This window comes from Cetorhinus maximus, chromosome 3, assembly GCF_964194155.1.
Source record: "Cetorhinus maximus chromosome 3, sCetMax3.hap1.1, whole genome shotgun sequence".
Classification (NCBI taxonomy): domain Eukaryota; kingdom Metazoa; phylum Chordata; class Chondrichthyes; order Lamniformes; family Cetorhinidae; genus Cetorhinus; species Cetorhinus maximus.
This window is the reverse complement of record NC_135881.1, coordinates 172,309,709-172,381,797: the sequence shown is the minus strand read 5'-3', so window position 1 is coordinate 172,381,797 and position 72,089 is coordinate 172,309,709.

Below are 72,089 nucleotides of genomic sequence, written 5' to 3'. Positions count from 1 at the left end.
CAGGGGAAGAAGCTAACTGTTTGGTGAGTATCTGGTAAGTGGTCAAGGCCTATTCCTAAGGTCTAAAATAATACAGGAACTTGTGAAAAAATTAATAAATATATAAAAGAAAATAAATAATTAATTACTTAATAATTGCATTTAATTAAAGCACATAAGTATGGTAGGACAGGTGATGTGTCATGGCTGCAGCATGTGGGAGCTCCTGGATACCAGTGTTATCCAGGACAAGCACGCCTGCAGTAAGTGTTTGAGGCTTGAGGAGCTTGGGCTCAGAGTCATTGAGCTGCAGACATTGCGACAATTCGGGGGGAGAAGTTACCTGGATGCTTTGTATCAGGAGGTGACCACACCCGTTAGCATAGGATCTTCTGATTTGGAAGGTGGTCAGGGACAGGAGGGTGTGACTGTAGCTGAGGCAAGTAAGGGGACCCAGAGGGCAGGAGTGCAGGAGTGTCAGCCTCTGCAATTGTCCAACAGGTAACAGGTTTGAAGTTCTTTCAACTTGTTTGGATGAGAATGGGGGCTGCAGGGTGGATGAGCTGACTGACCGTGGCATTGTGGTACAGGAAGCCATTCAAGTGGTGGGAGCACAAAGAAATGTAGTGGATGTGTAGGGGACAGTATAGTGAGGGGGATTGACACTGTTCTCTGTAGCAAGGAGTGAGAATCCAGACGGCTATGTTGTCTGCTCAGTGTCAGGTTCGGGACATTTGCTCAGGGCTGGAGAGGAACTTGCAGTGGGAAGGGGAGGATCCAGTGGTTGTGGTCCATGTAGGTACTAATGACATAGGCAGGATGAGGAAAGAGGTTCTGCACAGTCAGTATGAGGAACTAGGCACCAAATTAAGAAGCAGAACCTCAAAGGTAATAATTTCTGGATTATTACCTAAGACACGTGCAAATTGGCACAGGACAAATAAGATTAGAGAAATGAATGCATGTCTCAAAGACTGTGGGAGAAGTGGGTTCTGGTTCATGGGGCACTGGTACCAGTATTGGGGAAAGTGTGATCTTTACCGTTAGGACAGTCTACACCTGAACCATGCTGGGGCTGATATCCTCATGAGCCGCATAACTAGGGAGGTAGAGAGCGTTTTAAATGAATAGTGGGGGCAAGGGATCAAATTTGGGAAGATGTGGTAAACGAAAGAGTAGAGACAAGGCAAGAGAGAAAGGTATTGATATGGGAAATGATAAACAGACCGTGACAGGAAGGGACAGAGAGTACAGATCTAAGAGTAAATCAAATAAGGCTAGACGCTACAAAAATAATAAAAGGACAAAACTAAAGGCTCTGTAATTAAATGCACATGGCATTTGAAACAAAACAGATGAACTGATAGTTCAAATAGAAATAAATAAGTACAATCTGATAGACATGACAGAGGCATGGCTACAGGATGACATAAGTTGAGAGCTGAATATTGAAGGGTACATGACATTTAGGGAGGACAAGAAGTTAGGAAAAGGTGGAGGGGTGGTTCTGTTAATTAATGATGGTATTAGCACATTAGAGAGGGATGACGACCTAAGTTCAGGAAACCAGGATGTAGAAGCAGTTTGGGTTGAGATGAGAAATGATAAAGGCAAGAACTCACTTGTGGGAGTGATGTTCAGGTCCCCTAACTGTAACTACATGGTAGGACAGAGTATAAAATAAGAGATAATGGGAGCTTGTCAGAAAGGTACAGCAATAGTCATGGGGGATTTTAATCCACATATAGACTCAAAATCAGATAGGCAAAGATAATGAGGATGAAGAGTTCACAGGATGTTTTCAGGATAGTTTCTTAGAACAGCACATTCTGGAACCAACCAGAGAGCAGGCCATACTAACCTGGGGCAGGATTATCGGGTTGTTGGGCGGGTGGGGTGGGTGGGATGCCACCTGTGATCGGCCCCCAACTGTCATTTCACGCTGGCTGCCAATTAATGGTCAGCCAGCGTGAAACGCACGCTGAGAAGCTCAGCGTTATCGGGGTGGGGGTGGGAGGACGGCGAGCGCTGAAGTCAGCGCAGACACGGGGAAACGCGGAAGGAAAGCTCCCTGAAGGCGGGGAGCTGAAGAATTTTAAAAACAAAAATAAAGTTTATGAAATGCAGAAAAAAATGTTCCCGCATAGAACTCACTCACCTGAACGTATAGATAATAAATATTCTGTCAAAAACATTTAAAAAAAAATGAATCTTGGAAATCTCATCCCGCCTGTGGACGAGGTTTCCTCAATAATCTAAAGACCGCCTGGCCGATTCGTCTGCCCACCAACCATAACGTTGGACGGGCAGCAAAAAAATCGCTCTTAATTTATACATTAATAGCCTTGATAGATCTCTTAATTGTCGGCGGGCACGCTGCCGACTCTTGCGCGTGCCCACTGACTGAAATATCACGTGAGTGAGCAATGATGTTGGGACACTCGCCCACGTAATCGCGTGCTATTTTATGCCCAGTTGGGTCGGGCACGTGCCCGCCCATGGGACGTAAAATTCTGCCCTGTTATTGAGCAATGAGATAAGATTAACAACCTCATAGTGAAGGCACCCCTAGGTAGCAATGATCATAATATAATTGAATTTTGCATTCACTTTGAGGGAGAAGCGAGATCATCCAAGCCTCGTATGTTAAACTTAAATAAGGGCAATTATGAGGGCATGAAAGCATGAAGGCTATTTTCCAATCTAATGGAACCTTCCCTGAATCTAGGGAATTTTTCTAAAATTTTTTTTCTAAAGTGAACTGGCAAATAAGGGATAGGCCAATACAAGTTCAGTGACAGACATTTAAAAGGATATTTCAGAATACACGGAATAGATACATTCCAATGAGAAAGAAAAATTCCAAGGGGAGGGCTCACCATCTGTGGTTAGCTAAAAAAGCTAAAGACTGTATCAAACTTAAAGAAAAAGCATATAATTATGCAAAGAAGAGTGGTAGGTCAGAAGATTGGACAATATAGAGAACAGCAAAGAATGACAAAAAGATTAATGAGAAGGGAAACATTAGAGAATGAGAAAAAGTTAGCAAGCAATATAATGTCGGATTGTAGGAGTTTCTATAGATATTTAAATAAGAGAAGAGTTAGCAAAGTGCATGTTGGTCCTACAGAATGTGTGTCTGAGGAATTAATAATGGAAAGTAGAGAGATGGCAGATGAGTTAAACAGGAATTTTGCTTTGGCCTTTACTATAGAGGGCACTATAGAGGGAAATGGAAGGGAGGGAGGAACTCAGGAAAGTTACAATCAACAGGGAAGTGGTCTTGAGCAAATTGTTGGGATTGGGGGCTGACAAATCCAGGTGCAGATGGATTTCATCCTAAGGTCTTAAAAGAAGTGTCTAGTGAGGTAGTTGATGCATTGGTTTTAATTTTCCAAAATTCCCTAGATTCAGGGAAGGTTCCATTAGATTGGAAAATAGCAAATGTAACTCCTTCATTCAAAAAGGGAGGGAGACAGAAAGCGGGAAACTACAGGCCAGTTAGTCTAGCACCTGTCATGTTAGAAGCTATTATTAAAGTTGTTGTAGCAAGGCACTTAGAAAAATTCAAGGCAATCAGGCAGAGTTAACATAGTTTTGTGAAAGGGAAAGCATGTTTAACTAACCTATTGGAGTTCTTTGAAGGAGTCACATGTGCTGTGGATAAAGCAGAACCAGTGGATGTACTGTATTTAAATTTCCAGAGGCAATTGCTAAAGTGCCACATCAAAGGTTATTGTAGAAAATAAAAGCTCATGGTATAGAGGATAACATATTGGTATGGATAGAAGATTAGTTAGCTAACAGGAAGCAGACAGTTGGCATAAATGGGTCTATTTCTAGTTTGCAGGATGTGACAAGTGGTGTGCCACAGGGATCAGTGCTGGGACCTCAACTTTTCAATTTATATAAATGACTTGGATGAAGGGGCCATAGGAATGGTTGCTATATTTCCTGATGACACAAAGATAGTTAGGAAAGTAAATTGTGAAGAGAACATAAGAAGGCTACAAATGGATATAGATAGGTTAAGTCAGTGGACAAAGATCTGGCAGATGGAGTATAATGTGGGCAAATGTAAAATTGTCCATTTTGTCAGGAAGAATGAAAAAGAAGCTTCTTATCTAAATGGTGGGAGATTGCAGAGCTCAGAGGTTCCGAGGGATCTGGGTGTCCTAGTACATGAATCATATAAGGCTAGTATGCAGGTACAGCAAGTAATTAGGAAAGCTAATAGAATGTTATCATTTATTGTGAGGGGAATTGATTACAAAAGTAGGGAGGTTATGCTTCAGTTGTACAGGGCACTGGTGAGACCACACCTGAAGTATTGTGTACAGTACTGGTCTCCTTATTTTAAGGAAATATGTAAATGCATTAGAAGCAGTTCAGAGAAGGTTTACTAGATTAATACCAGGAATGGGTGGGTTGTCTTATGGGGAAAGGCTGGAGAGGTTAGGCTTGTACCCACTAGAGTTTAGAAGATTAAGAAGCAACTTCTTTGAAACCTTTAAGACCCTAAGAAGTCTTTACAGAGTGGATGTGGAGAGGATGTTTCCTCTTGTGGGAGAATCTCGAACTAGGGGTTCACTGTTTAAAAACAAAGGGTCGCTCATTTAAGACAGAGATGAGGAAAATCTTTTTCTCTCTGAGGGTCATGTCCTTGGAACACTCTTCTTCAAAAGCTGGTGGAAACAGAGTCTTTGAATATTTTTAAGGCAGAGCTAAATAGATTCTTGATTAACAAGGGGGTGAAAGATTATCGGGGGTAGACAAGAATGTGGGGTTGACCAAATCAGCCATGATCTTATTGAATGGTGAAGAAGGCTCAGGGGGCTGAGTGGCCCAATCCTGCTCCTAATTCATATGTTCGTATGCCCCTATCATGGACCACTGGATCCCCAATAGCCTAGGTGTTGTGCTTGTCTCCATGAGGAAACGAACAGTCTTCCTTCTTGTGACTGCAACAGAAGATGGCAGACACAACAAAGAGTGGGCCAAGACCGGCAGAGGGGTACTGTACCTTCACATCCTGACCCCCATAGAGGAGCAGACACTAGAAATGGAAGGGCACCAGGGCAGCTGTGTGATTGCTGATGGCAAGACAGAAGTGCTAACCCAAGAGGGTGAGTGAACGCATGCAGGGGCACAAGGGTGCATCTGGCACACATAAGGCATAGTGCTCATGTGTCCACTACTGGACACCTGTCATTCCACATTAGGCACAGTTGGAATGCTTATGTTCCCTCATGCAAGTCAAGGTCATTTTTAAAAATTAATTTACGGCATGTAGGCGTCGACGACTAGGCCAGCATTTATTGCCCATCCCTAATTGCCCTTGAGAAGGTGATGGTGAGCTGCCTCCTTGAACCGCTGCAGTCCCTGTGGTGTAGGTACACCCACAGTGCTGTTAAGGAGGGACTTCCACAATTTTGACCCAGTAACAGTGAAGGAACGGTGATATATTTCCATGTCAGGATGGTGAGTGGCTTGGAGGGGAGCTTCCAGGTGGTGGTGTTTCACGTGTTTGCTGCCCTTGTCCATCTAGATGGTAGCGCTTATGGGTTTGGAAGATACTGCCTAAGGAGTCTTTGTTAATTTCTGCAGTGCCAAAGGACATAGAACTCGAAAGACCGGGGGCCAGCCGACCGCCTCTGAGGAGGAGGAGTGATCCTCAGAGGATGCAGCTTCGCATCATTTCCCTGCATCCTCCATCAACAAAGATGGTCTCACGTTGGCCGGTATGAGCTCATGATCTAATCCAAGGTCATGAGCTGGTGAGAACATCACAGAAGCACCTGAGCAGCTGATGAAGGTTGTGACAGCCGAGGCCACTGACAGTTGGAGAACTGTGGGAGGCCAGGTCCATCCTGATGACATGCCTCTGGTGTTACCGACAACACAGCGACTGATGGAGGTATAGATAGAGATAAAGGAACATCTGCAGAGAGTTGCCAGAGGCTGTGCACATGCATGGATGATGGAGGACTCCATCCAGGACATTTCAATTTCAATTTATTGTCCATACGGAACTTCCATTTTGGGTGCATTGTTACTTCGTTAAAAATTACATATAAAAAGAAAGAAAATTACCCTATCATAGATGTCTAAATTTAATTAAAATATGCATTAAAAACTATTTCAATACATTAAGATAATCAGACATGAATCCTGCTATGGGTGCTGCCATGTCTCTGGTGTGTGTGCCACAGACATCCTTCTTTGAGAGGCTGATGACTCTTGTGGAGAGTCAGATCCAACAGACCAGGCAATGGATGCTGGACATGTGTGCAGACCTGCATGAGCTCTATGCAGCAGTGACGAGGCAAGAGGGGGATGAGGCACCTGGAGTCACCACCAGGTCCTTGTTCTCCTCAGGTCCGCAGGGAGGCACAGTGTGCCTTTCAAGGGAGGAGGCATGCCTGCCATCTGCATCTGGGGGATCCTCTCGGGGCAGTCCTGGTGTGGATAGCAGCTCCTCACTCCCTGTGCTAGAGATTTAGTGCTTCAAGTAGTCACAACGACAGAGGAAGATACTGCACCTGTGCAGGAGCCCCTCAGTATGCTGGGGCCCTTCAGGCCTCCAGGCAGCTAGGGGATGGCCTCTACGGTCATTCCAGGCCATAGGGCAACAATGTCAACAGCCTGCTTTCACCTCAGCTGCAAGCGCAGGGGGAGCACCATGTAGGAGCATGAGTAAGAGATTTAAGAAGAGCATCTAGCTACATCTGGGGTTCACGGGCGTTTGACAATGCAAAGCCTTGTTTCTATCACGCTGCTTGATGAATCTTTCATTCATTGTTGCTTCTTCTCATGCTTGCTGCCCTGTGAGATCTCATCTACACCCTTGCTCCCTCAATGGGCATGAAGTGATGGAGTAAGCCACATCCGTTCAGTTCCTCAGCTTTGGCACTGTGTGTTATGCAACTGGGAGCTGGGCAATGGAGTGGAAAATAAAGGAGACATGGCAGGCCTGAATAGAGGTGAGGCTTTATTGGAATGTTTCTGAAAGAGCATAAGGATTATAGGAAAAGGCTGTGTATTAGGGCATTCCAAGCCTCCTTTGCACATATCTCATTACGCCTTGCCTGTGGTTCAAGGGGTCTCTCATCTTGCACCTCCTGGTTGCAGCATCTTCCACATCCTCATCGTGGAAGGAGGCATTGTGATCACTGATGACCTCATTATTGAGTGAATCCCTACATAGGCATGGAAGCTGAGAGCCACGGTTATCTTCAGCATCACTGGCATTGGGTGTCCATTAACCCCCCCATGGGTATCAGCTTGTCCTGCAGCATGGTGCACAGATCAGCGCCTGCTTCCCCGGAGAACTGTAGCCTTCGCTGTCACTGCCGATTGGACATCTGGAGATAGTTCATCCTCAGATAGTCTACTCACTCCATTGGATAGCCTCTTCTGAATGCAGCTGCCTGTTGGTGTGCTTCTCTGTGCCCTTCTCCGTGAAGCCTAATCTGAGGCTGGACCCCTTACTGGCTTGAGGTGCCTGATGTGCCCCTGCCAGTGCCTGGACCTCCCTCCCTCTGAACGGCCCCTTTTCCTCAAGGAGAGCCCCAAAACCTATCTAGATGAGGCCCATGGCAGTGGCTCCTTCCTTATTCTTAGGCTTTCTGTTCAGAAGGCCTCCCCAAACCCTCCCTGTGTTGTTTCTTTGGAGCAAGTGTTTCTGCCCCTATGTGACCCTGGCAGCACATTCCAGTGCTGGGACCATCCCATCCCCTTCTGCCAACATCTGGCAGTTCCCTCTGTGCAATACCCTTCCTGGAACCAGACACTGGCTCTCACGCTGGCTTCCTGAGAGAGCCCTGCCTTGTTTAACTAGGTGGGTATCTGAAGTTCTGTGGTCCCCATGCACCATCAGTAAAATGTGAAATGCACTCTAAACTTTCAGTTAATTATACTTTTTAATACTTTAATTGGTGTCCTGCTGCATCAACATGTGAAATCTGCCCACCAACCACAATTGCTGCCACTGGTAAAGTCCGGAAATGATGTAAAGACTTTGGATTTCCAGCCAAACACAGACTGCTCCCATTTTATGGAAACCCCTTCCTATTGTTTCTGACCTAGTTCTTAGTGGCCAGTAAAATTCCAGCCTTGGTTAGAGGAAAAGGATTGAGAATTAAATACTGCAGGATATAACGTAGTTAGAAAGGACAGGGGAGGAAGAGGGTGATTGGGGTAGCTATACTAATTAGAGATAATATTCAGGCAGCAGAAAAAGAAATAGAAACAGAAATAGAAACAGAGTCCAAATGAATTGCGATGAAGGATAAAAGGCTCAATTATGCTAATAAGGGTATACTGTATACCAGTAATGAAGGGTAATTATGGCAGAAACATGTAAGCAGATCTTTGAAGTGAGTAAAAGACATAAGCCGGGATTTTCTGCTCTCATTTGCAGTGGGTGGGAGCAGAAAATATAAGGAGATCTCAAAAATCGGCATCACGTTGTTGTAAAACCAGTTTGCGAAAGTCCACTCCACCTGTCAATGGTGGGCTGTGTTTTCCACTGCCGCACATTGGAAAGCTAATTTCAATACATTGGAATCTCATTATAAGCCCTGCTTGATGGAGTCATCCCCGCCCCCCCACCACGCTGGATCATGAGCTCACGTTGGCGTGATTGCACGCCGATATGTTTCACAACAGTACATAAGTGATGTGCACCTGGCGACCTGCACTTCGCTCGGGACTTCAGAGTTTATTTACCTTCCTTGTTTCGGGCAGCACTCGTGGTCATCAGCACCAGGCTTCGCAGGCAGCACCACATCGCTTTGAGTGGGGCTCAAGGCCAAGACTCTACCTACCAGACCAGCGGTAAGGTGGGGGTAGGATTTCAATGGCTGCAAGGCTACTGCTTGCTTTGGGAAGGGGGAGAAGTGGCGTCAGGCAAGGGAGGAGGCTCCAGGGAGAGGGCTGTACTGGGGAAGGGGGGTATCCCAGAGTGTGTGTGTGGGCACATGTTGATCGGTGTAAGTGGCCTCAAGATGGTGAGGGCTGAGGATGCAATCTCCAGAGGAGATGAGGCCAGATGGAGATGTGAAGATGTATGTGACAGAGTGAGTGGTGATGTCCCTTGAGCTGGCAGTGAGTGAGATGCCAGTGAATGTGTGATGGGCTTGTGAGCATGTAAGTTTAGAGCGATGAGATGGTTGCCTTACCCTGGTGGCACAGATGAGATCATTCATCCTCTTTCTGACTGGATGGCGAACCTCTTCTGTGTAGCATTGGCACTGACCACCACTGCCACTGCCTCCCAAGCCAGGGTGGTGAGATTGCTCGACCTCCTGCGGCCGGAGCAGGGGTAGAGGACATCGTGGTGGGCCTCCAAAAGGCATTCCAGTGATGGGTCACTGAACTCTTCTTGGCCTCCAGGGCCCTGTCTTCACTGGACCGGTCCTGGGCTGCAAGCATTGAGAACTGGTTGCGCAGCTGCAGTTTAGATATGGCACCTGGAGTGAGGAAATGGTGAGGTATGGCATGGCGGGCGATTCCAAGGCTGCCCTTCAGCAATATGGCGTGTTTCCTGTGGCTGCATAATTAATGAGGTGGGAAGTGGATGATACAGCGCAAAAACCCACTCTAGCGACTGACGGGAAAAACACCTTTTTTCACGCCCGCCACCACACTTAGTGCAATTCAGGGAAAATTCTGTCCATGGAATGAGAATCATGGGAAGATAAACAGAAAATAAAAGGTAATGAAAGGTAAAAGGAAATGCAATTTTTGAAATACATATAGGACTCCATTCTTACCCAGTCGTTAAGAAGCCCAACGAAAGAAGAATCACTGCTGGACCGAGAATGGAAAATGAACCAGAGCAGATAATAAGTAATCTTTGGGGAATATCTAGTCAATAACGTTCACAGCATATTAAAGCTTAGACAATGAATGAGAAAGACATAAGTAAGACTAAGAACAAAAAGGTCATTCTGAGATGATGTGAATGAAGCTAGAAAAAAATAAACTGGACAAATAAAGAGACAGAACAGCACTTTGGTCTAATTTTCACCCTTTTAAATATTTTAAAAGAGAAATATATCCTGATTAAAAAAAGAACAAAATACCAATAACGAATGAAGAGAAAAGGAGAAAATTGAAATGAAAGAAAAAATACACCAAGTACATTGACGATAAATGAGAAGATGACAAATACAAAGAGGTTAGGAAAGAAATTCAAACAAAACAATTAGGAAGGCAAAGAAGAACTGCGAAATTATAAAATGATATAAGAAAGAATAAAATATTCTACAGACACAAAAAAAGAAAATTAGCATACTGATAGGGATAAAGGATGCGCAAGTTAAATACACAGGTAATGACAGTGAAATGGTAGAATTATTGAATAATTACTTTGCCTTTGTATTTACCAGGGAGAATAACCAGTTGGGCATGATATTAGAAGAAGAGATCAACAAAAATATTAAGATATTTAAGATAGAAAGCTGGGGAAATAGTTGATAAACTAGTCAACCCAAGAGACGATAAAGTGCTGGTCCAGACTGACCACCTTTGTAGATAGCAAAGGTGATGCTGTATAGATTGATGGATTTTCCCATTGCTTCGATGGATGAGTGTTCAGCAAGGAGACCAAGTGTTCACCGTCTAGGTTGGTATATGAAAAGGGAGGAGTGCCAGAGGACTGCTGGACAGCATATGTTACTCCTATATTTTGTCACGAGGCTGTGCCCCTTTATTTTTGAAAATATGATTTTTCAACTTTTAATTGGCAGGAAATTTGGTGATTTGAACTGACACAGATCAAACTGTTAAAAATACAAGGCCACATTCCAAGGTGAAGGTAAGAAACAAACAAATCACCCTCAGGGGAGTGTGAAGAGAAAGACATTTCATTAACTCATCAATTACACATCAAAACAGACACTCATCAAAACTCATAAGTGTCTAAGGAAGAGATATTAGATAAAGTGAAGAATTGGATATTGAAACAATGGCTGCCACAGACCGACACATCCAAAACCTCTTGGAAATACACAATGGGGAAGTATTTCAAGGCAAGGCTGCCCAGCCACTAGAGAGACATTGCAAGTGACACAGGCAGTGTCAAGAAAGTCTTCAGCAGAGGAAACAGGCTGCTCTCTCTCCCTCTCACTCTTTTGGAATAAGGGTGTCACCCGGTTCAAGGAGCAAACTCTACCAAAAACCTACTAGCGAACTGCTTCATCAATGACCTTCCATCATAAGGTCAGAAGTGGGAATGTTCACTGATGATTGCACTATGTTCATCACCATTCGCGACTCCTCAGAGACTGAAGCATATCCAAATTAGAAAGACCTGAACAATATCCAGGCTTAGAGCGACAAGTAACATTTGCGCCACACAAGTGCCAGACAGAATCTAACCATTGCCCATCGACACTCAATGGTATTACCATCAGTGAATCCCCCCACTATCAACATCTTGGGGGTTATCACTGACCAGAAACTGAACTAGACTAGCCTTCTAAATACAGTGCACACATCTTGTAATAAATACAAATTTGAAAACTATTGTGATAGCGCGACCAAGTTTCCCTCGAAGATTTGGTCCGCCTGGCACACATCATCTGCTGCCACGTCATAACACCGTTTCTCTTCCCTCTGTCACCCTTGAACCACCCCACAATGTTAGCAGTCAACCAGTCTTTTAATATTTCCAATCTCACTATGCTTATCCCATTCAATATTTCACATTCCTTTGTTACAATGTTTACGTCATCCCCCTTTTTTGTGAAGACAGTTGGAAAGTATGATTTAAGAACCATACCTATGTTTTCCACCTCCACGCAACAAGTTACCTTTTTGGTCTTTAATTGGCCCAACTCTTTCCTTCGTTATCCTTTTGCTCTTTATGTATTTATAAAATAGTTTTGGGTTTCCCTTGATTTTCCTTGTCAATTTTTTTTTATGCCCACTCTTTGATTTCCTGAGTTCCTTTTTGATTTCACCCTTTCACTTTGTATACTTCTCTCAGCAGAATTTTCCCTTATCCTATTCTGTATGTTCTTTAGAACCCCTAGATGTTAGATTTGGGAATTGCACCCTTTTTCTTTGTGGGAACATATTTGTTGTGAACTCTCTTTATCTCCTTCTTGAATGTACCCCACTGCTCTGACACTGATTTATATTAAAGTAGCTGTTACCAGTCCACCTCTGCTAAATCACATCTCAGCTTAGTAAAATTGGCCTTTTCCCTCAATTTAAACCTTTTACTCTTGGTCCACCTTCGTTCTTTCCTGTAACTATGGTAAATTTAATTGATTTATGATCACTACCAGGATCACCACTGCGGCCCTTCTATCTGCCCAGCTTCATTTCCTATAACTAAACCCAGAACTGTCCCTTCTCTTGTGGGCCTTACTCCACACTGGATAAAAAGTTCTCCTGAATCCATTTTTAGAATTCTGCATTTTCTATGCCTTTTACACTGATCTTAACACAGTTAAGATTTGGGTAGTTGAAATCTCTGACTATTACTGCTCTATTATTTCTGTACTTCTCAGCAATTGCCAACATATTTACTCTTCTATTGCCCTCTGACTGTTTGAAGGTCTATAATGTACTACCAGCAGTTTGTTCTTCAGCTCAACCCATGTGGACTCATTTGATGATCCTTCTGGGATATCAATCCTCCTCACAGCTGTGATTGTACTTTAACTAATATCGCAACCTCCCTCCTTTTTTACCCTGTTTCTATCTTGTCTGAAAACCCTGTTGCCAAGAATGTTGAGCTGCCATTCCTGCTCTTCTTTAAGCTATGTTTCACTAATAGCTTCACTAATCATACTTCCAGGCGGCTATCAGTGCCTCTGGTCATCAGCTATTCACTAGGCCCCAGGGCTGGATTTTCATATTGGAGGTGGGAGTTGGGAATTTTTCTAATGTTATGATCCTGCCACCATCCCAGCAGTACTGGTGGTTGGTTGTTCTTCTCCTGGACGATGGGATGGCTTTGAATTAGGCTTGCCACATAAGGCAGAGAGGGAGGGGGGCCGATGCCAAAATGACCAGGTTAAAAGACCTGCCTCCATTCACAGAAGCATCGGCCCAGTTCTTCAGATCATTGCAAAGCTTCCCTCACCGCCTTAACCTCCCAAACTTCCCTCACTCATCTTACCACTCTATCCACTCACCCAGTATCCACTTTAGAAACAGAACTCAAAAGCCCAATAATAATGCTTGGAGGTCTTTGAAAAGCTCACAAGTCCATAAAAGCCATCAAACTCACATCCTGCTGGGCAGCCGTGGAAACAAACCCTGCAGTGCAGAATCTATTACTGCTTTGGAAGGCAGGCACCCCACCAAACTCACTTCCCCTTGACAGCTCTGTAAGCAAATGCTGCAGTGCAGAATCCATTAGTGCCTTTGAAGGTAGCCAATTGCTCCTACATCTGTCATAGCCAAACAGATGAGCTCTTCTGCAAAGAATGAATGACAGCCCTAGAGATAGTTTGAACAATGAGTTATTGAGCTCACACTGAACTAGTCTTTGAATATTATACAATGCACAGTAGCACTTTATCCAGTGGATAATTTATTCTAATGCACATGAAAACCTTCTAACTTTTAAACCTGTTCTTTCACTCGATAGCTTGTCAGTTGCCAGAAGTACCAAGCTGGCAAACACATTATTTAATGGTCACTTACCTTTTACATTCACTGTCATCATTTACTTCAGTATACACAGATATAACTCAGGCTACAGAATTTCATGATGAACTGTGATGGAGGCAACACTATTTTTACTCACCTTTTACATTGTGCCCACTCATTCACTCTACAGGTGGGATTCAGGAAGGTGTTATGGACAGGAGGGGGTTTAATTTGAACATCCCCGATTTCTCTGCTCGCCACCCATCTGTAAACAGAGAGGTGTTTTGATTTTGATTTCCCCCTTTATAAGCAGTGATGGATTTCCCAACCCCTCAGTTTTGGTGTGATCGAATTTCTATTAATAACCCCACAGTTAACTTGAGATAGGGTAGATACATGGGAACACCACCACCTGGAAGTCCTCCTCCAAGCCACTCACCATCCTGACTTGGAAACATACCACCGTTCCTTCAGTGTCGTTGGGTCAAAATCCTGAAACTCCCTCCCTAACAGCACTGTGGGTGTACCTACACCACAGGGACTGTAGTGGTTCAAGAAGGAATGTTCTCGAGGGCAGTTAAGGATGGGCAATAAATGGTGGTCTATCCAGTGACAACCACATCCCGTAAATGAATAAAAAAAACCTCAGAAGGTTAGTTTATTTGCACACACTCGAACATGGGAGGAGGGTAGCAACGTGGCCTCCTTTTCACTCATACAGCAAAGAGGGATAGAGAAAGAAAGATTTACAAGGCAAAGACCACAGAGAAAAGAATTATTGCTTCACATGTGTCCAGAGTCCTGAATCAGTGGCCAATGATGTATTCCTTCACAGAGGTCGGCAGGTTGAACATGATGCTGAATAATTCACTTTTCCAGTAGAGTTGCCTTCCACGATGAGATAGGCATGCAGAGATGAATCAGTCTTGTAGGCGATGGTAGAGAAGTTCAGAAGCTCCATTAGAAACAATGTAGGTGGGGGCCAGGCATTCAAAACTGATCAAAGTCCCTTTTCTGTGTCCTGCCCAGAAAGATGGCAGACTGAACTTTGCAGCTCCGCGAGGCAGTATTACTTGTTCCATCAGCTTGGGGATGGGGGTGGGAAGGAGGTGGAGGGCGGGGGTGTTGGGGGGAATGGTCATGTCATATGACTTCCACCTCTCACTTTGGCTTTCACAAAGGGTGTGTATACCTTTGTCTGGATCCCTGAGATTGTTAATACTCCTCCCATTAAGCCTTAAAGGGAGGTTGCAGGGTCCTTTGTCCCAGCGGATGAATTGGCTCCGGTTGGCCAGGCCTGGTTTATGAAATGTAGATGGCCTCAGTATAGACTCCTTTGAATTTGGTTTCTGCAGCCCACCGGGGGTCATTAGGATCTCTTCAGAGATAACCAGATGCAAAGTTCTTCGATATTGCCAAACAGCCCCTTTTGTTCACGGTCACAGCCAGACATAAGCAGGGTGAGTATGAGGTCCATTCTGCTTGGGATCCATCTGCTGGCCAGTTGGGTGGTAGGTTGCGTGTCTTTTGGGACACTACTGCCCTCTGGTGGATGGTCAGCTCTCATGTACCCCCTGGTGGCTTTTCAACTGAGTGAGGCTAATCTGGGAATTTTCCTGGTCTCCATTTAAATTTGGCATAAATCTGTCAACTAAACCAATCATTGGTTTCTTACCTGAGTCTTTGGCTTTGGAGGAGGTGCTCTCCTAACTTGTTCCATGTCCCCTGTGATTCTGTGGATCTATGCTCCTCTAAGTGCATCCGCAGGTTGGAGGGTAAGTAATTTTTGAATTCCTCCAACAATACTAACTCATGCAGCCCCTCATAGGTGCATGGGATTCTTAAGGATCTTACCCATCAGTTCGAACGCGATTTGCTCCAGCCGTTCAAACGTGATGTAAGTTTTTGCGGGCTTCATACAAGTGTTCCAGAATTGCTGGCCATATGCCTCTGGGACTAACTCATAGGCACTTAGGATGGTAACCTTGGTCTGCTCATAATTCATGGACGCGTCAGGAGTCAGCATGGAGTAGACCTCTTGGGATCTCCCTGACAGCTGCCCTTGAATTAAAAATGTCCTGATCTCTGATGGCCATTTTAGCTGTCCTGCTATTTTCTCAAAAGTAGCAAAAAAATGACTCCACATTACTCTCTTCGAATTTGTGGATGAATCTAGCATACCCCAGAGCCTCAGAGAGTGGTACTGCGGTAGGGGGATAGGGATGCTACTGGGTAGAGACCGATTTTCCCCTGTAGCTTCCAGTTGTCTGGTCTCTCTTTCCCTTTGGTCTGCTCACTTCATTTCCCATTTTTTGTGCTGCAATTATCTTTCCCTTTCCTGTTGCCTCTCCTGAGATTCTAGCTACAATCTGAACTTTTCCAGCTCGAATTTGGCTGGGCAGGGGATTCAAAGTCATGGTTGAGCTCTGCATCTAACTGCTCTAACAGTAATGTGGGATCCAAATGTTCTGCCAACAGCTGGATCAGTTCACTTCATTTTACTGGGCAATTTTAACTGTGTCTCCCTAGCTACAGCTTTCAATTGTTCTGTGCAAAGGGCCTCTAAAGTTTCGCCATTCATATTTCCTTGCTAGACTCACATCTGAGCATCAAAAATTGTCATTTTATGACTGTTAGAGAAAAGGAATTTGTTGTGGTAATTTACTTGTGTTTTAAAATTTGTTCCAGCCACCCTTTTGGATCCCAATTGATTCTTTTATATCAGGCTTGGCTCATCTCTTAACTTGGACTCTGGTCACATTCAGAGGGACTTTCCCAGGTTTGGGCCCTCAATTTCTGTCACGAACAGGAGGGGATTTAATTTAAAGAGCCCTGATTTCTCCTCTCTCGGTCCGTCCATAAACAGAATGGTGTTTTGATTTTGATTTTCCTCTTTAAGAAGAGTGGCGTATCTCCCGGCCCTTCAGTTTTGGTGTGATCCAATTTTTATTAATAACCCCAAAGCAAACTCGAGATAGGGTTAACTCAGAAGGTTAGTTTATTTGCACACACTTGAATGCAGGAGGAGGGTAGCAACATTGCCTCCTTTACACTCATAAAGAGGGATAGAGAAAGAAGGCTTTACAGGGCAAAGACCACAGAGAAAATAATTGCTTCACGTGTGTCCAGAGTCCAGAATCAAAGTCCAATGATGTATTCCTTCACAGAGGTCGGCAGGCTGAACTGATGCTGAATAATTCACTTTTCCAGTAGATTGACTTCCATGATGAGAAAGGACAGCAAAGATGAATCAGTCTTGTAGGCAATGGTACAGAAGTTCAGAACTCCAGTAGAAACAATGTGGATGGGGGCCAGGCATTCAAACCTGGACAGAGCCCCTTTTCTGTGCTGCTGCTAGGTAGATGGGAGGATGACAGACTGAACTTTGTAGCTCCACAAAGTAATATTATTGGTTCCAACAGCTGGGGGAGGGGGGAGAGGAGGGGTGTCATGTCACATGACTTCCATCTCTCCACTTTGGCTTTGACAAAGGGTGTGTATCCCTTTGTCTGGGACCCTGAGATTGTTAATGTTATAACCATTAAGTCTTAAAGGCAGGGTCCTTTGTCCTAGCAGTCTAATTGGCCAGGCCTGGCTTATGACATGTAGAAGGCCTCTGTATTGTTCCTTTGAATTTGGATTCTGCAGCTCACAGGGGGTCAATGCAGTCTCTTCAGAGATAACGAGGTGCAAACTTCTTCAGTACTGCCAAATAGCCCCTTTTGTTCAGGGTCAGATGACATTCAAGAGCATAGGAAGCTATGTAAATGTGGAGGAGTAGCACTGTTGATCAAGGGTGATCTTGGTTCAAGAGATCAGGATTTAGAATCAGTTTGGGTGGAGATGAGGAATCAGGGGAGAAATAAGTCACTAGTGGGAGTGGTCTACAGGCCCCCTAACAGTAGCCACAATGAAGGACAAAGTATACAAGAAGAAATATTAGGTGCTTGTGATAAAGGGACAGCAATAATCATGAGTGATTTTAATCTACATAAAAATTGGAAAAATTAGATTGGCAGTTGTAGCCTGGATGACAAGTTCATAGAATGCTTTCAAGATAGTTTTTTTGGAGCAGCACATTCAGGAAGCAACCAGAGAGCAGGTTATATTAGACTTGGTATTATGTAATGTGACAGGATTAATTAATGATCCCAGAGTAAAGGCACCCCCAGGTAGCAGCGACAACAATATGATTGAACTTTACATCCAGTTTGAAAGGGAGAAGAGTGGGTCTAAGAGTAATAATTTAAACTTAAATAGGGGCAACTATATGGGCATGAAAGCTGAGCTGAAGTGAACTGGGATACTAGGCTAGGGGATAGATCAATAGAGAAACAGTGGAGGACATTTAAGGGGATATTTCAGAATACTCTGAATAAGTATTTCATACTATAAAGAAAAATTCTAAGGAGAGGGCCCACCATCCATGGTTAACTAAAGAAGGTAGGGAAAACATCAAACTTAAGGAAAAAACATACAACTGCACAAAGATGAATGGCAGGTCAGAATATAAAGAATGGCAGAGAATGACTAAAAGATTAATCAGAAGTAAGAAATTAGAGTATGAGAGGAAGTTGCTAGAAATGTAAAAATGAATAAAGAAGGAAAAGAGTAAGTAAAGTGAGTGTTGGTCCTCTAGAGAGTGACAATGGGGAGTCAATAGTAGATAATAAGGAAATGGCTGATGAAATGAACAAGTAATTTGCTTCTGTCTTCACTATGGAAGATACAAAAACATTCCAGTAATAGCTGTAAATCAGGAAGTGGAAGGGAGAGGGGAACTTTGTAAAATTACCATCACTAGGGAAGCAGTACTGAGCAAACTGATGGAGCTGCGAGCTGACAAGTCTCCGAGTCCTGATGGACCTCATCCTAGGGTGTTAAAAGAAGTGGCTAATGAGGTAGTAGATGTGTTGGTGTTAATTTTCCAAAAATCACTAGCTTCTGGAAAGGTTCCATCAGACTGGAGAGTAGCAAATTGTGGTAATCTGAGGTGCAACACACCTTTAAGAGAATGTGAGCAGATTGACCACGTGACTGTATTACCCAATTGCTGTGTAGCACGGGCTACAATGTTAATCAATGGTTTAGAATAGGGTCTAGTTGGAGAAGTACATATTGTGTTAGTGCTCTGTTACTTCTATTAATAAACAGCATGTGCTTCATCTTACATTGGTCTCTGCGTCTGCAGTATATTGTTTGCCAACTCATCCACTGGCAGATAGGTGTGCAACCACGTTCGCGAGCAAAGCAACCCAAAAGAAGGAACATTACACCTGTAGGCAGAAAACAGGAAACTAAAGGCCAGTTAGCTTGACGTCTGTCATGGGGAAAGTGTTAGAATTGATCATTAAGGAGGTTTTGGCTGGGCACTTAGATAATTGGGAAGAGGCAGCATGGTTTTGTGAAAGGGAAAAGATGTTTAACCAAGTTATTGGAGTTCTTTGAAAGAGTAACATATACTGTAGATAAAAGGGAGCCTGTAGATGTATTGTACTTGTATTTCCAAAAGGCATTTGATAAGGTGCCACATCAAAGGTTATTGTAGAAAATAAAACTCATGGTGTAGGGGATAACATATTAGCATGGATAGAAGATTGGCTGGCTGGCAGAAAACAGAATATGCATAAATGGGTCTTTTTCTGATCGGCAGGATGCGATGAGTGGAGTCCCACAGGGGTCTGTGCTGGTGCCTCAACTTTTTACACTTTATATCAATGATTTAGATGACGGGAGTGAAGGCATGGTAGCTAAATTGCAGATGACACAAAGATAGGTAGGAAAGTATGTTGTGAAGGGGACATAAGAAGGTTGCAGACAGATATCGGTAGGCTGAGTGAGTGGGCAAAAATCTGGCAGATGGAGTTTAATGTGTGAAAATGTGAAGTTGTTCACTTTGGCAGGACGAATAAAAATGCAGACTTTTACTTAAATGGAGAATGGCTGCAGAATTCTGAGGTGCAGAGGGATGTAGGTGTTCTGTTGCATGCATCACAAAACGCTAGTATGCAGGTACAGCAAGTAATTAAGAAGGCTAATGGAATGCTAGCCTTCATTACGAGAGGAATTGAACATAAAAGTAAGGATGTTATGCTACAGTTATACAGGGTATTGGTGAGACCACATTTCAAATACTGTGTATTGTTTTGGTCTCCTTATTTAAGGGAAGGATGTAAATACATTGGAGGCGGTTCAGAGGAGGTTTACTAGATTGATACTTGGAATGAGCTTAGGAGGAAAGGTTACACAGGCTGGGCTTGTTTCCACTGGAGTTTAGAAGAGTGAGGGGTGACTTGATTGAAGTATACAAGATACTGAATGGTATTGACAAGGTGGCCGTGGAAAGGATGTTTCCTGTTGTGGGTGAGTCCAGAACTAGGGGGCACTGTTTTAAAATTAGGTGTTGTCTTTTTAGGACAGAGATGAGGAGAATTTTTTTCTCTCAGAGAGCTGTGTGACTTTGGGATTCTCTGCCTCAGAAGGTGGTGGAGGCGGGGTCATTGAATATTTTTAAGGTGGAATTAGATAGATCCTTGTTAGGCAAGGGAATCAAAGGTTATCGGGGATAGATGGGAATCTGGAATTCCCATCAGATAAGCCATGATCTTATTGAATGGAGGAGCAGGCTTGAGGGGCTGAATGGCCTACTTCTACTCCAATTTTGTATGTTCACATGTCATAGACAGTCATAGATTCAGCCATTTTTAAAAGGTCATTACCCAGTTTAGGCTTCCAAAGTGTGGCTGCCTCACTGAAAATTGCAAAACTTCTGAAATGCCCCCTTCCAGAATTGTCACGGCAACTTCCAAACGGCTGTGTGTGGGGTGCCACCTCTTTACCTGTTCTGATGAAAGTAGTTGAAGACAGAAGTCAATGTGTGACATCTGCCTTCGCCACTCAGTGGCCATTTTTTTCTACATCCCAACTCCATGTTTTTCCAAAACAGAACCACAAAACCTGTTCCTTGCATTGAAGTATACAGCACAGATCACTAAACAACTCCTTTGTTGTTTATTTTCTATACTTTGTTTTCTCTGCCTTTCACACTAATTTCCTGCTTTCCATTTCCAGCTTTGCTTTCTGTCCCTTATGAGTCTATCAGCAGCAAACGTGGGAGAGAAACAATCTGTGATTGGAGGAGAAGCTCCTTATAGAATCTTTCACTTCCACTTACATGTATTTTGAGCACTGGTTGGTGGGGCGGATGAAAACGCTTGACAGGCTGGACTCTGCCCGTGAGCCTGGTCTAGATGGAGACCCTCAGTTGCCTCCATGCCAAAACTAAACTGACCACTATACATATACATGATCTACGGTATGTGAGTGACTGCAGTGTTGCTGCCCACTCTGCATCAGATTGGCAAACCACTCTTGGTCTCTTTAATTCTGCATACAAGAAACTCGGCCTGTCCTTGAATCTTGCCAAAACAAAGCTCACATATTAACCCACACCTGGTCAGCCAAATATTCCATTTCTCGTATATGTTGAAGGAGAAACTCTGGAATATGTTGAGCACTTTCCATATCTTGTCAGCCATCTCTCTCAAAAGGCTACCATTGATGAGGAGATCGAATACCAGATCAGCTAGGCCAGATCAGCCTTCAATAAGCTACGGCAGCATTGGGTGATGTGCGAGTAGGGAAGGGTGAGATTGGGGGTGGGAGGGAGCACAATGATTGATGCCTAACAGGGTGCTTGTTTCTTGGACCGTGTCCCTGTTGAATGCAGATGCCTTTTACATCCAATGTTATTCTTGACACACAGTCTTTCCTCTCCCCACAGCCAGCCCCTGGCTCTCCTCTCCACAGACACCCAGATCTCCGAGTCCCTCAGCGACCTCCATCAGTTCATCAAACAAATCAGGTAACTTGGAGCAGCAGGAAAGGCCCAGGCCTAGTGATAAAGGAAATAGATACTAAGGTGTCGGGACTAATTAGATCTTATTAGTCCACAAAATGCTCGATTGCTCAATATTTACTGTACGTACACCCACAGCACTGCTGAGGATTTCTTTTACACGTTTCATTCCCATCCTGTAGGGGGCCAGTATTTGACTGCGGTAACATATCAAAAACTGAGTAAGTTTGTCCAGTAGTCCAATATGAAGCAGGGCATTGAAATACATTGTCATTATTGTTTAATTTGTTTGTAACATGATCTTTCTTTGTGTGCTAGCCAAGCCTTTCTCAGGTCTGTTCATCTTCCTTCAGGACCACAAACTCACGTAGAAATTGATTATATTCGATCAAATCTGGGTCACTAGTGGTGCTTAGTGATTATTGACACATTTACTGAACGGATGCGGGATATGTATCTTTTACAATACATGGGGGGGAAAGAGGCATAAAAGTACTGAGTGGAATGACATGAATCAGTCCTTGGTCAAGGGTGGTCATAAATTGTCTGAAAAGTAAACTAGAAATACTGCTTGATTTATAGATATAAAAACATCGATGATGACAATGATGATGACACTACTATTACTGACTGTGGTCTTAACTAACATTTAGTCTAATATGTGGATACTGTGATGATGAATGAGTTTGAGCAAGGTATTGCACATCTGCTGTTGGAGCCATAAACCAAACTGTGATTGTACAAGATTGTTCATCATTGATCCTTTAATGCAGAATACAACTGGCAGTCAGCATTACAGGATCACCAATGAATACACCTTGCCTGGGGTCTTTAGTAGAATACGGCTAATGATAATGGCTACTTTCCATCAGAAGCTTCAATAAATATCATTGATTTAAGAGTAAAGAAGAATGGATGAATCACGAACAGGGCAGTCTCCCCAAGGGTACCTTATGTCTCTGTCATACCAGGTACCATTGAACTACTGTGTCAGTTAAATTTTCCATATGTTCACAAAAGATATGAGGGGAAAGTACAAGTAATAGAGTTATTTCAGCACAGAAGGAGGTTAATGAGCCCAATTAGTCCATGCTGACTATCTGTAGAGTAATCCAATCTGTTCCATTTCGCTGTTCTAGCCCCATATCCCTGCAATTTTATTTCCCTCAAGTGCTCATCCAATTTCCTTTTAAAATCATTCATCATCTCCACTTCCACCATTCTCATCGGCAACAAGTTCCAGGTCATTACCAATTTCTGTGTAAATAAGTTCTTCCCCACATTCCCCCTGCATCTCTGGCCCAAAACCTTAAATTTGTGTCCCCTGTTCCTTGTACCATCAGCTAATTGAACAGCTTTTCTTGAGTCTGCCTTATTTAAACCTGTTATCATCTTGTACACCTCTATCAAATCTCCCCTCAATCTCCTTTGCTCCAAGGAGAACAACCCCAGCTTCTTCGACCTAACCTTGGAGCTAAAATCCCTCATCCCTCGAACCATTCCAGTAAATCTTCTCTGCACCCTCTCAAGGACTATTGCATCCCTCCTTATGTGTGGTGACCAGAATGGGAAACAGTACTCTCGTTGTGGCCTAAGTAGAGCTTGATAAAAGTTCAGCATAACTTTTCCTGGTTTTGTACTCAATGTCTCAATTTATGAAGCCTAATATATGCTTTGGTAATTACTCTCTCAATATGTCCTGCCACCTTCAAAGATCTATGCACCCATGAACACCTGTGTCCCTCTGCCTGAGTTCATTTTAGAACTGTGGCATTCAGTCTATATTGCCTCTCCCTATCCCTGCCTCCAAAATGCATCACTTAACATTTTTCTGTACTAAATTCCATCTGTCACTTGTCTGCTCATTCTGCTAGCCTAACTCTATACTGTTGCAGTCGATTGAAATCTTCATTGTCTGCCACACATCCAAGTTTGGTACCATTGGCAAACTTTGAAATGTTACCCTACATTCCAATATCTAAGTCATTTATATATATATATATCAAAAAAACAGTGGTCCTAGCACAGACACTTGAGGAACCCCACTGTCTACCACCCTCCAGTCTCGTTGTATATAGGTATATATGTAGGATTAGAATTTGGTTTACTGTCATATGATTAAAATTTTTTGTTTATTTTTTCTTAATGGAATGGTTAAAAGTTGTTAATTCATAGGCTGCATCTCCAGTATGTAGCAGAAACAAAGTGTTGGAATCAGGTTGCATACACTTGTGATGTTTATCATCAGGATGGGCGCATGAGTCAATAACTGTTCAGGTTCCATAAGATTCTCAAACGCAAGACAGTCAAGCGCAGGAATCTGTGTGCAATGGAGGCCACTTTACAGAAAAATTCAATAATGGACTTGAGGTTCAGGTCAAGTGGTGTACTCAAATATGCAATATGAAATTGTACCATTTATAATTGGTTTAATAAATATGACATTACTTCAGGGACTGTGTGATAATCATTATGTAGATTGGGCTCAAGTAGTGCTTAAAGAAGGATGGGATAGGTTCCATAAAGGTACGATTGGAAGATACTCAGAGGCTGTATGTCTCAGTACGCTCTTGTCAGAGACTGACCATTATGGATTGGGATAGTAGGTGGAGTTGCTGAGGCTGTGTAGAACAGAATAGATAAAGAAAAATATTATTATTTTATGATCAGGGGAAATTAACTGATCAGTTGAAAGGATCAGTTGAGAATTTTAAAACTTTAGTTTGCATAATTATAAAGAGTGGAATGGTTGAATTGCAAGGGAGGAATCGGAAAGTGATTTCTTCTTCCTCAAAGGTGGGAGTGTAAAAAAATCTAGTTGTTGAATACGTATATATGTAGGATTCAGTTTTGGTTTTCTCTCATATGATTGAAGCTTTTAGTTTCTTTTTACATATTGAAATGGTTATAAGCTGTTCATTCACAGGATGAATTAAAGCTCAATGTATCAGGGTACAATTTAGCTGACATGGTTATGTTGGTATTTACTGAAATGACAAGATGTGTTAAGACTCATGTCTTTTGACTTTATTTCGTGGACACATTGTGAAACAGTTAGCTAGGCAGTTTTGAGAAAAGAAATGGAACAATGGAAGACAGGATGGGAAAAAAATTGTTTTGAATGAAATATACCATTTTGTGGGCTCTTATTCTCAATAACCCTTTCATGCCCTAATTAATTATCAGTATTTGTGAGGAACAGACTATAAAGATCCTAAGCTTCTCTTAACAAGTTGCAGAGAGAGAGTTGATTCAGAAAGGAGCAACAAAGGATATATGTCTTTCAGGGGTAACCAAATGGGTAATGTTGATTATTTCTCTATATGTATACTGTTGAAAGATATTGGGCTGGATTTTTGTGAAGGAGGCAGGAAGGTCGAGTCAGGAAACTTTCCGACTCGGCAGATCCATCTCCTTTAAAAAAGCCCCACCCACATATTTTCATTCCAGAGAGTCATGGCAGGATGGAGTCAGGTCCGCTGCCTCTGGATGCAGGCCCGAGGTAGCAATGAAGGGAGGCTGATGGCCAGGCTGGCAGGCTAGAATACCTGCCTCCATTAACTGAGACATCATTCCAGTTGTAATGGGGAATGTCACACTTTCAAACTCTCACCACCCCATCCACTCCATATGTCCCCTCATACCCCCATGCCTCCCATGTATCCTCCATAGCCACTCACTCAATATCCACTATAACAGATGTCAAGAGCCATGTCTTTAAAATGGACATGAAAAAATAAATGTCAAATAATCTAATAGAGCTGTCCATCAAGCACACTTCATACTGAAAACAATCTTCAGAGCTATTCAAAAATGATTAAGTCCCCTCAAGTGGTCAATCCATTGTAAAAATAAACAATATCTAGTCAGTAACCACATGAAAGGCAGATTATCCTTTAAAAACCTCTTAAAACTGTCAATCAAACTGTATACACAGCCCCTGCTGAGATAAGAGGTTCAGGAGCTTTGGAAATTCAGCCAAGCTTTCATAATGATTTCAGCTGCCAAAACCTTGTAGGACAGAGCCCTATGGTCAATCACTGTAGTAAAAACACATCTAACTTACAATACAGCATCTAACTATTGAAAGGAAAGTTTTTTTGTATTTCAAAGCAAATCACCTGTCATTCAAAGAATTCCTGGAGCAGGTGGCAGTTCTTATGTTGGAGTAGGATTTCCCCATTGATTCGTAACTCCTATGAGGTACTGTGAACCATGTATACTTACAAAAGGGGCCCATCTCCACAAAAATTGCGGGGACGGTGTGGAGGCGGTTTGAACTGTACACCCCTGCAAAGGAGCTGGCAAGGACAGAAGTTCTGCGTACAGATTGGCTACCTGCACCCTTATTCTGGGCCAGCAAAAATGGCTGGAAATGGAAATGCGGGTGGGAATCCTGGGCCCCAGTTGCCATTTTTAAAGGCCTCCTCAGTCAGCCCAACTGGGCAAAAATCCAGGCCATTGTGTATATCTGCACTTAGTTGAATACAATAAAAGGAGAAAACTTGCAAACCTATATTTAGGTATCAGAAGTTGAACTGTGATACAGATCCCCACTGTATCACTGCAGGTTAACAAAGCCATAAATGGAACAAACCAAGTCCATGGATCATTTCTAGAGGAATGGAATTCAAAAGCAAAGGAGACATGTTAAATTTATATAGTTTAGATTTAGGTTGTGCTCATTTCTGATCTCCATATTATGAAAAAAATATAGAGGCACTGGAGAAGGTGCAAAAAAGATTTAGAGGGATGATATCAGAATTGAAATGTTATTACCAGCTGGGGCTTTTTTATCTGGATAGAAAGGCCAGGCACATTGACCTGATGGAGATCTCTAAAATTATGAAGGACTTTGAGTGTGTAGATGTAGAGATGTTTTCACTTGTGAGCAAACCCAAAACCAAAACCAGTGGCCATAAATATAAGATGGTCATTAATAAATCCAATAGGGAATTCAGAAAAAACCTCTTTACTCAGAAAGTGCTTAGATTATGGAACTTCCCACTCCACTGTGGTGAATAGCAATGATATATTGAAAGGGAAGTTAGATAAATATATGAAATAGATAAAGATATGTTGATAAGGTTAGATGAAGTAAGATGGTTCATGTGCAGTATTAATGCTGGCATAGATCTGTTGGGTTGAATGGTCTGCACCTGTATTGTAAGTACTATACAGTGTGATTTGCTGTAGAATTAACATGTGTGTAAGCATTCTATGGATGTATTTCTTTATGCATTTTAAATAAGATTATGTTTTAATGGGTGGTGGGAGTGGAGTTATGTGGGGCATGTGCATGTTCTTGGTGCTGAGAATTCTTATCTGACACTGTCTGCGATTATGTTGGGCACCTACCCATTCCTGGTTTTTACAAGACAGTCATGTTTCATTCCTCCTTTTCCAACCCTGTGAACACATACAGCCAGTTCAGTTATTCATGTCATCATGCATGTGCATAAAAGCTGAATTGGTGTGACATGCATATGCACAGTGGATTCACTACAGCACGGGGATATATTCCATAGTGTCAGCTGGGGCTCAGTGGTAGCACCGGAGTCAGCGAGTAATGGCTTCAATTAAATCCCACTTCAGAGACTTGAGTACAAAATCTAAGCTAAGCTGTGGTTCTGAGGGAGTGCTACACTGCTGGAGGTTCTGTCCTTTGTATAAGCCAATTAAACCTTAGGTGGGTGTAAAAGACCCCATGACACTGTTTAAGTAGAGCAGAGAGACTTCCCCAGATTCCTGGCATATGTTTATTCCTCCAGCAACATCATTTAAAAAAAATCTAGTCATTGTCACTTCTGGGTTCTGGGGCATCATAACGGGGGGTACCCCAAAGATACGCTGGGAAACCCCATCCGTAGTCCCCAAGTAAGGATTGCATGGCAGTTGCCTGGGGAATTCAAATTTCCATTGGGCAACTGCCTTGGATTCGGGACCATCCAAAAGTATGATTAAAATCACAAACTTCCAATGGTTCCAACTGTCTTACCAGAATAGTTGCCCAGGAAAAGTTAGAAGAATTAAAAGCACTACAAACTCCTGGGTAGTACTGATCCCACCCACCACCCGACCACCTGAGCCCTCCCCATTGACCAACCTCCAGTGACCACCCCCCTGACCAGATGACCCCTGACCAGGTGACCCCTGCCACTCACCACCCGACCGACACCCCCCCACCGACCAATTGAGCCCCCCCCACCTATGTACCCCTAAATAACTCACTGTTGACCGACACCCAACCCCCTCCTGCCCCCTGGACCAACTTATCCTTCCGACCAACTGAACCCCTCGACCAACTGACCTCCCAGCTAACTGACCCCCTGCAGACCAACCAAGCCCCTCCAACCTCTTCCAACCAACTGACCCTCCCAGACCAACCAAACGTCTCTGACCCCCTCCAGCCAACTGACCACCCCCCGCCTCCCCCGATGACCAACCGACCCCCAACTGACCACCCGACTCTCCCTGCACCGATTACCCGACTCCCTCACTGGTGACACAAACCCCTCCACCTGACAGCCCCCCACTGGCTACCCAACCCCCCTACTGACCACACGCTCCCCCACCCCTCCACAAATCCTACCTGCTTACCTTACAAATCTACCATCTCCATGGTTTCTGAAAGTGGCTAGACCTTTAAACCTTCCTGCTTTATGGCAACTAGTGCCATAAAAAAAGGGGCGAGGCTTCCTTATGTTTCGTGTTTAAAGGCAGCAGAGCTTCATCAGTGTCAGCTCAGTGAGAGGTCTGTATTGAACTGATCTCAAGATGTCTGCTTACAGAGACTGCCTCATGGCATGGGTCACCTGACTGCTGAAAGCTAGATGGGACATGTAGAACTGATTGCATTTCAAACCCAAACATCCCCCTTTCCATGCTGAAAAAAAGATACAAACATCCTCCTTTCCCTAGTGAACCAAAGCCAAATTTTCATGCACAATCATGTGTGTGACTGTGAGTTACCCATTATACACCCACTGTTCTCATGCATTAACCACTGTTTGTTCTACTATTCAGTCTCTGCACCTGCATTGCAGACATAGACCTGAATTTTGCACCTGTCTGGCATGTGCGATTGGCGGGCTTGAAAGCGGATGTGAAATCCACTCCCGGCTGACATCAGGAGTGAAACACAATTTCACACTGGGTGGCCACTCAACATGAAATGTGGCATTTGTTTGGAGAAGCTCTCCTGGCGGGGGGAAGGAGCGTGTTGGGTGCCGGGTCCAATGGAGACCCAGCGGGGGACTTAAAAGCAGCAGAGGCTATTCCCTAAAGTCTGCCACAGGACGCATAGGGATTTGTGCTGCCAAAAAATTAAAGCTTAGGATGTGGTTATGGCATCTCCACCAGCTGGGCATGCCAGGTAGGAGGGCAATGCAGGTGGGCAATCTGCCAACCAGTTCTCTAATGAGTACCTACGCATTCTTGTTGAAGAAGTAAGTGCCAGGCGTGAGGTCCTAATGCCACAGAATGACAAGAGGAGGCCACTGCATCTCAGCAAGAAGGCTTGGATGGAGGTGGCAAAAGGTTTTACAATCTTCTTTACTCCGCAAAGGCGAGTACTGAGTTGGCATGGAACTGTGTATAGATGTGCTAAGGGATGGCTGTTTTTCATGGCGTTCAGGAGTGTAAGAGTGTGCCAAATGGTACTGAATCCTGCTCCAGCCAAGGCTGGCAGACATGCCCACTTGTCTCGGGTGCATTGAAGGGTAAGGTGTGCTAATTTGATGTGAACCTCAACCTGGTTCTCAGAGCGGGGTGGGCCAGACTGGAATGGTGTTGTAGGTAGCGGTTGGACTAATGAATTCTCTTCTGCCCGTTCAAGAGAAGAGAAGCTGTTGTGTGAACATGAACTGGTGGTGGGGTCGTCAACCTCCTTATAATAGCCAAGTATGAAATGGATGCCCTCGAGTTCAAGTGCCATCACAGAGCAAGGTCCACAGTCATGGAGAGGCAGGCATCTGGAGGAAGGTAAGAGTTCAGTGGACAGGTGTGAGACTGGCAGAGAGTGCAATAAATGTAGGGTTGTCTCATCTCAAATGAGAATTTCTAACAAAGAATCGCAATTGATCATCCAATCACAATGCCTCTGTCAGGCAGTTGTCCATGGTTTCAGCAGCTCGCCTTGCATGCACATTGACCATGTGATGATTGAATGTACTGACATATTGTCTTTCTCCCTCAGTTGAGCCACCTACAAGAGGTTGCCGAGACTATGAGGACCCCCCTTTATCACCTGAAGAGGACCTCGAGCCAGATCCACCTGCATCACATCCCCTCTCAGAACCACTCACCAGCACAAACACATGCACATTGGTGGGCATTACTTCGTCGGCTCAGATAGTAGTGCACAGTGGGGAGGGCACTGCACACTCACATGAGGAGCTGGCGGAGGCAGAGAGTGCCCAGGGTGCCAGCAGTTGGAGAACTGCTGGAGACCAGGACCTTGCTGAGTCCAATGCAGATGATGAGCCTCTGGAGTCGTCGATCAGGCAGCAGATGCTGGATGTCCAGCGGGATGCATGGGAAGATCTGGCGGTGATCCCTGAGGGTCTGCGTGCCATGGTCTCTGTCATGGAGGAGTCCATGCGGAGCATGAGCACTGCATTGACCCTGAGCACCGAGCGCACAGCCTCCTCCATAGAGAGAGTGGAGACTCTCATGGAGTGGCAGCTGCAGGAACAGAATCAGGGGTTCCTGGGGTTGCGTTCAGATCTGCAAGCCCTCATGCTGTCTGTGACCTCAGCAAGACATTGCCAGTGTGAGAGATGGATCAGATACCTAGTCTCTCTGCTAGGTGCCCATCCATCAATGGTGAGCAGGGAGGTTCAAACCAACCTCATGATGGCAAATGAGCTGCTTGTCGTATCTGCGGGCTCCTCTCAGGGTGCTCTGGATGATGGCAGCAGCTCCCCCGCCAGCTCCCCCGCCCCTCTGCCAGTGACTGTGCCATCTGGTGAAGTCGTGATTGATGGGAAAGGCTGCAAACTTTATTTCTGAGGTTATGGATTGACACTGGGGTCATAGGAAGGCCTCATCAGGAATGTTTTGTAAGGAGTCTCTTGGCCTAAGTTTCAAGATATGCCTTGGATGCCCAGTTGAACGTGTGGAGAATTTGGGCCTCCTTAGTGTCCCTGCCTTCCTGAAGGTTCATCACATCAGCCTCCACATCCTCACCCTGCACCTGCCCTTGGTCCTCATCACAGCCATCACTTGAGTCACCCTCAGGAGCCTGTGGAGCTGCTTCTCTGTTTTCAGTCTCCAATGGGTTCCTCCTTGACAGAGCCAGGTTGTGCAGAGCTCAGCACACAATGACTATAAGCGACACGCGCTCTGGAGGGTATTGCAGAGCTCCCTCAATTGGTCCAGGGATCTGAACTTCATTTTCAGCAGCCCAGTGGTCCTCTCAACTACCGCCCCTGTTGAGGCATGAGTTCTGTTGTACCTCTCCTCTCCTCTGCTTCTGTCTTTGGATGCCAGAGTGGTGTCATGAGTCACCTTTTCAAGGGATAGCCTTTGTCACCAAGGAGCCAACCATCCAACCAAGCTGGAGCTACAGACAGCCTTGGCACCTGGGAGTGTCGCAGGATGTAGGCATCATGGGTCCTTCCAGGGAATCTTGCATGGACTTGCAGAATCTGTGTCCTGAGATCACAAACTATCTGAACATTCATAGAGTGGAACCCCTTTCTGTTCATGAAGGCACCCGGCTCACCCGCTGAATACTCACATGAGTACACTCTATGGCACCCTGGATATGGGGGAATCCAGCAATAGCTGTGAAGCCTCTGGCTCGCTCAGCCTGGCTGGCTTCATCAGTCAAGAAATGAATGATGCAACTGTGGGCAGCAGATTGGGACAAACCACATAGATTGCCCTGGAAAGAACCAGAGGTGAAGAAGCTGAGAGCTACTGTCACCATTAGAGCCACTGGCATGAGCCACCTACATGCTGGAGGTAATCTCCAGCCCAATCATCTGGCATATGGAGGTTACAGTTTCCTGACAGAGGCGGAGTCTCTTTCAGCACTCTAGCTCAGACATGTTGAAGTAGCTGGAGTGCTGCCTGTAGACTCTAGATGCAGGATAGTGCCGTCTTCTGCGGACCCTTCCACCTTGCACTCTCTGCTGGCCCTGCACCCCCTGTGACTGTGCCTTTCTTCCCACAGGTCGCTCCCTGGGATGCTGCCTGCAGATGCCTGGCCTCCTTTCCCTTCTGGCCCTCATGTCCTCTTTAGAGGAGATCGCACCATCAAATACACAATTCCCATTTGCAGAAATGCAAATAGCACTATTTTGTGCACTGAAGGGTGCACTTGGCAGAAAGCCTCCAAGAAAGTATGTAGGCCAAACAGTCCTGAGGAAAGCTAGAAAGGCAGAGTCCTCCAAAAAAACACTGAAAATGCTATGAACTATGAGGAATCAACCAACAACAAACTCTCACCTAAACTCCTAACTACTCATATTGCCAAGACTTCAGGTAACTTTTATCACGCCCTGGATGGAGAAGCCAATAAAAACAGGATGGCTGCCTACAAGTGTTGCCCGTGCACCAATCGCTAAATCGCACGGGCAACGTAAAATCATGAACAATTGGGTATTAAAGTGGCTTAATTGCCAGATTAATTGTTGGTGGGTGTGCTTCTGACTTCCGTGCGTGCCCGCCGACCATGATATCGGATGATATCCTTATGATGTCGTGATGCCCGCCTGACGTAATTTTGCATGATTTTGCGCTCATTTGTGTTGGCTGCAGGTCCGATCCTAGAACATAACATTCTGCCCATAGTCTTTAAGTCGTGCAGGTCTCTTAATGGTACGTGTGTGTGTGTTTTCATTGGCTGTTCATCTGGGTGATGCTCCCTCTCCGGGGACTGTCGTTCATGTGTCACTTGTTGCCATGGTATCTGTTGTGGTTCCATTGCCATTCTGAGGGACACTTGGATCTCTGGGATTGATGGTAGCTCTGTAATCAGTACAGCTGTTGAGATCACTTCTTTCTGACCGGCTGATTGCTGCGAAGGAACAGCTTTTCTAGGGGCAGATTTTTACGTCCTGCGGGCAGGCGTGCGTCTGACCTGATTGGGTGTAAAATCGCATGAGAAGACATCGGACAAGCGTCCCGATGTCATCGTGCACTCGCGCGATATTTTGCTCGGCGGGTGCGCGCAAAAGTCGGAAGTGCGCCCTCCGACAATTAAGAGGGCAATTAAGCCCATTAACAGCGCAGTTGTCTCCGATTTTTTGTGGTTTATCCAACCTTACATTTGGTAGACGGGCGACTCGGCCAGGCAGCCTTTGTATTTTTCACCAAACCTCATCCAAGGGCGAGATAAAATTCTTGTTATGAAATAAGATAAAAATAAATATCTGTGGACAGCACTTTTATCGGCTATATTTCCAGGTGCTTGATTGTGATGCATGGACATTTTTTTGCAGCTTTTTAAACCTTGATTTGATGATTTTCAGGTCTGCAGCTCCCTGAGGCAGCTCTCCGTCTTCAGGGGTTTTTTTTCGCAGAGCTCACCGGCATCCACGGAAACGTCACTGCCTGCCCTCTTCCTGCCCCCACCCCAGCAGTGCCGAGCTTTTCAGTGTGTGTTTCCCGCTGGCTGGCTGTTAATTGGCCAGCCACCATGAAATCGCGGTCTGGGGTCCATTTCCCGACTGGTCCCAAGCCCGCTGATCACACGCGCCTGCCAAAGATAAAATTCAGGTCTAGTTGTGCGTATATGCCCGCGGTTGTGCTGGTATATTTGGTTGTTCACTTCCACTGCGTGTGATCGAGGTGACAATTTCTCTATACGTGTCCCAAGTTTCCACGTGGGCTGACTTCTGTTAAGAGCGTTGAAGATTTGAAGCCTGACTGGCTGTCTAATGCTCAGCTCTGGCAATAGTCTGGCAGTCTTGTCAAACTGAAATTTGGCTTTCTGCCATTTCACCTTGACTTTTTTCACTCATGTCTGTTACTACTTCTGGTTTCAGTAGCTTTTTAGCTAACGGAAAAGTAGTTTGTCTGCAGCGTGACATTAGCCTTTGCACAGGACCACTTTCCTTGCCTTCAGTCGGCGTGTTTCTCCACTCGAGGATTGCCTTGAATACATCTGTGCTCGATTTCTTGATGATTCCTTTGGCAATTTTTTCACCGCTGCCTCAGCCTCCCCATTCAACTGGGGATAGTGTGGAGATGATGTGTAGTGTTGAATTTCCCATTCCTCTGTTAAATGGCTGAATTCTTCAGAACTGAGGGTCATTGGCACTCATCACAATGTCTGGAATGCTGTAATGACTGAAGTGGCTTTCAAGCATTCTATTGTTTCTCCTGTTGTCATTGAAGTCAGCTGGTTTAACTCCCAGTAGTCAGAATATTAGTCGACAGTGACAAGATAATCAGTTCCTGCTACAGTGAATGAGGTCCCTACTCCTGGCTTCATCCATGGGATGTTATGAACGCCCAGTGTAGGCCTCAAGCCCCGAAGAAGATTCTGTTTGCAGCTCCGGGGCTTTTACCCAGGAACAGGCACAGGGAGTTAGAAGATATGAAGAGTGTGAGATTATTCTCTGACTCCGGTGCTTCTGATATCTTTCCAGCTGCAGGCTCCAGCAGGAAATTTTGAATTTGAAAACAGTGAAATTGCTGCAGAGGATATTTGAAGGGGAGGATTTGGAGTCGGAAAACTTGAAGCAAACATCACATCAGATCTGACAGAGTTGCCCAATTTGTCATAACCTGACTATCATCGGACTTTGAACACAGAAGGGAAAAGCATGATTCTCAATGGAGAGAAACCATGCACATGATCTCTGTGTGGATGATGCTTCAGCAAATCATCGTCCAGTCATCTGGCCTGTCAAAACATAAATGCAGTCACAACATGGAGAAACTATGGAAATGTGGGGACTGTGGGAAAGGATTTGATTATTCAGTTAGGCTGGAAACTCATTGGCGTAGTCACAATGGAGATGGCCATTCTCCTATTCCAAGTGTGGGAAGGGATTCACTCAGTCATCTGCTATGCTGGCACACCAGCACAGTCACACTGGGTAGAGGGCATTCACTTGCCCCAAGTGTGGGAAGGGATTCACTCAGTCATCCCACCTGCAGAAACACCAGAGCAGTTACACAGGGAGAGGCTCATCTACTCTGATTGTGTGTTATGACACAGCAGATGGTAAATGCTGAACTGTTCAAATCCCAGAGGGAAACTTGAAACAACAGTCACATCTAATTTTCAATTTGTATATTTCGAGATGCAGGCTTTGAATTCAGTAATAATAAGACCACCGAGTCTTAAGAGGTTTTTTATAAAACTAAATTAAACATTTATTAATAAAAGAAAAGATTGTAAGCACATGCATATATCTACAAATTACTGCTGCAATAACTTTTAAATCCCCTAGTTAATTTGATTCCCAGTTACACCTTTGTTAAGGCAACAGTAAGACACAGATTTTAAAAGATCCAGGCACAGTAAACGATACCCTGAACAGTCGAATTCAAAGTGAATTCTCTTAACTTCAATCACTGAAGGCAGCAGTTTGGTACATACAGGCTGAAGGCGTTTCACACTTGTTGAATCTTAGACTGCCTACCCTTACACACAGCCTTCGCTCCTTTATACATATTTTTCCCTTTGAGTGCAAATACCCATTGTTTCACTATGTCTTTGGACTTTACCATCCTGATAATTAAAATCTCTCATAGCACTAAGTTTTACCAGTAATCTTTGGGAAAAACAAACACACTGGCCGGGATTTTCTAGCCCCGTCATGGGTGGGACCTGCCGCAGGTGAGGTGGCGCTCCAGCCAGAAGTCCATTGACTTGTGGCAGGACTGGAAGATCGCAGCGGCAGGTGGGTGCAGAAAATCCCGCCCACTGTTTCTAAACTTCACCTGGTTAGGTGACACATTTCACCTTCCCTTTGAAAACAATCTAGTCTGGTTCATTTAAAAATGCAAATGTCATTTTACACCTTACGGTCTAAATTTCCCCAATGCTTAACACGTTTACATCAAAGCCTTCAATCCAATTAAATCTCACACACACACAAGAGACACATACAGACATGGATACCGCTATTTTACAATAAATTCCAAAAACATTGAGAATTATTATATCTTTCTGACATTGTGGGAAGGGATTCACTCAGTCACACCACTTGTAGAAACACCAGCGCAGTCACACAGTTGTTCCAGGCTCCAGGCTGTTCATCTGCTCTGAGTGTGGGAAGGGATTGACTCAGTCACCCGACTTGCTGTTACACCAGTGAGCTCTGGGGAGAGACTTTTCATCTGCTCCAATAATGGGAAGGGATTCACTCAGTCATCCCACTCCTGACACCATGTTTAAAGACAGCAGAGCTTCATCAGTGCCTTCTCAGTGAGAGGTCTTAGTTGAACTGAACTGATCTCAAGATGTCTGCTTACAGAGACTGCCTCATGGCAGATGTCACCTGACTACTGAAATCCAGATAGGATACGTAGAACTTATTTCAAACCCAAACAACTTACCTCAGACTCTGCAGCCCTCGAATGAAAGCCTCAGGATTGCGCTGTCCTATGCGGTTCTCGCCTGGCCTGAGTTGGAAGGTTGGGCAAGAAAGGAATGGCTGGATTTCCAGGTAAGTGAAAGGAGCGGAGTGACAATCCAACTCTGACTGCCACTCTGTGGAAGTTCAGGCTGTTTGTGGCACCTTGCTGTCTGCAGCATTTACTACAATACAACAGCGAATGCACTTTAAATACAAGTTGTTGTTATTATATAGTATATTTAACATAATAAAATATTCCAAGGTCCTTCACACAGGCATTATAAAACTAGATATGACACCAAACCACATAAGATGATATTAGAGTGAATTAAGGCACTAGTACATCCTAAGGTTGTGAAACACGTTATATAAATGCAAGTCCTTTCTTTAATACAAAAGCATAAAATTATCTGGACTAGATTTATTAACATTCAGCATTCACATCTGGAAACCTGTTAAAACTTTATCTTTTTGTTATCAGTACGTTGGGCTCTGTACTTTAAATAACAGATTAATGCATCACAGATTGAGCTGATTTACTATTAACAAGCCTTATAGGATATCTTCAATCCTTGCTCTGAATTTCCCATTACTTATTAGATGAGTGCATGCTGATCAAAATAAGGTGCGTCCAGTAATACTGAATCACTAGTCTCCCCGCTACAACCTTTATTATTCACAGATATGTTAAAATCAGATAACTCATTCAGTTTCACAAATGTATAAATGGCAGATTTTGAATTATTTTTGAAGGTTTGCTTATCAACAGCAAAAGCAATTTTTAAAATATATATAGAAACAATACGAGGACTTGCATTTATATTGCACCTTACCCTCGGGGCATCCGAAAGCACTTTACAGTTTTACAGTCACTGTCTAATGTAGGGAAACATGGTATTTCTGGAACTCCCTACCTAACAAACCTGTGGAAGCACACAGGAACCACACAGACTGCAAAGGTTCAAGAGAGATTCACAACCGCCCTCTCAAGGACCAGTGGGAATGGGCAATATATGCTCGCCTTGCCAGCGACACCCACATCCCGAGAATGAATAAAACAAAAAATTGCATTCTGTAAGAACCCACAGACAATAATGGATAAATGACCAGATAACCTGTTTCAATGGTGCTGGCTGAAGGAGTAATTTTGGACAGAACAATTTGCTTTACATATTGGCATTCAATGGACTTACATTAGAATAGGGCCAGACAGAAAGTTAAATGGTGGAGAAGCTACAACAGAGAGTGGATCATTGATATAAGAACTTACTTGCCTCTCCTGTCAGAATCTTACAGCACAGAAGGAGGCCATTCAGCCCACAGTACCAGTGCCAGTTCTTTGAAAAAGCCTTCCAGTTCGTCCTCTCCACCCCCTGCTCTTCTCCCATAGCCCTTCAAATCTTTCCTTTTCAAGGTTATTCCAATTCCCTTCTGAAAGTTACTATTGAATCTGCTTCAACCACCCTTTCAGGCAATGAATGCATTCAAGATCAAATCAACTGGCTCAGTGCCTTAAAAACAACATCTTTGTTCATCACCCTTTTTCTAACCTGTCCTGTTTGATTTCTCTAGCTGGGTAAGTAATTTAAGAGACTGATTTCTTTTTAAGTCGCTTGTAGCAGTTTATTGGTTAGGTAATTAAGGCCCTGTTTGTAAGAGGATTGTGTCCTGTTGGAAAAACAGCCATCCTGGTGTTACTTTTTCCCCCTGTCTGTTGAACTATGCCTGCAGCTTCAACTTGGTGTTGAAACCATTAATTTGTTTCATAATTGGATCCAAATCTTGCCTTATTTTCAACATACTACTGACTGCGAGAAGGGCACAAAAGTATTTTAATTAAATTAAAACAGAATTCAAAAACAGAGGCTAGCATTTCCCAGTGGTCCTGTATCTGATTACACAAATTATTATGATGCAATTATTCCTGATGTAGAAGATTTCTTTTTCCAATTCTGGCCTCTTGTGAATCTCACCTCACCGTTGGTGACTAAATTCAGCTGCCTAGACACAAAGCTCTGGAATTTTTTCCTTAAAGCTTTCCGCCTCTCTAATTCTCTTCCTTTAAGATGATCATCAATCTTGGCCAAGGTCTGAAGAGATGAATTTTGCAGCCCAAATTTACTCAACACTCTCTCCATTTGGAGCCATTATCCCCACTGCCATGTGCCAAATATCTCATTTAAAATGTTCCTGGGTAACAGCAGCAATGGGTGGATTTCAGGGAAATTGACCTGGGAGCCAGTTGTAGTTCCCTTCTTGTATGAGGTGGTGGGCTGGGGCAGCTGGCACTCCTGATGTGGGCAAGAGAAGGGAAATGTAATGCCAGGTAGGGAATTATAGTTGATTTTGCCACATTTTGCTGCTGCCGTAGGAAAGCGTAGAGGAAAATTTATCACGTTATATTGTGTGTACATAACTGCTTTCATTGGAAGAATTTTCACAATGTATTTTGGGTCAGTTCACAGACGTGAACTGGACAATTGGAAAATGGAATTTTAAACATGTGCTGCCTTGAGTGATTCCACCGTGCTGTATTATTGGCATCTCCCCCCTTTTTCTGTGTTAACCTTATAGAATCCCCTGCCATATTGGAGGTACCAATTCTCACCAATCATTGAAAAATCGTGTTGGTCTATACCAATGAACTGGAAACTCAGCCTTCTCCATGTTCAGAATAAAATGGCAGCCAACAATATCCCCCGGTGCCACACCCTGTGGCAGACTGTCCCCAATCACTGCAGTTCCTCCTGAGGTGAGATTCTTGTATTATCCATTCTTATATGACAAAGACACCAGCAGTCATTCAGTATCATTCTAACAGAAAAACAGCAAAGCTGCTCTATATCAAAATAAACCCTGACACTGTTAAAGGCTTCTTGCCTTGCCGGTTGTTTCAAAAAATAGTTGCTCACGGAGTCCTCCCCAGTGCTTGCTGCAAGATATGCAAATTGTGAACACATGCTTCATTCATGGCATTATCTTTCCATTTACATATTAATATCACACAAGTCTGCACTGGCTTGGGAGTCAATGGAGCTCTTAAACTAAACACCAGAATCACAATGACGTTTTGAGAAATCAGGTCCTGCAAATGCAAAGCTTTATGCACAGCCACCTATAAATTTGGGTGTTCATGCTGCTGTTGAGAAAATCAGCCAATACTAGATATTGTCAATACAGGAAGAAACTCAACGCACAAGCAAATTGCTTTGTCTCACTATTATAACTTAACACAAAGATTACTTTATTGTATGCTTTTTGTTCTCAGTGTTTCTTTTCAGTCTGAGGCATATCCTTTTAAATTATCTTAATTGGGGTCATTTGAATTGCAACAGTCTTTTAAAACAAAATCTACAGAGAATGTAGACTTGTGGAATCATACAGCACAGAGGAAAGCCATTGTGCCTGTGCTGGCCCTTTGAAAGAGCCTTCCAATTAGTCATACTACCCGGCTTTTTCCCCATAGCTCTGCAAATTTTCCTTTTCAGGAATATATCTAATTCTCTTTTGAAAGTTACTGTTGAATCTGCTTCCAGCAGCCTGTCAGGCAGTGCAATCCAGGTCATAACAACTCACTGAGTTAAAAAAAAATCTCCTCATCTGTCCTTTGACTCTTTTGCCAATTATCTTCAATCTGTGACGTCTGGTTACTGACTCTCCTGTCAGTGGAAACAGAATAAATAGGGAGAAACTATCCAAACTCATCTTAATTTTGAGCAGCTCTACTCAAAAGGGAACAATTCCAGCTTCGATTGCCTGTAGTCCCTCATCCCCAGCACCATTCTAGTCAATCTCCTCAGCACACAACTAGCTTGAGGTTTCAATTTCCATCTGAGAGACTTGAGCACAATTCTAGGCCGCCACTTCAGTGCAGTATTGAGGGAGTGTTGAGGATGTTCTGGCCAATATTTATCCTTCAAACAATATCACTTAAAAATAACAGATTGACTGTCAATATCACATTGCTGTTTGTGGGACATCCCTATCTGTTGTGTGCACAAATTGGCTGCCATGTTTCTGCACACTACATCAGTGACATCACTTCAAAAAGGCATTTAAACCGGCTGCAGTTCTATGCAATGATCTGAGGTCATGAAAGATACCATGTAAATGTCTTTAAGACCCTGGGAAAAAAAAGGCAAATTTATAAATTAATGGTCAGACTGTGATCTCAAGTATGACCATCTCAGAAAAGTTCGGCTGGATTTAATGGTCTCCTGGGGACCCTGCCCTGGCGAAAAGGTTGGCAGTGATCTCTCCCCCACTTTGAGAGCTTTCCCCAGGGTATTTTAAAGGCTATTTGGTTGTTAATTGACTTAAGGTGAGACTTCCACCCCTATCTGGGCAGGAACTCCCACCTCTGAGTGCTCCCAGCCACTCTGGTCCCAGCAACGCCACCAATCTCAGTGGCCACTGCTGGGACTGAAACAGTCCCCAGTGGTGAGGAGCCATGGAACTGGAGTCAAAGGTAAGGGGAGGGGAGGGGTTTTGGCAGGGACAGGCTAGAATGCTCCAGCAAGGCAGCAAGGGGAATGAGGGTCCCGCGGTAGACAGGCTGGGGGAGATGAGAACCTGTTGGTGGGAAGGAGGTGGAGACCTTTGGGAGTGGCTCCCCGATGGGTTAGGAGGCCCGTTAAGGAGACGTTACCCCACCTTGCCCGCCACCAGCCCCCACAGTGAAAGCTTCCAGACCGGATGCTTGTTAAATCCCAGAGGTGGCAGGATGAGGTTCTTAAGTGGGCATCAAATGACCCAGAAATTGTCGCAACCCTGATTGTTTTAAAGTGAAGATTCTGCCCACAGTGTCAGTCAGCACAAACCCACCCAGAACAGAAAAACAGTAAAAACTGAGAAATAAGAATACTGGTCCAAACTGGTCTTGCATTCCTTAAAATTGAACGCCAGTAAAAACTAGGAAATAAGAGTACAGGTCCGAACTGTTTTTTTCCTTCTGGGCAAAATTATAACCTCTGGACAAATCTTAGGTGTGAGATTTACCATCAATAAAATATACGTGTGGTACTTGCCTGTCTGAAGAGGATCATTGGGCATTGATTTTCCTCCTTCTCTCTGTTCGCTTATCTTCTTGCTCTCCTATGCACTTACACTTATTCCTCTCTCCTCATAGCTCGTATCACAGGAGGGAGAAGGCATTTTCTCTCCCTGCTGTGGAACTAGCCATTTCCACAAGGATATTCTACTTTGTGTTTCAGCAGTTGTTTAGTACCTTTCTTTTTCATAGACCTACATAAGAAAATAATAAACAGGAGCAGGACTAGAGCCTTCTCCACCATTCAATATAATCATGGCTGATCTGCCTCAACTCCACTTTCCTGCCCGCTCCTCATATCTCTTGATTCCCTCAGAGATCAAAAATCTCTTGACCTCAGTCTTGAATAAACTCAACGATGGGGCATCCACAGTTCTCTGGGGTAGTGAATTCCAAAGATTCACAAATTGAAGAAATGTCTTCATCTCGGGGCAGAATTTTCCATTCTGGAGATTAAGTGCGGTGATTTGGGTGAGAAAGTTGGCATGATTCCCGCTGGGCAGCAGGTCGGATGAACCAGCACGATTTTCCGCTTTTCAGCTCATTAATTTTGCATCAGCGAGGAGCTCAGTGAATTTCATGGCAGGACAGACAGGGATTCGCCCGCCCCGCTGTTACATCATGGGTTGGTGGTCCTGGTTACATACTTAAACGGCACCCGGACAGGCATTCACCCATCGCAGGCCAGGTGATGTGTCGGACAGGTAACCCATGGCACCTAAATATCCAAGCTCTCCGCTCCATGGTTCAGTGAGACCTCCCTGGGGATTCTCCTCCAGGCCATCCAGGAAAGGCTCTTCCCTCAGGATGGGAGCAGGAGATCCTCCCACCTGACCATGCTGGCCTGGGAGGAGATGGTCAGGGAGGTCAGTGCCCGTGGTAAACAAAAAAAAAAAGACCGCTCTACAGTGCAGGAAAAGGATAAATGAACTGATGCGCTCTGACAGGATAAGTGAAACTTCCATTTACTCCAAACTCACTCTCATAAGGGCATTAGATAGTCTAAGGATTAGAGGCCACAGGGATGTCACAAGCCACCAGCAGATGGGACATCAGCACTGAATGTCTGCCAGCCGCATTAAAATCACCATCTTATGTAAGATCCTGCACAAGTGGCGTCTTAATCTCTTATTGAGGAGGGCTCAGCAAATACAACAGGCATGCATACTTTTGAACTGCTCTTTCATCCAGAGTGCTCACTATCAATCCATCTGTCTTTGTGGCAGACATCTTGTCTCCCACAACAAAAGGGAGAGAGCGAAAGCTGGAGGGGGACACTCTACAGTTGAGGATGCTCTCCCTCTACGAGGAATAAGCTGCAGTGCTGGTTGGAGAGGGTAGTTCATGCTTGGAAGGCGATATCAGCATCCACAACAAGCCAGTGAAAGTGCATCCAGTATACATCGGCCACATGTAGACAATGAATGTGAGTGGCCTATAATCTAGGAACCTGCCTAGTCAAACCATAATTATCTCTTCTCTCTGATCCAGCCACCAGCAAGAAAAGATGAAGGATGTCCTCCAGCAAGTGACTCAGTCCCAGCCCGCAAACCAGCTCAGATGAGGATGCAGAGTAACCATCTGTTGAAGACCCATCACCACATTCATCTGCACCCTCCACCAGTTCAGATACATGCACCTCAGTAGGATCTAGTTCTAGAGCAGACATGGGTCCACAGCAGGTGGAGGTAGTGACAGCCAAGGTCTACGACACATGGAGGATTGCTGGAGACCAGGCCCCTGCTGAGTCAGAGTTTGATGACCAGCCTCTGGAATTGGCCCTCGGAGAAATGTTGAAGATGCAGAGACAGGCAGGGGAACAGCAGGCAGAGTTGTTGGAGGCCATCACCAGACTGGAATGAAAGATGGTGGAATCTGTTCACATTCTCCCTGATGTCAAGGCTCTGGCAGTGAGCGCATCAAAGTCTCCATGGAAAGGGTAGTGGCTGTCTTGGAGCAACAAGCTTGGAGCTCCAACAACTTCTGTCAGATTTGTGCTCGGACCTGCACACCATCACTCTAGCCATGGCTGCGTCCCAGCAGTGGCTGGGCGAGAGAGGCACAGGATGCCTCGACCTCCCGCCAGGTGCCCCTTCTACTCAAGGAATCATTTTTTTAATTCATTCACGGGATGTGGGCTTTGCTGTCTGGGCCAGCATTTATTGCCCATCACTAGTTGCCCTTGAGAAGGTGATGGTGAGCTGCGTTCTTGAACAGCTGCAGTCCATGTGGTGTAGGTACACCCACAGTGCTGTTAGGAAGGGTTCCAGGATTTTGACCCAGTGACAGTGAAGGAACAGCGATATATTTTCAAATCAGGATGGTGAGTGACTTGGAGGGGAACTTCCAGGTGGTGGTGTTCCCATCTATCTGCTGCCCTTGTAGTGGTTGTGGGTTTGGAAAGTGCTGTCTAAGGAGCCTTGGTGAACTCCTGCAGTGTACCTTGTAGATAGTACACTGCTGCTACTGTGCTTTGGTGTTGGAGGGAGTGAATGTTTTTGGATAGGTGCCAATTAGGTGGGCTGCTTTGTCCTGGACGGTCAAGCTTCTTGAGTGTTGTGCGAGCTGCACTCATCCAGGCAAGTGGAGGGTATTCCATCACACTCCTGACTTGTGCCTTGTAGATGGTGGACAGACTTTGGGGAGTCAGGAGCTGAGTTACTCGTCACAGGATTCCTAGCCTCTGATCTGGTCTTGTAGCCACAGTATTTATATGGCTAGTCCAGGCCAGCTTCTGGTCAGTGGTAACCCCCAGGATGTTGATAGTGGGGGATTCAGTGATGGTAATGCCATTGAACATCAAGGGGCAATGGTTGGATTTCCTCTCGTTGGAGATGGTCATTGCCTGACATGTGTGGTGCGAATGTTATTTGCCACTTGTCAGCCCAAGCCTGGATATTGTCCAGATCTTGCTGCATTTGGACATGGACTGCTTCAGTATCTGAGGAGTTGTGAATGGTGCTGAACCTTTTGCAATCATCAGCGAATATCCTCACTTCTGGCCTTATAATAGAAGGAAGGTCATTGATGAAGCAGCTGAAGATGGAGGGGTTCTTGGGCACCCAAAGGAAGGAGGAGTGCCAGCCAGACACCATGGGGGTATCCAGCTAGGACACTCCAAGGGTGTCCTGCTGCTCCAAATCCCTCTGCCTGTGACCCCCCTGAACTCCAGTAGGTCAGGCCGAGGAGGTACACCTGCCTCAGAGCAGGAGACCTTTAGTAGGCCAGGCCCCTCCAGGCCTCGGGCCACCAGGGGACACCCGCCTCATCTCAGACAACTGGGCAGAGCAGTCAGCAGGCTGCCTCCACCTCTGTTGCAGATGTCGGGGCTGAACCTCAATATAGTTTAGGGCAAGAAAATTTAAGAAGTTTTGAATGCGCAATGATGGCGTGGGTGTTCAATCACTGTATATACTCTTCACTATTGTAAATATATTTTGCATTTATCCCTCTCCAAGTCTCAGATATCCAATGACTAATTGATGTGCTGCAAGGTCCTGTGCTCATTCAAGGATCAAAAATGTCACCTCCTCAGTGAGCTCCTATCTGGATCCTCAGTTGCATTAAGTCTCACACAATCTCATCCTAGTGAATAGCCTTTATTTGCACATCTGCAACATTAGCAAAGGGACTTCATGTGTGATAATGATGGCTGGATAATGCACCTGTGACTCTTAGATCTCAGGCAGACATTATTTGGCCTCCGGAGAATTGCTGATCAAGGTTAGTGATTATGCTGATGCTGTCGTACTGCTGTCAGTATTTCGTGGATATCACAAGTATTTGTTACGACGACTGTTAGAATCATTTCTCCAAAGTGTACTTTGCAATGGTGTTTATTTTATGACAGTGTGTTTTTGGGAAAAGTAGTATTCATCATCAAGCACCATAGACTTTCGTGCCTCTCTGCAGCTTGTTATCATCTCTGCATTTAAGACTGAATGTTATCCCTTTATTAGTTCCCACTCTCCCCACGCATGATACTGAGTGATGAAAGTTGGTTTTACCTGGTGACATTAGAAATGTCTGCCCAAGGGGAATGAATGTGTGATGTCAGAGGTGTGTGCTCATCCTGATGAAGCTGTCTCCTCAGCTGTCAGCATTGTACTTTACTCTAGAGCAACTGCTTAGCAGTGCTTTACAGGATCCTTCTGTAAAGGCACAGCACGCAACTCGATATGGAATTCATTGCATGACAGTGCACTCATTGACTCAGGGTAGGTAGAAAGGATTGGCCTTTGTGAGCTGGACAATGTTGAGGACTGTAATGCTATGAAAGCGATGCTTTGGCACATATCCTGAGTCCTTAGCAGGATCTATGAGGGGAAGAATTTGTCATTGACTGCTGCGTCCATACTGACTGGGTGATGTTTCTCCAAAATGCCAAGTTATGCAGGGCGTAGACTTGGCAGGCTTTCGACAAATACAGGGTCATGAGTATTTGTAAATAATCAAACCATGGTCCTGCTGAGCCACTGACTGTGAGGACAATGTGACTATAACTTGCAGCTTTAGGTGCATGATGTAGAGTAACAGGTCCTTATTTCCGAGGGCATATTGGGGCTTAGTAGCAAACTGAGGCCTCTGCATTATTCATCCATGAGAGCTGGCGATTGGAGAGATGGTGCTGTCCAGATGCTGCTCCCTCTTAAGACAGTCAAGTGCTCATCATTGATGAATGTTTTTCCTGTTAGAGCTGGTTTGCTAAGCTGCTGTCATACTGACATGAGTGCATCCATGATGCAATGGCATTTCAGCTGGTTGAAAGCTGCCATGCCCACAGGTTTGATGGTGCCATGGTTGAAACAACTGCATATGTGGAGGTGTGCTAATGGAGTCCAGTCACATTCCACAGTGTCCACATGTTCCCAAGGCTACTCTGCCTTCCAAGGATGACCCCATCATTAGGGCAGAAGGTGACTTATAATTCTTTTGTGGTCATTGTGGGTTGGTGAACTTTCCTGATATAGTAACGCTAAGAATGAAGGTTTTGTTGTGAGCCTGCATCGAAGCCTGAAGATAACTTCGATTGTGAACACTTGGCTTCACCTTATTTCTTTTGAAATCTTGTAGCTATAAGATTGTCATGGGCATGTCTGCCGCATCATGCCCGTGCAATGGCATCCTCTTGTGGCTCATCTGATTCCTCGCCTTTCTCAGCGTCATCCCCTTCCAAGTCCTCCTCATCCGAGGAGATGTCTAGCTCATCAATGTCGCCCTCTGGCAACACATTTCCCCTTTGCAGAGCTAGGTTGTGCAGGGCACAGCAAACAACGATAATGCGTAATATTCTCTGTGATGGGTATTGGAGAGTTCCGCCTGACCTGTCCAAACATCTGAAACAAATCTTTAAGAGGCAGATCATTTACTCTATTAAGGACCTTGTGGTGGAATGTGCAGCATTGTATCTACAATCAATACACCTTTAAGGGAATGTGAGCAGATTGACCACGTGATTGTAAGACCCAATGGCTGTGTAGCGTGGGCTACCATGTTAAAGTTAGTCCAGAATAGGATCTGGTTGGAGAAGCACGCATCATTTTAGTGCTCTGTTGTTTGTAAATAAATAGTATGTGCTTCATTTCATATTTCAAGACAGTTCTGCAGGCGTCTTCACTTGTCTAGGGATATGGTAGCTCATATTTGCCACATTCTCCATGAGGAACTCACTCCATGTATGAGCATGAATTTCTATAGGCCCTTGGTTGCGGCAAACACCTTCATGGATTTGGATCCTCCTTGTATCTGTGAATGGATACAAGTGGACAGTCAGTGATAGTTCCCCTTGAATGGCCTCCCTCCATATACAAGGCAGGAATCCAGTCTCTAGCCCTTGACCTGCCCTCAGCCTGTACACTGCAGGCCAAGGTCACCACTTGCAGACTGATATTATCCTGGATAACGATAGGTGGCTGAGCATTCCCCTCAGACATGACTGCGCATTTACAATGAGCATCTTAATTAGGCTGAAAAGACCCATGTCCTATAACCCATAGTCAGGCTTCTGGTAGTTGTCCTCCAGTGGCCTTGACAATAAATATAGATACCCAATCCTTGCACTTATGCTCTGACTGTAAGCATGAATGCCATGACCTGTTTACAGGAAACATTGAGGCTTGTAGGGTCCATGTTGCTTCTGCACAGCAGCCGTAGTTCTTGTTTGACCCTACATCCATTCTCATATGCCTGTAAGGATCAGATGCCAATTAAGGCCAAATACACCACAGTAACTAGGCTTAATGGATTCTTGCCTAAATATGCAACATTAGTAAAGGAGCCAAGTTTGTTCACTGTGCTTTAGACCCGTGAGTCCAGCACTCAGCTGAGCCATGCTCTCCACGGTTTGAGCAGGAAATTTATAGGGTGCCCCATCAACTGCCTGTGGTAATCTGAGGTGTAATACACATTTAAGAGAATGTGAGCAGATTGACCACGTGACTATAAGACCCAATAGCTGTGTAGCGTGGGCTACCATGCCAATATTAGTCTAGAATAGGGTCTGGTTGGAGAAGCACACATCATGTTAGTGCTCTGTTGTTTGTGTAAATAAATAGTATGTGCTTCATCTCATATTGGTCTCTGTGTCTCCAGTATATTGTAATTGATTCACCTGCCGACAGATTAGTGTGCAACCGATTCGCGAGCAAAACAGCCCCATAGTGAACAAACATAACGACTGGCGACGAGGCGAAACACGACCAGTCGGTGACACCAAGGAAAGCTACGAAAACTCAATTGTAGTGAATTAGCTGTGCCCTGCAAGCCACTTGTAAGTGCATTACAATTGTAAACCCTCACCGTAGTCGTTGAAGTTATCTCCCTCCAGTAAGTCACAATTTGCTCGCATCGAACCTTTTGATCGGACCACCGATGACTGGTCATGTTATATTGAATACCTCGCGTTTTTCTTTCTGGCCAACGACATATTGGGGGAGGAGAAGAGGCGGGCGACCCTTTTATCAACATGCGACAGTAAAAGATACAGCTTAATTTGTGTTCTAACAGTACCCAACACCCCAGATTCCAAGAGCTTTGATGAGTTGGTGAATCTAGTAAAAGGCCACTTTCAGCCGAAATCCTCTGTAACAACGCAGTGTTTTAAATTCAATTCTAAGTGTTGCGCCCCTGGAGAGGCAGTTGCTTGCTATGTAACAGCTTTAAAACAACTGACAGAGCACTGTGAGTTCAGGACGTCGATTAATGACATGTTAAGAAACTGATTAGTGTATGGGATTAACGAAGACACCATTGAAAAAAGGTTGTTGTCAGAAACGAATTTAGACTTCAGCAAGGCGCTGGAGTTGGCGCCCGCAATGGAAAGCGCAGCCAGGGACTCAGAAGAAATCAAGGGAGCACAAAATGGCGCCATTCTTCACGTCAGGAGGGCTAGAAATGGCATGGAAGCACAGGGCATCTCAGAAAGGAGGGAAACAGCTGCCATTAACGGAACAGGAAAAAACACCAAATTCACAGTAGCAGAATTAGAACCAGACAGCCTACAAACAAACGACAATTTAAAAGAACCGAATATTTCTACTGCCTTCGCAATGGGCACATTATGCGATGTTGGAAAGAAAGATTGAGGCCAAATTTCAAACAAAAAGGCAGAAGTCATGAAATTTATATAATGGAGGAGTCAGAAGAAACAGAGTCAGATATTTACTCGCTACACAACTTAAAAATGGGTAAAACTGTCCATTCCAATCGGTTTTCTGTTGACTTCTACTGTTGCATGGATTGGCTCTGTTTTACCCATTTACGTTTACCCATTACGCACAGGCGCATCCACGACAGTCATAGGGATATACACGTTTAAGTGTCTGAATGGAGGAGGCCACTCACTAAAGCTGGAAAACTCAGATGCCAGACTAAAGACATATATTGGCGAAAATATACGAGTAAAAGGTACAATATGGAAGCCAGTCTGCTAACCTACCCCTGATAGTGGTAGCAGGGGAGGGTCCAACTCTACTTGGTCGGAACTGGCTTAAGGAAATAAAGTCGAGTGGACTGAGAATTTTCAACTCAGAATGAAAGATCTGCAAGAATTATTACAGAAATATGCCTCTGTGATGAGGGAAGAGCTCGGGAAGATTCAGAGGCTGTAAGCTAAAGTCCATGTGGATCCTGGAGCAATCCCCAGATATTTGAAGGCGAGGTCAGTCCCCTATGCATTACGAGAAAAAGTGGATATTGAATTAGACAGGCTGGAACGATTGGGAGTCTTATAACCTGTACAATTTTCCTAACGGGCAGTGCCCATAGTTCCAGTACTAAAGCCTGACCAGAGTGTGTGAATATGCGGGGACGACAAGTTGACTATTAACAAAATGGCCAGACTTGGTAGGCATCCCATAACAAAAATTGATGAATTGTACTCCAAGCTGGCAGGGGAAACCGCACATACGAAACTTGACATGAACCACGCTTACCAGCAAGCCGAACTAGAAAAGGCCTCTTTTGTGACTATCAACACATGTAGGGGGCTATACCAGTATACTAGGTTACCCTGCATGATCTTGCAAGCCTCCACACACAAGTGCATCCAGGAGGTCACAGACACACTATTCGCGAAGGCACACAACTTTGTGCATTTTGCCCAGGATCAGACAAGCCAGGAAACCAGGCTGCTGGGATGTGTGCAGATCTCTGGTTTTCCACAGGTGCAGGGTGTCATTGGCTGCATTCACATGGCACTTAGATCTTCATGGCAGCAAGCAGTTAACTATGTCAACCGCAAGGGCTTCCGCTCACTGAATATTTGGCTGGTCTGTGACCACAGCAAATGCATCATGCAGGTCTGTGCATGATTCCCTGGGAGTATACATGACTCCTTCGTTCTCAGTAGGTCTCAGATCTCTGACATCTTCCAGGGTCCAGAGAGGCTGCAGGGTTGGCTTCTTGCGGACAAGGGCTACCCACAGCGGACGTGACTGATCCCACCCATGTGCCAGCCTCAGAGTGCAGCAGAGAGAAGGCACCAAGAGGCTCATGATGCAACTCGCACTTTGGTAGAGCAAACCGCTGGGATATTGAAGGTGAGGTTCCAGTGTCTGGAACCCTGCAATACAGTCCACAGAGGGTGTCGCGCATCGTCGTTGTCTGCTGCATCCTTCAAAACCTGGCACTGCAAATGGGGGAGGAGCTGCCTGAGAAGGAAATGGGGAGCTGCGCGTCTCCTCTGATGAGGGGAACATCGACGGGGATGAGGGTGAGGAGGTCCTTGAAGGCAAGGTTGACAGCGACGAGGCCATCGTGTTGTCCAGAAGAGGCAGGCATGCTCGGGAGGTCCTCATTGCTGCCAGATTTTTGGAGGATGATGACGACCAGCAGTGAGGAGACTCCATTGATCCTCACATTGCATCTGTGAACATTTGACTCCTGTCTGGCTGATAGCAGCGCGCATACCCTCTGTGATAAGCCTCCTGTCATGGAGGTGCAGGGGCTGCCCATAGTCCCTACACTCCAGGAGGATGATGATGACATGCAGTGGGGACACTCCATAGATTCTCATATACCTTATGTGAATGTCTGACTCCTGTCTGGCTGATGGCAGCTTGCTTGCACTCTGGGAACAGGGTCATATCATGGAGATGCAGCAGGGAAACTTTAACTTCTCCTGATCCTATGGCATCCTTCGTGTGCTGAACCCTTCAGGACCAGACTGTCACTGGACACAGATGCTGATGAGATGGTAGGCCAGCCACACCTCAAAAGTGCTGAGAGCACACAGAGAGAATGATGGAACTCTGCCACTGGCCCAAGACATTTTGGCAGCAATAATAAGCTCCATTGGATGTAGGCATGACTGATGTGTCCAGTGACTGTAAAGGTGTGTCATCAATGTGCTGGGTCATGCTTTGTGGAAGTGGCGCCCTCCTCAGCGTGTGGAGCTGGAGCTGCTGGGGTCACAGGAACAGGGGATTTGGATGGGCCGGTGTCGTCTGGGAGGATGTCCCCAGGGTGCGCACCTGCAGATCCTCCTCCTTATGGGTGCGCAAGGGCCTCTGGCTGACTCCTTGAGGAGAAGGGGAAGCTTTAGTGAGATCGAACTGCCCCAAACCCCTCTCTTGTTGACACTGTTGGAGGCCAACTGTGGCGTCAGTGATGGGAGTTCAGCCTGCGCAGCTGTGCAGGACCAATGTCCTGGACCAAGGTCTCCATGGCGGCTGCAGTCTATCAGAGTTGACCTCAGTGCATTGGCATGCCGGCGCTATCACCTCATACTTGAGGCAGACGGACTCCTCAATCATGCCTTGTAATCTGAGGAGTGCAGAGGATGTCCCTTCCTTATGCTCATGAGCTTGCCTTTGCAGGTCCAGCAACTGAGGTATGACCGAGTCCAGAGGCTCCACATCTGACAGATTTCTGGCCTCCAGCAGTCCTCTGAGTGCTGGAAACCTGGGAAGTCCCTGCTGTTGCCGCCTGCTGTGGATCAGACAGTGCGATCTGCTCACCAGATTGCGATCCCGAGGCTATTCTAAAACTAGGTCCCACCGTGGTGTGTATCTCTGCACTGGTGGAGGGTGTGGGTGAGCGCTGTGACAGGTCTTCAATGAGGGTGTCATCAGATTCTTCTTCCGATGTGTCTTCGGAGCTTGAGTTGAGGACCTGGCTCGTGGACCCCTCCACTGCTTCCCAGATGTGCCTGTGGCAATGAGGAGAGATAATTAGTGTGTGGTAGGGGACTGTGGAACAGGACACATCACTCACAGCATGGTTGTCTGATGGATATTGCACTGCTGGACCCTCACTTGGCTGAGCACCGCCGATCTCACCATCAGCACAGAAACAGTCCAGATCTTCGCCGGCCAGCTGGATGACTCTATTTTCACAGTCTGATTCGAGCTTGATGTCAGGCATTCCTCCACCAACCTGCCATCTCTCCCATTTGTTGTCTTCCATCTTGTCCTGCATGAGTACGGATGGAGAGAGTGTAAGCAGGATGTCTACCAGGCCAGATACTAAGGATACCTGGCATGTGTGGGTGGTGAGTGGTGCCATGGATAGGATGAGGACACGATCCTCAGGACAGATGTAGATGTGTGTGAGAGAATGAATGTTAATGTCCCTTGAACTGGCAGTGAGTGAGATCCCTGTGGATGTGTGATGGATTTGTGAGTGTGTGAGTTGAGAGTGATGAGAAGGGTGACTTATCCTGGCGAAATGGAGAAGATCATTCATCCTCTTTTGCAGGGTGTTGGTGCTGACCACTGCTGCCACCCCCTCCCATGCTGGATTGGTGACCTTGCTTGCTGGTCTTTGCCCACAGTGGGGGTGGAGGACTTCGTGGCGGGCCTCCACTGCATCCAGTAGGTGTTTGAGGGAGGCCATTAAATCTGGAGGCAGTATGTTTCCTCCCTTTGGCAGCTGTCAGTTCCAAGCAGCTTCCTATCCCTTGAAGAGTGCTAGCTCTGTGCAGGTGCTGCCTTTAAATATGTCGCCCAGTTTACTGAATGCCTGAGGTGACGACAGGGCAGGCAATCAGAGGCCACCCCACCAGTGACCCAAGGCAATTCCCAGGAATGTACCATTAATGAGGCGGGACGTGCCGGGAAGGGGACGATACAGCGTGAAAAGCCACCATTGTGGTCGGCAATTAAAACGTCTTTTTCCTACCCGCCACTGCACTTAGTGCGAATCTGGGATGATTCTCCTCTTTGAATCACACCAAATTTTGTACACCCACTCACTGTGATTACCGCCACTGGCGGGCGCAGAAAATTCTGCCCTCAGTCCTAAATTTTTGATCCCTTACCCTGAGGATGTGCCCCGTATTCTAGTTCCCCCAACCAATGAAAACAACCTTTCAGTGTCTGCCTGTGAAGCCCCTTTAGAATCCTGTATTTTTCAATGACATCACCTCTCATTCTTCTAAACTCCAGCATATAGGCCCAATTTACACAGCCTCTCTTTATCAGAGAACTTTCTCATCCCAGTAACCAATTTATTGAACCTTCGCTGTACTGCCTCCAAGACAAGGATAAATGTTCCTTAGATGTGAAGATCAAAACTCCATATGTAGAGCTCACCAAAGTCACAATTGTAGCAAGACTTCCTTATTATTGTACTCCAATCCCCTCAAAAGATAGTCCAACGTGCCATTTGCCTCTAATTGCTTGCCCTACCTGCATGCTAACTTTCTATATTCCTTGTATGAGTTTCTGAACATCAACATTTTAAAGTTTCACGCCTTTTAAAAAATATTCTGTATTTCTATTCGAACAACTTTACCCTTCCACACATTGTACTCCATCTGCCACATTGTTGCCTACTCACTTAGCCTGTCTATATCTCTTTGCAGCCTCTTTGTGTCCTCCTCAATGATTACATTTCCACCAATTTTGTATTGTCAACAAACCTAGATACATTACTCGCCATCCTTTTGTTCAAGCCATTCATAGAGGTTGTAAATAGCTGAGGCCCCAGCACTGATCCTCCCGCATTTCACTAATTATAGCCTGGCAATTTGAAAATGCCTTGTTTATCCCTCCTCTCTGTACCCTGTCCATTATCCAATCCTCCATTCATGCTAGTATTATTACCCCCAATTATCTGAGCACACTTTGCGTATTAACTTTTTGGGTGGCGTAGAGGTAGAAGACTGATCTTTAATGGATACTTCTTCTTACTGCTGTGACAAGTGTTGCTCATTGTGCAGAATAGCTATCTAAGATGGTGGCTGCATCACATCACATTGCATCACTTTTTGTGATAACATAAATATTTACATAATCGTATATTTAAATGAGGATACTTTACATATTAGCAAGCACACTATCACAACATCCCCCTTTCCTTGAAAAAAAATCAATATAGGGCCTGAGCTACTCCGGAGTGGCAATCAGTGTTGGATTATCACTCCGTGCCCAATTACTTCTGTTAATTCCTTTCTCGGCTTTCTTCCGAACTTCCAACTTAGGTCAGACACGATCCAGGCAGTGCAGCACGTCCCCAGGGCCTAGTGTCGAAGTGCAGCAGAGTCGAAGGGAAGGAGGCCATAAACTAAGTAATTTTAAAGTCCATTGAAATTTAAAGGCTCTTCACAGGCCAGGGAGAAGGTAAATGTCCAAGGTAAGTGTATGGGATTTCGGGGAGTTGGGGGGATAGGAGGTTGGGGGGGCGGGATCGGAGGTCATGTGGGGGGGATGGAGGTCCTGGGGGTGTCCGGGGTGGGAGGTTGGGGGGGTTTGGAAGTTGGGAGGGGGTCAGAGGTCAGGGGTGCCAGAGGACTGGGTGTCAGAGGACGAGGGTGTTGGAGGTTGGGGGCCAGGGGTGTTGGTGGTTGGGTGGGGAGGTCAGAGGTCGGGGGGGGGCGTCAGACCTCGGGGTGGGGTTGGGCCTTGGTGGCATGGGGGTCGGGCCTCAGGTTGGGTCGGGCCTGGGGGCAGTGGGGAGGATGGTTGAGCTCACTGGGGGGTGGGGTTGGGAGGTGTCCCATGCAGGTGGGGGGAATCCCATGTGAGGGTAGTGGGAGACTCCGAGGGGGTTGGGGGAGTGGTGGAGTCTTGTGGGTAGGATAGTTGAGCGGGGGTGGGGGAAGATCCCTGAGGAGCAGGGGGTCGGGGATCCTGTGGGTGGGATAGTTGAGGGGGTGGGGGAAGACCCCTGAGGGGCAGGGGGTTGAGGAGTCCCATGAGTGGGGTAGGCAGGGGTGGGGTAGACCCATGGAGCGTTGGGGAGTTGCATGGTGGGGGGTAGTTGGGAGTTGCAGGGGAATCCCCTGTGGGGTTGGTGGGGGGTGGGGGGGTGGGGGAGTGGGGGTGGAATGCCCCGTTGGGGTCAGTCTGGATCTGTGAAACAGTTAGCCAGAAGGTAGAAGAGGTTTTAGTCCTTCGAACATTTTCTGGGTAACTGTTCGTGTAACCCAGTTGGAACCATCTGAAGTTTGAGAATTAAATCACCCTTTTGGACAGTTCCGCAAGGTTCCGCCATTCATCTTTGCGGAGTTATATGCTTTTTTCCTTAAGTTTTAAGGAAAGCATCAAAGTTGAGGAAAAAGCATAGAACTCCGCAAAGATGAGTGGCAGGACAGGTGATTGGTCAGAATATAAAGAACGGCAGAGAATGACTAAAAGGTTAGCCAGGAGAAAGAAATTAGAGTATGAGAGGAAGATAGCTAGAAATGTAAAAACGGATGGCAAGAGTTTCTACAAGTATATAAAAAGGAAAGGAGTAAGTAAAGTGAGTGTTGGTCCTCTAGAGAATGACAGTGGGGAGTTAATAGTAGATAATAAGGAAATGGCAGAAGAAATGAACAAATATTTTGCTTCTGTGTTCACTATGGAGGATACAAGAAACATTCCAGTAAAAGCTGCAAATCAGGAAGTGAAAGGGATAGAGGAACTTGGTGAAATTGAAATCACTTGGGAAACAGTACTGAGCAAATTGATGGAGCTGTGGGCTGGCAAGTCTATGGTCCGATGGACTACATCCTAGGGTCTTAAAAGAGGTGGCTAATGAGGTAGTTGATTCGCTGGTGCTAATTTTCCAAAATTCGCTGGATTCTGGAAAGGTTCCATCAGACTGGAAAGTAGCAAATATAACCCCTCTATTCAAGAAGGGAAGGAGGCAGAAAGCAGGAAACTATAGGCCACTTAGCTTGACATCTGTCGTGGGGAAATTATTAGAGTCGATCATTAAGGAGGCTATAGCTGGGCACTTAGAAGAGCTCAAGGCAACTGGGAAGAGTCAGCATGGTTTTGTGAAAGGAATATCATGTTTAACCAATTTATTGGAGTTTTTTGAAGGAGTAACATGCGTAGTGGATAAAGGTGAGTCTGTAGGTGTACTGTACTTGGATTTCCAGAAGGCATTTGATAAGGTGCCATATCAAAGGTTATTGTGGAAAATAAAAGCACATGGTGTAGTGGGTAACATATTAACACGGATAGAAGACTGGCTGGCTGGCAGAAAGCAGACAGTATGCATAAATGGGTCATTTTCTGATTGGCAGGATGTGATGAGGAGTCCAACAGATGTCTGCTGGTGCCTCAACTTTTTACAATTTACATCAATGACTTAGATGAGGGGAGTTAAGACATGGTAGCTAAATTTGCAGGTGACACAACGTTAGGTAGGAAAGTATGTTGTGAAGAGGACATGAGGAAGTTGCAGATGGATAAAGATAGGTTGAGTGAGTGGGCAAAGATATGGCAAATGGAGTTTACTATGGGAATATTGTTCACTTTGGCAGGAAGAATAAAAAAGCAGAGCATTACTTAAATGGAGAATGGTTGCATATTTCTGAGGTGCAGATGGATCTATGATTTCTAGTACAAGGGTCACAAAAAGTTAGTATGCAGGTACAGCAAGTAATTAAGAAGGCTAATGGAATGCTAGCCTTCATTACAAGAGGGATTGAACATAAAAATAAGGATGTCATGCTTCAGTTATACAGGGTATTGGTGAGACCGCACCTCGAATACTGTGGCAGTTTTGGTCTCCTTACTTAAGGAAGGATGTGAATGCATTGGAGGCGGTTCAAGGGAGGTTTACTAGATTGACACCTGGAATGAGTGGGTTGCCTTATGAGGAAAGGTTGGACTGACTGGGCTTGTTTCCATTGGAGTTTAGAAGAGTGAGGAGTGATTTGACTGAAGTATACAAGATCCTGAATGGCCTGGACAAGGTGGATGTGGAAAGGATGTTTCCTCTTGTGGGTGAGTCCAGAACTAGGGGGCACTGTTTTAAAATTAGGGGTTGCCCTTTTAGGACAGATATGAGGGGAATTTTTTTCTCTCAGAGGGTTGTGCGACTTTGGAACTCTCTGCCTCAGAAGGTGGTGGACCGGGGGTCATTGAATATTTTTAAGGCAGAGGTAGATCGATTGTTGTTAGGCAAGGGAATCAAAGGTTATCAGGGATAGATGGGAATGTGGAAATCGAAACACAAGAAGATCAGCCATGATCTTATTGAATGGCGGAGCAGGCTTGAAGTGCCTAATGGTCTACTCCTGCTCCTATTTCTTATGTTCTTATGTTCCCTGTGCAGGGCAATTGCCCAGGGGAAGTTTGTGCTTCTGGGCAATTGCCATGTAAACCTTACCTGTGAACTTCTGAAGGGGAATCCCCAGCGCATCTTTGGGGTACCTCTCAATCCAACGCTGGGGAGCTTGGAAGCTACAGCTCATAGTCTAACAAGAATAAGTACACGAACAATATGAAACAGAACAATTGGCATCTATAATACTATTTAACATGGAACAATCAACTTGTAACAAAAGCACTTGGAAAACTACCTTTTGAAGTGTTGCCCATGGTTTCTAGCCTCAGAAGTGTACTGGTTGTCGGCTGACTCAACCAGACCGTGTAAACACTTACATGCAGGAGTGATTTTGAACTGTCTGTTCCTTCACTTGCATTTGGGCTGACCATGCACAGCAGTTGTGAAGTTTGGTACAGTATGTTGTTCATTTTCTCCTCGTCTGCAAAACACATGTGCGTAGGTGATGCTGGTTGGTCCCCTTGATGCACAGCTAGTAGAGAGTTCCCTGAGATGAGATCGATTCCTTCACAATACCACGCCATAGTGTTGTCACCTCGTACGAACATAGTTCTTTGCATACCTTGGACACCTTTGCTGGGATCGAAACCTGTTCTTATGAATATAGGACACTCACCTTCTGGCCAATGTATAGTGGTCGCAACTCTGCACCTGCATGCACATCATGTGCATTTTTTATCTTATTCTGCTTCTGATGCAGATGGTCTGTGATCTCGGGCAATTTAGTGAGATGATAACTTGGTAATCTCACCAGTCAACCAAACAGAATCTCAACTGGTGACAGTAATCTGGAGCTCAATGGTGTTGTGCAATGATGCGATAATGCAACTTGGGGAGGCAGTGGCATAATGATATTGTCATTGGACTAGTAATCCAGAGACCCAGGATAATGCTCTGGGGAGACCCGGGTTTGAATCCCACCAAGGCAGATGGTGAAATTTGAATTCAATAAAAATCTGGAATTAGAAGTCTGTTATTGTTTATTGTCATAAAACTCATCTGGTTCACTAATATCCTTTAGTGAAGGAAATCTGCTATCCTTACCTACATGTGACTACAGCAGTATGGTTGACTCTCAAATCGCCTAGCAAGTCAATCAGTTGTATCAAACCACTTAAAGGTCTAAAAGGAATGAAATCAGACAGACCGCTTGGCATCGACCTATGCAGTGGAATGAAAATGGCAAACTCGGCCCTGTCAACCCTACAAAGTCCTCCTTACTAATATCTGGAGGCTAGTGCCAAAATTTGGAGAGCTGTCTCACAGGCAAGTCGAGCAACAGCCTGACACAGTCATACTCACAGAATCACACCTTACAATGTCCCTGACACGATCATCACCATCCTTGGGTATGTCCTGTCTCACCAGCAGGACGGACCCAGCAGATATGGTGACACAGTGGTATACAGTTGGGAGGGAGTTGCCCTGGGAGTCCTCAACATTGACTCCGGACCCCACGAAGCCTCATGGCATCAGGTCAAACATGGACAAGAAAATCCCCTGCTGATTACTACATGCTGCACCCCCTCAGCTGATGAATCAGTACTCCTCCATGTTGAGAACCACTTGGAGAAAGCAGTGAGGATGACAACGGCACAGAATGTGCTCTGGGTGGGGGACGTCAAGGGTAGCACCACTACAGACCAAGTTGACCGAGTCCTAAAGGATAGAAGTGCTAGACTGGGTCTACGGCAGGTGGTGAGTGAACCAAGAAGAGGGAAGAACATATGACTTCATCCTCACCAACCTCCCTGCCACAGATGCATCTGTCTTTGACATGCTCGATAGTAGTGACCACCACAAGAGTCCTTGTGGAGACGAAGTCCTGTCTTCACATTGAGGTTACCCTCCATCGTGTTGTGTGTCACTACCACCGTGCTAAATGGAATAGATTTCAAACAGATCTAGCAACTCAAGACTGGGCAACCATGAGGTGCTGTGGGTCTTTAGCAGCAGCAGAATTGTACTCAACCACAATCTGCAATCTCATGGCCCAGCATATCCCCCACTCTACCATTACCACCAAGTCAAGGGATCAGCCCTGGTTAAATGAAGAGTGCAGGAGGGCATGCTAGGAGCAGCAGCAGGCACACCTAAAAATGAGGTGTCAACCTGTTGAAACTACAACACGGGGCTACTTGCATGCCAAACAACATAAGCAGCTAGTGATAGACAGAGCTAAGTGATTCCACACCCAGTGGATCAGATCCAAGCTCTGCGGCCCTGCCACATCCAGTTGTGAATGGTGGTGGATGATTAAACAATTCAATAGAGGAGGAGGCTCCATGAATATCCCCATCCTCAACGATGGGAGAGCCTAGTACTTCAGTGCAAAAGATAAGGCTGAAGCATTTGCAACAATCTTCAGCCAGAAGTGCCGAATGGATGATCCATCTTGGCCTCCTCTGGAGGCTCCGGCATCACAGGCGCCAGTCTTCAGCCAACTTGATTCACTCCACGTGATATCAAGAGACGGTTGAAGGCACTGGACACTGCAAAGGCTATAGGCCCTGACAATATTCCGGCTACAGTTTTGAAGATCTGCGCTCCAGAACTTGCCATGACCTTAGCCAAGCTATTTCAGTACAGCTACAACACTGGCATCTACCCAGCAATCTGGAAAATAGCCTAAGTATATCTTGAACACATAAAGTAGGACAAATCCAACCCAGCCAATTACTGCCCTCAGTCTGCTCTCAATCATCAGTTAAGTGATGGAACAGTCATCAATAGTGCTATCAGGTGATGCTTGCTCAGCAAAAACAAGCTTACTGAAGCTCAATTTGGGTTTCGTCAGGCCCAGTCAGCTCCTGACCTCATTACAGCCTTGGTTCAAACATGGACAAAAGAGCTGAACTCCAGAAGTGAGGTGAGAGTGACTGCCTTTCACATCAAAGCAGCATTTGACTGAGTGTGGCATCAAGGAGCCCTAGCAAAACTGGAGTCAATGGGAATCATAGGGAAAACTCTCTGTTGGTTGGAGTCACACCTAGCATAAAGGAAGATAATTGTGGTTGTTGGAGGCAATCATCTTAGTTCCAGGACATCACTGAGGGTCTTCCTCAGGGTAGTGCCCTAGGCCCAACCATCTTCAGCTGCTTCATCAATGACCTTCCTTCCAACATAAGGTCAGAAGAGGGGACATTCGCTGATGATAGCACAATGTTCAGCACCATTCGTGACTCCTCAGATACTGAAGCAGTATCCATGTCCAAATGTAGCAAGACCTGGCCAATAACCAGGCTTGGGCTGACAAGTGACAAGTAAGATTCACGCCACACAAGTGCCAGACAGTGACAATCTCCAAGAAGAGAAAATCTAACCATCGCTCTTTGACATTCAGTGGCATCACTGAATCCCCCACTATCAACATCCTGGGGGTTACCATTGATCAGAAACTGAACTGGACTAGTCATATAAATACTGTGGCTACAAGAGCAGGTCAGAGGCTAGGAATTGTGCGACAAGTAAGTCACTTCTGACTCCCCCAAGCCTGTCCACCATCTACAAGACAGAAGTCAGGAGTGTGATGGAATACTCTCCATCTGCCTGGATGAGTGCAGCTCCAACAAGACACAAGAAGCTTGACACCATCCAGGTCAAAGCAGCCTGCTTGATTGGCACCCCATCCACAAACATTCACTCCCTCCACCATTGATGCACAGTGGCAAATTAGGAACTCACTAAACCTCCTTAGACTGCACCTTCCAAACCCACGACCATTACCATTTAGAAAGAAAGGTGCAGACACACGGTAACATCACCACCTGGAAGTTCCCCTCCAAGCCACTCAACAGCCTGACTTGGAAAAATGTCATTGTTCTTTCACTGTGTCATGACAGCGGACCACAGCCCCAAATTATTTATGTGCATGTTGAGCTTTTTAAAGGAAGATATGTGTTTTTCAAAAAAATAACATACAAGCAAAAGCTGGAAAGGTTTTCCATTGTATTGTGGACTGCTATCAGATACCACTTCTACTGGGCACCAAAAAGACTAAAGATGGCTAACAGTGCTGGCCCCTGCTACACTCGATGTGTCTTGAAACTTCTGCACAATAGGAAACTTTGAGTGGTCGTCAGTTATGAGCAGATAGTCTTCTCTTCCCATTGCGAACAAATCTGTTGCTATTCTGGTCCACAGTGATGATGGTATGTCATGCAGTTGGAGAGGTTGTTTCTGTTGGCTAGCCTGGTGTTCCTCACACATATCACAAGATCTCACCATGTGGGCAACATCCTTGCTGATGCCAGGCTAGAACACTGACTCGCGAGCAAATTGTCTTGTCTCCCTATTTTGTCAAGAATAACACCAGCTACTGCTGGCAGTTCATCCAGATTCTGGGTACTGGCTGCTATGAACTGTAACCACCAAAGGAGAAATTCCTGGTCATATCACTTCTTTTGCATTTTTGGCGAAGAGATATCTGGATTGATTCTGTGGTTGTGTATCTGTTTTGACTGCTTTGTTCTTCAGACTGAATAGCTCATGGATGGTCATTGGTTACACGCTGGCAAACCTGCTACTGCTGGTCCTGCTACATCCATTGTGTAGAACGCTTGAGTAGACTATGTTGATGCCTCACGTCTTATCATGAAAGTGTGCTATATATCAAAGAATGATTTTTAATCCACCAGCTGGAAACCTGAATTGAACTTTTGAAAACAGGTGTTTTAAACACAGAAATTAAAGGTGACTTGAGCTTGCAGGTAAAGATGGCTACCCCAATTTGCATCACTATACACTTCACATTCAAATTCATTGGGATGCAAAGATCCGTTGAGGGCAATGACTTGGGGAATATGAGTGAACCACATATCCTGTCCCCATTAGCAAGGCATCAAGGCATGATATATTGAACTGGTGGAGACAAACCACTAGGCCTAATCACTTGTACAATAGGAGCCTAGCCAAGAGGACACCCCCTAGACATAAAATCATTGGACTATAATGGGAATGCCTTAAACCCAATCACTTGAACAATAGGACCCTCACTGTGAGAGGGGGATTCTCATGCATGAACTGATTAAAATTGCAAGGGAGAATACACTAGTGATGACCATGTTTGAATCACTGGGTAATGCTTATGTGACTGGCTCACTCTTTGTGTGTTTAAGCTTCTGCTTTCTCTGTAGCAAGAGTACATGAGGCTTGGGCACTGACAAGAGCAGACCCAAATGGGGCCCCTCCTTCCTCCCTCTCACTCCAACCCACTTTGCAAACTCTGAACCCTGTTTGCTGACTGTGACCTTCCAGGGTGGCCCCTGTTGCAGAGACAGAGACTTTGTCTTAAAAGAATTCAATTCAGCACTACCGTCTCCAGGAGAACAGCCGAATCAGTCATCCCCCAGCTCACTGAAGGAAAAGTTCTGGCCTCAGAGTCACAGTTTAAAAGTAAGGGGTTGCTCATTTAAGACAGAGATGAGGAGAATCTTTTTTCTCTCAGAGGGTCGTGAGTCTTCGGAACTCTCTTCCTCAAAAGGCAGTGGAAACAGGGTCTTTGAATATTTTTAAGGCAGAGCTAGATAGATTATTAATTAACAAGGGGGTGAAAGATTATTGGGAGTATGTGGAAGGTTACAATCAGATCAGCCATGATCTTATTGGACGGTGGAGCAGCTTGAGGGGCTGAGTGGCCTCCTCCTCCTCCATGTTTGTATGTTTATATGTTCATATGCTGCATCACATGAGATTGCCTCACTTCCTGTGATGGCAACTATTTACATATGATTACTTACATAATCATGTATTTAAATTATGATATTTTACATATTAGCAAGCACACTATCACAACAATTACATCCTCAAAGAGTGCTAATAAACGTGATTTCCCTTCCATAAAACCATGTTGACTGTCTCTGACCATACTATGATTTTATAAGCGCATTGTTGAAACTTCCTTAATAATAGATTCCAGCATTTTCCTGATTTCCTGATGACTAATTGGTCTGTAGTTTGCTGTTTTTAATTTCCCTCCGTTCTTGAATAGCAGTGTTACATTTGCTAACTTTCAATCTGCTCAGACCATTCAAGATCCTAGGGAATTTTGTAAATCCTGATATAAATGTTATGAAGGTAATGCACACAGCTTCACACAACAGGAGGGTAAGTCGGATGTTTTGCCATATCGTAATGGTCAGTAAAAGATTTCCCCAGAGGGCACTAACCTCCATGGGCAAATTTCTGATATGTGCTGGTTGTACAAAGCTCAATCTGGGAATGCCAATTGATAAAACTCACCCCATAATCCTTCAACCACTTGGATTTGGTTTGAATCCAGACCCTGACTGACCTGGTCTGAAAGTTACCTCTCTCTCATGGCTCTGGGTAGGCCTATGCATTGTGAGCTTAGGTTGTCTGAATCCAATTTTCAGTGGCAATGTCCAAAGTATCAGCTGTGGCTCAGTTGACGGCTCTCTTGCCTGTGAGTTAGAAGATCGTGAGCTGAGGTCCCATCCCAGAGACTTAAATGCAAAAATCTAGCATGACGCTTTAGAGTGGGACTGATATCCCTCGACAAGATAGTTGATCATTTTGCTGTTTGTGGGACCTTGCTATGCATAAATTAGCTGCTTTTACAACAGTGATTACTCTTCAAAAATACTTGTCTACGAAATGCTTTAGAATGTTCTGGAATTGTGCTATAAAGCTGCAAGTTCTTTCTTCCTAATGTTGAAGGATATAGAACAGCTCATGTTTTAACATGGTTCTTTGCACTTCCAGTGTCTTGTTGCTACAAGAATATACCTCCAAGAGCTTTTTTTTGTTATCTTACATTGCTGCTTTTTTTTATAATTCTCCATTTGTAGGTGAATTTCATTTGCAAAATGGCTATTCTTTGCGAGTTTAATATCCATATCAGTATTTTACAGCACACAGCAAAGGACAAAAATGACTGAAGACTGGCTCCCAGGGCTAGACAGGAGGTTTTGTGAGTATATCAAGGGAGCCCAGCTATCAGGAAAAGTAACACAGCCCTTAAAGCTGGGAGGAAAGGTATTAAGAATGTGAAAATCTGCCTGAATCTGCCAACTTATTTATTTTGAGATGGCAGCTTTCTCTATGGCAAAAGAACCAATATAGGATATTTAGTTGAAGCCTTGTTAAACAATGCCTAAAAGATATATTAACCAAAAAACAAAGCTAATTGAACAGGTTTTCAAAGATAAGTATAGTCACGGCAATTTGCTGCATTTATATTTTCCCCTTTTACAAATCCAGGAAAGAAATCAATTACGAAACACACCTGAACCTTATTTCCTCCACAGAAATCCAAATTACTCAGCAACTTATCACACAGTATTGCAAGCCTGGTATTAGAGAAAACAATCAGGACTGTAGGATTAATCTCTGACAGCTGCCTTATCTTTACCTTGCACCTTTTGTTATTGTCTGATGAGCTTCTGCGTTTCACTGTCACGTTGTACCATACCTCACTGGTTCCTTTCATTTTATCATCAGGGAATGGGCAAGGACCTTTCAGTTTATTAAAAAAAAATCTTTATTTGTGAAGAACAAAGAAGAGAAAAGAGGCAAACAATGAGGTCACACAATCTCCTTTCTACCAGGAGTCACTCACCTGTTATTTGTGGGCGCTATCAGTCAGAGCGACTTGTGTCAGCGAGAATAGGATTCTGACAGGGCACTCTTTTCAAAAGCTAACTGACGTATATCTGCCTCCAGCCAGGGTCCCTTGCATTCTGATAAGTTGAAAAAATGTCCTTTGTGCCACCGGTGCTGACTAGCTGAAAGCACAGGCAATGCGCTTCAGTTAAAAGAATTGAGAAGAAATGGGAATATTTCTGATTGTGTTGTTTGTAGAGAGCTTTTTAAATCAATGTTAACTTTTGGAATGATAACTTTATAGGGTGTCGGAACAGGGTAAGGAGAGGGAGAGCCGCCAAGAAACATTTAAAAAACATATTTCAGAAAGATGTCTTCAGAGACTGACACATAACTCCTTGGTTCTAATGCACATATTCGTGATTCTATACAACCATGTGCCCTCTCTCTAGACATTGATGGCTAATACACTCTACAGTTTGAACAATCATGTCCTGATCATCTCTACTGACATTGGAGTGACATTTGCAACAGTTTTATGATGATTCCTTAAGGTGATGCATATGAAGTAACCAGCAGGCTTGCATTATGCCATACGCAGGCTTATGTGAATTAAGGATCGCAAAGTGCAAAGAAATGATACTGCAGTTGTCCTATTATATAAACACTGTTCGGTCCCTCTCATCCCAGCTCCTCTGTCAAAATTTATTTTTAAAATTCATTTTGTTAATTGTGGATGAAATATGAACAATTGAATTATGAGGTGGAGCAATGGAATATGCAGACATTGAACTTTCGTCCCTGGGACCTAGGTTCAGATCCCAATTTTGCTGGCTATAAGTGAAATGAAGTTTGAAGAATTTCAATCCATTGCCCAATGAACACATCCGTGGCTCACCATCATCTTCTCGAGGACAATTAGGGATGGGCAATAAATACTCACCTTGCCAGTGGTGCTCACGTCCCTTGAAAGAATACAAAAAAATAAATGTATTCAACAAAAACAACTGGCATTTATGTAGCACCTTTAACATGGTGCATCAGAGGAGCATTATCAGACTCAGGTTGACACCAAACCATATGTGGCGATTTTAGGTTAGGAAACCAAAAACTTGGTGAAAGAAGTAGGTTTTAAGGTATGTCTTAAAGGAACAGAGGTGAAGAAGCTTAGGGAATGAATTTCAGAGCATAGGGCCCAGACAGCTAAAGGCAGTGGTGGTGCAAAGAAGGGAATGCACAAGATTTGAAGGAAGGTGGAGTTCTTAGAGGGATGTAGGCCACAGGGGATTACAAAGATAAAGAGGGGCGAGGCCGTGGAAGCATTTGAACACAAGGATAAGAGTTTTAAATTTAAGGCTCACTGCAGGAGGAAGTTTTGATTCTTTCGACCCATGCTGGACTTAGTAGCAGTACAATTTAGGAACTTAAAGAGCCAATAAACCTCTTGATTTGACTTGGTCTTAACACAACTTCACTTTTTATCATGTAAAATAATGGTTATAGTGTATTATATTAATTGCTTTGCTGTCTAGTAACAGGTCCGGTTTCTACACTATTTCCTCTTCTTTCTATCTCTTCTGGTTGTGCTTACACTAAACATCATTTCAGACTACCAGGGCAAATGTGAAGGGGATCTCCTCCCTAGCCTTTACTAATGGTGCCCTAAAACTAGGTGCGATCAGGCGCCTGGACTGGCTAACCATGCTTTCTTCCCTTCCTTGGCTACCTGCAATTGCTACACTACTGAACTGACCAACTAAACGCATGGAAGATCCCAGTTACAAACAACAACCTTGCTACGCAGAGATGGGGCAGAATTTTCTGCCTGTTGGGCGGGCAGTGCGGGAGCGGGCGCGTGCAGATGCGGACCCAATCGGCGCCCCAGATTGGGTCCGTGCCGCCATTTTACGTGGGCGAGCCAATTAAGGCCCGCCCAGCGTGAAGTGCACCCGGAAGCACTGTGCGCTCCCTGTGCGGGCGGGGTGGGGGTTGCCTGAGTCAGGAGTGCGCTCTTTCGTGCATGTGCCACAGATTTGTGCCTCAGGGAGATAAGTTTTAAGGTTAAACAGTTTAATAAAGTGGTGAAAACATTTTTATGACATGTGCCCTCATTTGAAACTGTCACATGAGCTGGGACATGTGCATTAATTTTAATAGAAATTTAAAGTCATTCATGAAACCTCATCCCGCCTGTGGATGAGGTTCCATGAAAAATGCAAAGGCCGCCTGGGCTCTTCACCTGCCCGCCAACCTTAAGGTTGGACTGGCAGCTCAGGCAATTGCTTAAGTGGCTTTTTAAATGACCTTAATAGGCCTTTGACAGTTCGGTGGGCGTACAGCCGACTCGGCTGCGCGCCCGCCGAACTGAAAACCTAAATGATGTGCGGTGACGTCGGGACGCATGCCCAACATCATTTTACGTCTCGGCGAACAGGCCCCGCCCCCGCTCGCCGAGCCGAAGGTTCTGCCCATGCAAGTTTTTGCTCTTTCTGACAGGGTGTTTAGTTATATAAATACAGGAAAATGTTAAGGGTGGTCTTATGAGGAGGAGAGAGAAGTGGTGAGGGTTAAGGAGGGAATTCCAGCGGTCAGGGCCTAGACAACTGAAAGTCTGGCTGTTAATGTTGAGGTGAAGGAATGGAGAATGCAAATAAGGCTAGAGTTTGATGAATACAGAGATCCTAAAGGCTTGTAGGGCAGAAGTTACAGAAATAGAGAAAGATTTAGCTATGAAGTGATTTGAATACAGGGATGAGAATTTTAAATTCTCATTTAAAATGAAGCCAATACATTTTGTATCCATTGCAGCCAAGATTGGCCAGTGGACTGATGATCACCAGGATTAATTAAAGCTGCAGTGAAGCTGATACTGCTGAGAATATTATAATTCTATCATATAGGTTTCACTTTATTCTTTCATGAGATGTGAGCATCACGGGCACCACCATTCACAACTGGATGTGGCAGGATGAGAGAGCATTGATCTGATCTGTTAGTTGTGGTATCATTTAGCTCTGTCTATTGTATGTTGCTTCCACTGTTTGACATGCATGAGGTCCTGTGGTGTAGCTTCATCAGGCTGGTATCTTATTTTTAGGTATGCCTGGTGCTGCTCCTGGCACGGTCTTCTACACTCCTCATTGAAGCAGGATTGATCTCCTGGCTTGGTAGTAATGGTAGAGTGGGGGATGTCCTGTGCCATGAGGTTGCAGATTGTGGTTGAGTACAACTCTATTGCTATTGATGGCTAACAGTGCCTCAACTAGGCCAGCTTTGAGTTGCTAGACCTGTCTGAATCTATCCTTTTTAGCACAGTGATAATGCCACGAAACACGATGGATTGTCAATGTGGAGATGGAACTTTGTCTCCACAAGGACTGTGCGATGGTCACTCCTACCAATATTGTCATGGAAAGATGCATCTGTGACAGTTAGTTTGGTGAGGATGGGGTCAAGTAGATTTTCCCTTCTTGTTGGTTCCTTCCCCACCTGTGCATGCCCAATCTGGTGGATATACCCTTCAGGACTTGGCCAGCTTGGCCACTAGTGATGCTACCAATCCACTCTTGGGGTGGAATTGTCCCAGATTGGCACTACATGCGGTAGTGAGCAGGTAGTGGATGTTGGCTGCAATGGCGTTAAAGATACATTCCCAGGAAACACGCCGTTTCGATGGCAGGCAGGCTCTCATGTGCCTCCGTGCCATCACCTCGTCGCTGCAGCATGCTGGGAACCATATTTAGAGTCCAGCTGTGTGCATGCATCTTAGCGGTTCCAGCCCACGACTGCTGCTAAGAAGACGTGGCCCTAAAAGGCAAGAAGACTAAAGCCCCAGGTTCAATAATGGGTCCCTTGAGCGCCTTTTGGATGTAGTGGAAGCTCACCGTGATGTCCTCTACCCCCACTCTTACCGTACGATGGGCAGCAACCTTATTAATCTGGCTTGGGAGGCAGTGGCAGTGGTGGTCAGCGCCAATACCTGCAAAAGAGGACAACCACCCAGTGCCCCAAAAGGATGAATGATATCCTCCATTCTGCCAGGGTAAGTCACTCTTCTCATCACTCTCAACTCACACACTCACAAACCCATCACACATCCACAGGGATCTCACTCACTGCCAGTTCAAGGGACATCACCATTCACTCTCTCACACATACCTTCATTGTCCTCAACCCGTCCATGGGACCACTCATCACCCACACATTCCAGGCATCCTTATCACCTGGCCTGGAAGGCGTCCTGCTTACACTCTTTCCATCTTCCATGCAGGACAAGCTGGCATGCAACAACAGGGAGAGGTCTCAGACCAGTGGAGGAATGCCCGAAATCAAGGTCCTCATGGATTTTGAAAGCAGAGCCATCCAGCTGGCCAGGATGATCTGGATCATTCCTGTGCTGATGGTGAGGTTGGTGGTGCTCTACCAAGTGAGGATCCAGCAGTGCAACATCCATCAGACAACCATGCTGTGAGTGATGTGCCCAGTTTCACAGGCCACTGCCATGCCCTAATTATTCCCTTTGCTTCTGCAGGCGCATCTGGTAAATAGCCGACGGAGTCTATGACCCAGGGCCTTCAATCATGCCCCGAAGAAACCTTTGAAGAGAAATCTGAAGACACCCTCCTTGAAGACCTATCACAGCGCTCACCCACACCCTCCACCAGTGCAGGGACACACAACTCGGTGGGACCTAGCTTTAGAGTAGCCTCGGGATCTCAATCTGATGAGCACATCGCACTTTCTGATCCACAGCAGGCGGCAGCAGGGTCTTTCCAGCTGCCCAGCACTTGGAGGACTGCTGGAGGCCAGAAATTTGCTGAGTCCGAGTCAGATGACGAGTTCTGGCCTCAGCCATGTCATAGTTGCTGGATCTGCAAAGGCAAGCTAGGAAATAACAGGAAGGGATGTCCGCTGCACTCCTCAGATTGCAAGGCATGATGGAGGAGTCCGTTCGCCTTCAGGCTGAGGTGATAATGCCGGCATGTCAATGCACCGAGGTCAACACTAGTAGGATGACGGCCTCCATGGAGACCTTAGTCCAGGATGTCGCTCCTGCACTGCTGCGCGGGCTTAACTCCTTCACTGATGTCATAGCTGTCCTCCAACAGTGTGTATGCGAGAGGGGTTCGGAGAAGCTCGATCTCACTCCAGCTACCCCTTCTCTTCAAGGAGTCAGCCAAGGGCATTTGAGTACCCATAGGGAGGAGGATCAGCAGGTAACCACCACCCCCCCCCCCCCCCCCAACCCCCTGGGACCATCCATCCAGGTGACTCTGGGAGTGTCCGGCCCATCTACTCCTCCAAGATCTTCACTGACAGGGCGTAGCAGTCAGCAGGCTGCCTCCACCTCCGCTGTGGATGGCTGGGGAGCACCAAGACATAGTGGCAGGGTTAGGAAAGTTAAGAAGATGTAACTCTTTCGAGTTATCAACAGTCACAGATTGTAACTCTTTCGAGTACATTCACAGTTCTTGGTTTCCGGGAGTTGGACATGAACCCACAACCTTCTGACTCAAAGGCGAGGGTGCTATTGCACAGCCTGGGCACGGGTGTTAATCACTTGTACATAATGTTCATTATTGTTAATAAGCTCCCAAGAATGTCTCCCTGCCTATGGCTCCTTGTTATAATGAGCAGTGTTCATGTCACTCAGGTGTGAATCCTTTCTGCACAAGATAAAGGCAGGTTTCCCAGTCCAGGACCTCTTCCCTGTGCTTTGTGTAGCCTTCAGACCAAAGTGAATGTTCAGCCTCACACTCCCTGGCACATTACTGATGCCTGCACCTCCATGGTGCTTGCCATTGCTGCCAGAATGTAGTGGACAGGTGTCACAGAATACCGTTATTCTCTCTATGAGCCCTCAGTATCTTTGAGGTGGAGCTGGGCCCCAACTTTTCAGCACCTGTGACCAGTGACGCTGTGCTCCTGATGGGGATCAGGTGCTGAAAGCGGACAAAGGATCAGATGCTTTTAAAGTTTCATGGCTGCGTCTCCATACCTGGAGCATTATCACAAAGGGTATGTGCACTGCCATAAGCCAGACTGGAGTCAAACATTCATAGATGCAATGTTTGGAACTAAGGTGTCTCCTCATAGCATGTTGTCATCATCCTCCACAAAGCTAGCAGCTATGAAGGCTTCCCGAGCGTGCCTGCCTCATCTGGCCAGTGCAAGGGCCTCATCCCCATCATTGTCACCTTTGAGGACCTCCTCACCCTCATCCGCATTGGCATCCTCCTTATCAGAGGAGACCTCCAGTTAGCTACTCTCCCTGTTGCAGTGCCAGGTTGTAAAGGGTGCAGCAGAAAACGACGATGTGTGACACCCTCTGTGGACTATATTGCAGGGCTCCACCCGACCGATCCAGACACCAGAACCATATTTTCAGCATCCCGATGGTTTGCTCCACCAAGTTTCGAGTTGCAGCATGAGCCTCATTATATCATCGCTCTGCTGCAGTCTGAGGCTGCCGCACGGGTGTTATCAGCTACGTCTTCGGCGGGTAGCCCTTGTCCCTGAGGAGCCATCCCTGTAGCTTCTGTGGACCTTGGAAGACTTCAAGGATCTGTGACCGACTGAGGATGTAGGAGTCGTGCACAATCCCTGTAAACTGTGCACAGACCTGTAGGATGCGTTGGTGGTGGTTGAATACCAGCTGCACATTCAGCAAATGGAATCCCTTGCAGTTGGCATAGTTGACCCCTTGTTGCGATGGAGATCTGAGCGCCACGTGAGCACCCTGCACCTGTGGGAAACCTGAGATCTAGGCAAATCCAATTGCTTTTGCATCCTGGCTGTCCTGGACCCAGGCGAAATGCACAAAGTTGTGTGTCCTTGCGAAGATGGCATCCATGACCTCATGGATGCATTTGTGGGTGGAGGCTTGTGATATCCCACAGAGGTCACCTGTGGAGCCCTGAAAGGAGCCACTGGTATAGAAATTGGGCACTGCGGTCACTTTCATGACCACTGGCAACGGATGCCCTCCACGTCCCTGTGGTGCTAAATCCTGCAGTAGCTGGCAAATGTGACCGACCAGTTCCCTAGACATGTGCAGTCTTCGGCAACACTGGTTCTTGGCCATTTGCAGGAATGAAAGGTGGTGTCTATAGACCCTGGGTCTAGCTAGGCGCTGACCAGTGATGACTCACTGTGGCTCTTTGGTGGCATGTGCGGGAGCCCCAGCTGCTCTTTCTTTCAGAGGGTGCTGCTGCTCCCTCTGCGCAGCCAGGCGCCTTAGTTGCTCTCTTCTCTGTCATCTTCACTCTCTGTAAGCCATGAGGCATGCAGCTAGGTCGCCAGGCTCCATGATCCTGATGTACTTCTCCTGCTGGAGGAAAGAGAGAGATGGGTGGGTTAGCATGCGTTTACTAAGAATTTGTCTTGGTTAAGACTGAAGGCCACTTAACGCATCCTGGAGAATGCTGGCCACCACTTAGATGGCCAGAGATTTGTGCGCTGCATGGCTGTCCGAAAC